The sequence below is a fragment of the Periophthalmus magnuspinnatus genome, chromosome 3 (assembly GCF_009829125.3).
Source record: "Periophthalmus magnuspinnatus isolate fPerMag1 chromosome 3, fPerMag1.2.pri, whole genome shotgun sequence".
Classification (NCBI taxonomy): domain Eukaryota; kingdom Metazoa; phylum Chordata; class Actinopteri; order Gobiiformes; family Gobiidae; genus Periophthalmus; species Periophthalmus magnuspinnatus.
The window spans coordinates 20,991,031-21,063,119 of record NC_047128.1 but is presented as its reverse complement, the minus strand read 5'-3'; positions in this window follow the sequence as shown (position 1 = coordinate 21,063,119).

Sequence of the window (72,089 nt, the reverse complement as noted above, 5' to 3'; positions counted from 1 at the left end):
AAATTATTTACTGTTTTTGTGCGGCCCGGTAGCAAATGCGTAATGGACCGGGGCCCGTCCCCGGCCTGGTGGTTGGGGACCACTGCATTAATGCATACATACATAATACATATATTAATTTATATTATATGTATTATTATTATTATTATTATTTTATATACTCATTTATATTTATTTAACACACGCACATAAAACATACATTAATTTACTAAATCAGTATATTTTTCTCTCTTAACTCTGTATTATTATTTCGTTAGTTTCTATAGCGTGTGGAGTCTGCAGCAACTATACGACCTCATTAGATCTGTACTTGTGTTGGTGGAAGTTCATTAGAGCACTCAAAGTTACCACAAAGAGACGCCGCCTCAGTGTCTCTAACCGTTGGCCTCTGCCGCAGTACAGTGCAGTCCATGGGATCATCCATTAATCTTTAATTCACTCTATCTTTAGTTCATTTTATGTCTTTTCATTTTAGAAGTAATTGCAACAGACTGCTCACTTTTTGATGAATGTCCGGGTTCCATCAGCATGGCGTGTCCTTTGGCTGTAGCGCTGAGATTATGGTCGGACCATTATAGACTTGAGCAAAGAAGAAAGTCACTTTGTGTAAATGTATGTAATGTGAATGCTGAATATATCTCACTATATAGGCTGCGATTACAAGTTTCCTGACAAATGACTCAATTGAAAAGGACGTTAAAGCGACCGAAATAGACTTCTTATCAATGATTTAGATAAAACACTACAGATAACATTATAGATATGCTGTGTAACTCGTGACCCGTGTCAGAATCAATGAAAAATATAGCCGTATGTTTTGTGTAAATGCTGCATATTTAAAAATGCGGTTGTGAAGTTGCGTCAGTCTTGTCATACCAGATAACAGTCAGAGAGCGGAGACAGCTCAAGGCAGGAGTCCTGACATTTGAAAAATGCCTCCTGTTTTATGTCTGTGCCCATAAAAATGCTGTTTTAAAATGAAAAACACATCACTCTTAATAAGCCAAACAAGTTATTAAAAAATAGTGGTTGTGATGCTGTGATGGAAAAGTCCTAAATGATGCTGACTCAACGTTTCCGGATGTTTTGCTTTGTTGCGTAATAAAACATACCTGATTTTCTTCAATTTTTTTTTTTTTTTTTTTTTTTTTTAATCCTGCTTATTTCAGCCATTTGTATTTGTCCTGTCCTATCTTGTCCTGTCTCTTCACCACAGTACGGAGCTCAAACTACACCAGCTGCTTGTCTCCATGGAGATGTTATTGCTTCACCTGGATTGTTCCACAGTATAGCTTTAAAGTAATTCATCTCCATAAAGACAAATGATGCCACCAGGTCAAGTTACAGGTCACATCTTTGAGGAGTTGGCCCTAAAAAGAGTAAGAATGCATGCTTTTCAAGGTCATTTTTTCCAATACCTGTAATTGAATATCTGCAAAATCGATGCTATACAGTGGAACATCGATGCAAAGCAATAAAATCTCCAAGGAAACGAGGTGTTTTGTAGAAAAAAGTTTCACAGTGCACCTTTAATGTCAGATAGCTCTTGTTGTTAACCGCATTGTGGACTCGTTCTGTCTTTAGTAATTCCTTGCTCCTGCTGTTGAATTGAATTAAACATATTTCTATTGTACAGTATAATCTATTTGAAGCTGTAAAACATTGTGAAACATTAATGAAAGTGTCCAAAAGTAAAAAAACAAACAAACAAAAACAATCCAGAATACCACATATCATGGGTTTCAAGAGAAAAACGAGGACTGTCACCATAATACGAATAAAAACGGTCTACATTTCTCAAGTCTTCAAATTCCGTCCTTAAAAGCATGACCCATGACTTTGCCCATATCAAAATGTCTCGAAATCGCAAATTCAATCTCTACAATTGTCCAGTGGTTTTCTTCTAAGCTAAACATAGCCAGGTCTCAAACCCGTGTTATTTCGCCTGACCCGCCGTGTATCTGCCATAGAGCAGACCCACTGAAGATGTGTCGAGTTAAAACTACCCATGTGCATGACTACGCCCCATTCACCGGCCACACTGTAGGCGTCACCGCAAGGAGATTTAAACCATACACGGATGATTGTTTAGCCTTAACGTACCATCCATCACCAATACAAAGTGAACAGCGCCGGTGAAGTAGCAGTCTGCACCCACAGCTCCTGCGGGGTATTTTTAGGGGGTTGTTTCCACGGAGACAGATCTCTTGGCCCTTATGGAAATGGATCATCGAGTCTGGCTCAACGCGGTTCTGCTCTGTTGAAACAAACATGCCATAACCTAGCCCCGGTCGCACAACCCTTCACACACCCGAGCACAGACACAGCGGCTGTGTGCACGTCCCCACACATCCATGCCCGCACTCCCGCACAACTACCGCATACCCACGTGCACAGCGGTAAGCGAGAGGTGATCAATCATGGCAGAGGGCTGACAGGTGTGGAGCAGACCAACATGTAGTCGTGCTGCGAGGGCTGCTACCGAGCTGCACCTGCTGCATGTGGAGAATACTAGCTCAGTGTCAGTGTGCAGCCACATGTCCATGCTTTTAGTTTTTACTTATTTACAAGTGTTTAAAGAAGGGGTATTATGCTAAATCAACTTTCTGGAGATTGCTATATTATAACATTCTCTCGTTAAAGCGTGCCTACAGAAGTTTTAGATGTCATCCATGCGTGTTTGAGTTATCTTGTGATCTCTCCCGGGCATGACTCAAAACCTCTTTATGATTAGCAGTATAAGCCCATCCCTTGTGTACAACGCTCAGCCCGCAAGCCTACTTAATCAGGACGTTCTCCGTAGCACTTCTGCCAATGCTCCTACACAGCCATTTTTCATGAATATACAAAAGCAGGATACTAAACAATACATTACAAGTTCACAAACCTGATGTGATGTGCAGTAGTTTCATTAGCGGAATGCACAGTGATTGTGTTGTGATGGCGCTGTGAAGGGAGGGGAGATGCAGGCAATTAGGTTGACGTAAAAGAGAATTTGCTCTGAGAGTGGTACTTGGGCTGGTGTCAACATAACAGTCGCATTCTTGATCGCTGTAAATGGCCAAAACAGAAGGTCTCGGAGCGGCTCCACCTGCACTCCAGAGCAGGGTGAGGGCGGACAACCTCGTGCCGACTTACGCAGTCCGCTGTCACAGTAAAAGTGCTCGGAATTGGACAGAAAAAGTGCTCGGATTACGTGCAGTATATTTGTATGAATGACCGGTGCAGCGCTACTGTTTGATACGTTTGTCTGACGAGGCAAATTGGATCAACTTCACATATCAGTGACACTTTCCTGCTGCGTCTGTCTGCATAGGTGAGCCTGGGTCTGTCTGTGTATTTTTCTCCTCTGCCACCGGCGTGCACAGTCGTCACAGTGTGTTTAGCCGCAGGTGAAAAAAAAGACCACCACGTATAGGGGAAGCGAGCGTATGCGTGCGTATTCATGAAACTCTGTCTGTTGACATAAAAATAAGTTTGGCGATCAGCTGATGCACTCTCATGTGGCTCAAGGTGTGTGTTTGGGGTGAATGATGTGCAGTGTGTGTGTGTGAACAAGGCCAACCTAAGGTAAAGGAAACAAAACTAAATGTGGTGCACACTGGGGTCGGTCCACAGAGCCACTAACATGTGTGAAAAAGACCTCAGAGTGCCAAAAACAAATCCTGTATTTATTAAGCATTTCGATATGTTGTTTTCGTCTCCTTAAAGGTTCTGGCCTGGAGGCTTTATTGAACAGGCAGTGAAGTTCCTTTAATAAAGTACTTATAGTTATCTCTTATTTCTCCCAAAAAGTAATTGCATTAGGAACTGTGTTACTGTGTGATTAAAAAGTAAAGTGACCATTAAAAATCTCCCAAAATACACCTATCACTATTTGCTCATTTATTTGGCCTACAAATCACCAAAGCACCCAGAACTTGTGTTAGCTAAACATCATCCACAGAGCTCAAAACACCAAAAAAAACTACATAACTTTACTGTCACAACCATTGACCACTGACAGTACATCATCAATACAGGGAAAATTGTGCTAAAGTTGGTTTCATGTTGGTTGTTGGCTATTTGCCTCTCTCCCAACCATAGTCTCCAGGTGTCATGCACAGCTTTTACTTTCCAGAAGTAACGCTTTGTGGAATTTTCACATAGATGTTGTTCTTCTATGTCAGGTGACAAACCAAGGAGCAGAGGGTGGAGACAGAGAGCGGTACAGCTCCTTTTTACATTTGCAGGTAAATCTGAGACATTATGAAGCCATCATTGCAGCTGTGCTTATCAATGTTAATCACTAGAACCTGCTAGTTTGTTTGTTTATTTTAAAGACAAAAGTTACAATTTAATCTTAATTAAAATTACAACAATACCTTGTTCTGTAAGTTTATTCATGCTGGCAAATTGATGGTGTTTTCAATCAAACCCTCAAAAAATGTTGCAAGTCAAAAATGAAATAACACATGTATGTAAAGGGTATCTGAGTCTGAATCTGAGCTAAAATCATCACAAAAACAGAATGCAAGAACTTTAACTAGAAGACTGGTAAACTGCAAAACCCTCACTACGTGGTTGGGTGCAGCTGTGATATTATCATGGCAAAAGTAGCATGTATTATTAGGGGCATCTGACTGTGGGTAAGGGGCGCTTGCTTCCAGAATGAAAGCAAATGCCCTTTTTTCTGCCCTTTATCCAGAATGATATCTTTGTACATTTTAAAGCGCCTGGTCACCACTCTCTCTAATGAATTTCCCCTCTTTTTCCTTGTAAGCAGCCATATTTCTTTGATACGGACAGATCATGTGTGCCTCTGATTGGCTAATCCACCTGCCAATGACGCACATCTGAACTCGGGGAGACTCACCGGTGACCAGACTCACATCTTCGTAATACTATTGTGTATTTTATTTTTTAAGTGTGTATTTTAGATCCCAAGTTTGTTTGCCCGGGGCCCAATGGAGGAAAGAAGCCGTCAAGTCTGAAATGTGTACATGTGAAAATGACCTCCTCAGCAAAAAAACCCCAAACAAATAAAAAGATAGCTCTTGACCTCTTGCTTGATTAATTGTACAGTTTATAAATGAATTGTAAAACATGATTTTTTAGTTCCACCATATCTTCCTGGTTGATGTGCTACCATGCTGGGTAAGAATGATTTATTACAGTTTACATAATAATAGCCTTTTAGTAAACACAGTACAGCACACAGTAACATTTATTTTTCTTTTTCATGACAAATCCAATGAGATGACTGGGACAGGTGGTTCTGTGGTGAAAGCGTCGGCCTGTGTAGTACAAGCATAATTAAAACAAAGGACATTCTATGGAAATGCATTAATTCATTTGCAATTGAGTAGGTTTTTTTTTTTACTTTTTTTTTTTTTTTTGTAAAACTTCACTTTAATTTTCTGAATGTATGTGTTTATTATATTGTTGAACTTCTCTGGGTGACATGACTTAGACGTTATTGAAAAAAAAAATAATAATAAAAATCCTGAAAATTACACAAAAGGTCAATTCCTGAAACCAAAAGATGTGCGTAATACCGGGGATTAGGATTACTATAATAACTCGGTTTGCAGTTTCGAGGTCACCTCAACTGGAAGCTATTGAAAAATCATGAATTAATTAACAAAACAGTCAATGAAATCAAAAATCAAATATGCAGTCTGACCAATCACCACCAAACACTGAAACACATTATATATTTATACCAAGGAGGACGGTTAAATGTCTTGCCCAAGGACACGAGTCTGAGTAAGGATTAAATCACCAAGGATTTAGTATCATTTTAGTACTAGTAGTTTAAAAAAGAAAATTCAGTACTTCTCCTTATTGAAACTATAATGAAAGTGATTTTGATGAACAGTAACCGGTTGTAAGAGTTCCTAGAATGGGGAAACTTTATTTAATTTAACATTCAGTAATTCCACGTGCACGTTGCTGTAGCTGTTCTTGAACCCTTTGCAGTTCGGTAGAAGTCTCCACAGACGCTGCACAGTTGTAACCCATCACTCCAGACTGTTTGCCTGAGAAGCCTAACGCCCCGTGTACACTGACTGCAAGTGCGATGTGGTTTGAGACTCACGAAACTGCACCAGGTCTGCAGAGAGGGATACACAAGATGTTTATATTTTTTTTTTAAGCTCATTAGACATGTGTTAACAACGAAAACGTAAAAAAGCGCTGCCTTGGCCGAATACGCACCACAGTTGTCGTAGTTGGTGTAAAAGGCAAATGCTGTAACTCACTCAAAGTACACGCCGAACTGCACCTGTAGTTAGTGTAAGATCAGTCAAATTTACTTTATCCAAGTCCAAGATTCCAGTAAATATATAAAAAACAGACCACAGCATAGTGTTACTGCTTGAAAACCAACCAAAGAGCCAAATTCGGATTACAGGATGTCTTTATCAAATGCTAAAAGTCAAAGTTTGTTTGATTGGTTTCCAAACAGTGCATAAGCCAGTGTGTGTACCATGTGGTGACATTAAACAGAATCCAACCCAAGTGAATCACAAGTATCCTTCATGTTGCCCACACAAAACATCTGAAAAGCTCCTCTCTTTTTCATCAAGCTTGTGTAAAATCCAATTTTCTGTCTCTGACATCAAACAAGACTCTTTGCATCTTTTCTCTGCAACATTCCATAAATGTTGCCTCAAACTCACCTTATATTTTATAGAAGCATGATAAAAGTTGCACAGAAAAATGTACACGTAAAAACACTCAAATCTCATGGTAGTTTCATAACATGTGTTGCAGGGATGTGGGTTTAAGGCGTTGCATCTGATTTAAAATGTGAAAAACAGAACTATTTCATTTTAAACGATTTGCAGTGGTTAGAGGTTATTCCGCACTTACCATAAGCATCGCAATTATCCTAATTATTCACCACAATGAGATTACAAGCACTTTTCTCAAAGACCAGAGCAGTGCTTGACTGTCACGTAAAGCTACCAACAACTAGGGAGCTAACACACACTTCCTGATCATAATAAAATGCTTCATAACAAGATACAGACAGCACGCGGTGGACATATTTTGAATCCAAGAACTTCTTATGCAATATATCTACTGTTAAAGGTATAGTAGGAAAGCTATTTTGTTGTCCTGACTCCCAAATAGCTCTCTGTTATAAGTCAGAATTATTTAAGAGAGGATGTTTTATTTATATGTGGTATTTACTGCTACTGTTGTATGAGTTTCACTTTCATTTTTGACGTTGTGAGTCTCCCCTCCCTTTGCTCTCCACCTAGTCAGTCCCCCTTCAGAGCGCTAATCAGCATGCATCCCACTAATGAAACCACTGTGCATCAGATCAGGTTTGTCAAGTTGCCATGTACAGTTTTGTATCATGCTTTTGTATAATTAATGAGAATTGTCGTGTGGGAACGTGGATGATGTAGGTTTGTGGGCTGAGCATTGCACAGAATCTTACAGCTAACAATAAGAAGTGTTTGAAAGGGCATGGAAGAAATCACTAAATTACTCCAACATGTATGGATCAGATGTTTTAGATGAGGGAACAATGTTATAACATGGTAGAAAGCTAAAAAAACAAAAAACAAACAAACAAAAAAAAAAAGCATAATATCCCCTTTTTAAGAAAATAACTTATCCATTGTCGTGGGAAATCCATTTGTAGCATCCTCATTTCCAATTTTCTCACTTTTTTCATGCTTGATCTTTTCAGAGACTCTAATGTTTTTTAAGAGCATCGTGTAACCCGTGTCAAATAATGTCCCACTTCCGGTGAGGAGTTGGTTGTGGTGGGACAACTTCCTTCTTAACAGTGAGGTCAGACGCCAAAATCTCTTTTCATGCTGCTCCTGTTGTGGCTGCTTGTGGCTGTTTCTTTCGGCAATCTCACTGAAAAATGCATAATGGAACCATTTGACCCGATGGATATGTACCTCTATTACTAAATCAACTATCCGCTCAACGGTCAGGGTTTTTTCTGCACTGAATTCAACAACGACAACCTCACAATAACCTGGATGGCGAGCTACCCCTTTCCTTCATAAACTGGTAGGAACAATCGAACCTTTTAATTTTTTTTCCCGCTTCTTGGATTACAACACGTTCTTGGATTACAAAGACATTACAAACGATTGGGATAACACAACCTTTGGAATTAATACTCGAACCTGGAACTGGAACGGGACATTTGCACTCTTCTTTTTTTTTTAGTTCTGTTGCATTTTTTTTTTTTTGGTTTCTTTTGTATTAATTATATCTACGTAATATATAAAGTCATTTCATATATATATATATATATATATATATATATATATATATATATATATATATATATATATATATATTCATATTTATAATCCATAGTATATACTGTATTATCTCATACCTGCCCTGAGCAATTGATATTGAACTTAATACACATATTATTTTTGACTAAGATTTCTTGTTTGTTGTGTTTATCCACACATTGGCTCCCTACCGTACCTACGTCTGGTCAACAATGCAGTCAGGTCCTCATTAGCCCCTAGTGCGTTACAATTGCATTCACTTGTTCTCTCATATAACTGACATCAAACCATATTTCTGCTCTGAAGAAGTAAGACCTGGAGCAGATGCATTTAATACATTTGTGGAACTTTCAAATAATGAGATTCAACATTTTGATTTCCAGTTTGGATATTTCTTTCAAAACCTGTGAATTGCCCGGAGTTAGACAGGCCCCTTCGCTCCATGTGAAATAATGACATCATGAATGCAAAATTTTCCACGACCCACTAAAGCTATTAATCATCAGATCCTTTAAATCTTTCTGTTAAACTGTAACTCTGTTTTAAATAAATATTTGCATATTTAGTGTCAGGCTCTTACTTTCCCATTAGCTGCGAGACAGATGATAACTACAATTTGTTGAGCAGATGTTGCATCACTTGCTTTGATTTTGTAATTAAGGCCTTTGTTGTTTTTGAGAAGCAATTAAGAAGTCATACACAATGCAAAAGAACATTAAAGGAAAGTAACTTCAAGGGACTATATTAATGCTTATTTATCTGCTTTAATGTGGTCATCTGTAGCGCAGAGTGTCTGTGTACACTGGTGTATGAAAGTGTGTGTGAATGAGTGTTTCCTTGATGTAAAGTGCTTTGAGTATAAAAATGTGACTATATACCACTTAACAAGGTTTTGTAATTACTCGATTTGGCACCGTGTCTGATTTGGCACCTTTTTCATGATGTAAACCATTTTTTTATTATTGTATTTGGCCATTGTAACCTCAAGTAGTGCTCAGTAATACAAAACAAAAAAGTTTAGTTTCTGTACACTTTGAAAAACTGCACCAAACCGGGCAGTCTTGTTGATTGGTTGATTTAAAAGTCTGAGAATACAGAGCTAACCCAAATATGATGCATAAGGCTGGGCACCGAAACTTACTTTGTTCAGTGCCAGATTTTGGTTCATTGGCTTTAAATACCAGCATCAATTATCCAATAAATACACTGAACTGATTTATCAGCAATGCAGGTGGTCATGCATCACTCTGCACAAACAAATGACACAAACAGCACTCACATTTTAACATAGACTACATGTGTCCAAATGCAGCGCAGTGTGGAACAGAAGAGCTGAAAAAACAGCGTGCAGAGTTGCAAGGTATCCACTCAAAAACACATTATGTCTCCAGTGCGGGCCTCTCAAAGTCAAAGTATTAGCACCTAATAATAAATCCACTTCCAGTCACAGTCTGTAGCGTCTGCGTGAACCTGAAGCCAAACCAATAATACGAACCAACCTCAAATCCTCCTCGTCAGTCCTGGTACAAGCTTAATTCAAGTAAATGTAGAGTGTGTCTGCATAAAGATGTATCCAAAGAAGTCTGCATGCATAAAGTTCTCCATAATCCTCCTCCTCTGCTCAAATAACCACGCAGTAAAACAAAAAAAGCATATGTTCTGCAAAGCTGCCTCTGATATAAAGTGTTGTATAAGAAAGTGAAAGTTATGTGCATGTGAGTCTACGTGAGGATCAGCTGCGGGCTCTGGTTCATTTGGATGCACAGTTGTTTCGAGATATAACTAGACATTGTATAGGCTAGTACTATGTTTTAAAATATGAATTAATGCAGTTATAACGTGATTCAAAAGTATTTTCTTAATAATATTACCATTGATTTACACTTACACACTGAAAAAAAGAATCTAACCTGTTGTAAAGACGGCAAGGTGGACCAAAAAGACAGAACTCGGGGAATAGTTTAACAGTGTTTATTTACAACAGAAGTGCAAAACGATGATAGATGAAATGGTGAATCTTGGAGGGCGCCGTGGCCCAAGGTGAGAGCGTGAGGAGCAGGGTCTGACACAGGGCGGACAGTACCGATGAGGAAGAGACAGGAGGAGAGAGCAGGTCCAGGGAGCAGGATCTGGTGAGGAGCAAGAATATCCAGTAAGTAAAATCTAAAGACCGCAAAAAAGAAGAACGGAGCCAAGCAAGGAGTATGACAAAGATACGCGGACGATCTGGCGCTGGGTGTCAGGTCCTGGCTCCTCTTATCCTTCCCAGGTTTGGTTGATTGGTGATTAGCCCCAGGTGTGTACAGGAGGAGCCAAAAATCTCCGCCCAGCTTCAGGCTCGGACACAGGGGGGAGTGGGGAGGTGCAAAAAGGGGCAGGACCGGGCAGAATCATGACACTAATCTTAATTATGCATGTATATGAAAGCATGTTTTAGCATGTTGCACAGCTCAAAAGTGTTTGTTTACTGCAGCCCATCTAGGAATGAAAGTAATGACTTAATATACTGAAAATAGAGTAAATCTTAACATAAACTTTAATTTGCTTACTCCTTGAATGACTAGACCTAACAATTCAATGCTACCAATTTGCTGAGTATATCCAAATGTATGTTATTTTGTTATTCCTGGAGGTATTTTTCATCCTGGAATATACTAAAGAAATGTTGTTGAATCTGCCAGGATGTGCATTTGGAGGGGGAAGCCGGATTAGCACATCTGCTGTGGCCTTACAGTGATAAAATATCGCGCTGTGTATGGGCTCTGGCACAGGCAATCTGCTCCACGCGCCTCCTGCTAGCCTTATTTCGATTCATCACACATACACAGTTGCGGGCACACAAACACGCTGCCGAGTGAAGGGGCTGCTGGGAAATTTCGAGTCTGACCTGTACAAACACTAGTTGATTGTGGACGAGGGAAGGATGGTGCAAAAGAGAGAGAGAGAAAAAGGGACAGAGGAAAGAGAAACAAAAAACAATTGCAGGGCTAATGCGCAACGACGGAACATCTGGAGAACGTCAAATCCAAGGAAGGCAAACTGAATCGGGGAGGAAATGGAAAATGAAAAATGTGAGAGACAGAAGAGAAACAGAGGTGACAAAGCTCAGGAAGAATGAGGCAGGCTACGCTCACGGATAACTGTATTTTTAGATAGATAGATAGATAGATAGGTTTAGAGATCATTTACAATCATTTTGCAGCTGTTCTGGGTCTTACTTGTTCATGTGTAGCCAAATATGATCACACTTGCCACGGTTTGATTCTGGTCTAATCGCACTCTAGTGACAAGTTTGGTCTGTGCAAGTGAGTAAAACATCTGATTTTATGCATTTTCACTAATTTTGAAGAAGATATTGTGCTTGTGTCTGCTATATAGTTATAATCTATGACATCTGTGGATCATTTTGTTATATCTTGGACATTTTAATTTACAATATTTATCTAAAACAACTTAATAATAGAAACAAGTCCTTCTACAGATCAGGCTTGTGTAAAAATGGCTATGTAATAATGTCAAATCATGTGTGTCACCGATAAAGAAAATACATTTCTGCCTCTGCCCCATCACCAGTGGTTAATTCCATGCGTCCAGTGAGAAGATATAATGACAAATAAATGTTTCATCAAAAGTTACAGACCACTGAACAAGGCATTTTAAAAAACGCGAACACTTGGACTAATTAATAGATCATGAATCTTTTCTAGCGAATCTGTTACCTCCTTCTCTCACTTGAGATGTTATGGATTTGTCTGGGAGGTCTGGATATCAGGTCTACATCAATTTATGTCACGTTTATTCAATGACGTGTCTTATTCCTCAAAATATCTTCATAAACATGCATCGGTTGCCTCTCCACAGATCTGACCTGTGTTAAATAGTGCACCTTTTAAATAGTAAACAAGTATAGTGAGCAGAAGGATTAATTGTGAGTTGTCATCGCCTGACTCCGCCTCCTCACTGATGCACTGAATGTTCTGTTATTTGAATAAGTGTTCTGTTCTGTGAAACTCACTGGAAACCACAAGTACAGGTTTATGCGAAACACAACTGAACTACTTGACCTTCTAATGCAGTGCACACCCCAAGTGAGCAGAAAGCAATGGACTATCCCTGACTCCCAACAGGGTATAAAGGGTAAAGAAGCTCCCGTGAAAAGGAAATACAGCTAAATTAAAATAAGAAGAAAAACAACTATTTGCATATCAATGTACACAAAGACTGTGAAGTTGCTCTGAACTTTAAAAAATGTGCTTTATCATTTGTTCCAATCACTTCCCCTTCACACTTAAGAGGCAAGGATGCACAGAAGGAGGCAAGGACACAAGGAAGGAAGGATGCAAGGAAGGAATCAAGGACACAAGGAAGCAAGGATACAAGGATGCGAGGAAGGAAGGACCATATGCACGTGATTGTGACAGCTTTAAAAGGCCAGTAAGGCAAGGCAAAGAAGGAAAGATGCAAGGATGTAAAGAAGGAAGGAATCAAGGATGCAAGGAAGGAAGGATCAGAGGCCTGCTGAGATAGCTTTAAAAGGCCGGCAAGACAAGAGGGCAAGGAAAGCAAGGACACAAGGATGCAATGAAGGAAGGTGGCAAGGATGCAAGGAAGGAAGGATGCAAGCACACAATAATGCAAGGAAGGAAGCAAGGACACAAAGTTACAAGTATGCAAGGAAGGAAGGATCACAGGCTTGTAGTCAGAGAGAGTCTGAGACATATGACACTGGTCTGTTTACAGGAACAGGAAGGATCGTGGCAGCAAGGACACATTTAAAAAAGACACAAGGATGCAAGGACACAATGAAGCACGGACAAATGACAGAAGGAAGGAAATGAGGACACAAGAAGGCAAGAAAGCAAGGACGCAATGTTGCAAGGAAGTGTCCCTTGCAATAAATGAATGATCGGTTTAAAAGTTGGCAAGGCAAGGATGTAAGGATGTAAGGAAGGATGCAAGAAAGGAAGGACACAACAACACCAGGTTTAAAGGGCACAAGGAAGGATGCAAGCAAGGACATAAAGATGCAAGAACACAAGGAAAAAAGGCAGCTTTAAAAGGCCAGCAAGGCAAGGACTCAAGGAAGGAAGAATGAAAGAAGCAATGAGGCAAGGAAATAAAGAAGGAAAGATGAAGGAAACACTAAGGAAGCAACAAGGCAAGGAGGCAAAATTTGTCACTGTGAATTAGACACAGAATTTCAGCTGTTGAATTTCAGGGTTTGCAAATATATGTGCTGAATATTGAAAAGGTGAAAAATGTGTTTTTAATTTTTAAACAGAATGAAAATGTGTACTTGACAGACTTGACAGAGGAGTTTGAGGAGAGTATGTGTGTCTGCCCTTCACTGCTCATGGAGCTGCTGCTGTCAACAAACAAACACAAAAAGAAAAAAAACAAAACAAGAAAATAAGAGTTTGAAAGTTTTATTAGAATGGAGTTAGCTTTTAAAATAATATACAGTATTATTAATATACTCTAATAGTGACATAATCCCTGTCTAGCATTTAAACTAATAATTCACATTGTATGACAAGTTCATTTCCAAAGGGACCAATAACATCTTAACCTTCTTTAAACTTACCTTATAATGTTTATTTTTCATACGAGGCTATAGTCAAGCTACTACAGGCTCCTCTAAATACTTTTCAGGGCATTATGTAAATGAAAATATCCATAAGAACTTCTTGTGTGAATGAATTTATTAAAGATGACAGATAAATACAGTCTTTATTAAACATGTAAGTGTATACTGAAGTGATGAATGTCTATTGCAATGGTTGCTTATTTGAGAAAAAAAAAAGGGTTGCTTTAGGGGAAAAACAAATCCATGCCATGATGTGACATATTGTGTAGACACACACAGTTTCCAAACAGTGGCAGAAAGAAGGATGACACGTGCTCCTGTGCTCCTGTCCACTGACGTGTTGTATGTGATGTAGCAGACATGCGGCTCACAGTGGGAGCAGCTGCTGACAGTACAGAAGACACAGCTGGACTGTACAAAACAGTCCTGTTCTTCCTATACACACAGCACTATGGAGAGCGTGTAGGCCACCACAGTTCTGTGCTCACGGATCATTGTGGAAAGGGATATTTCAAGATAAATAGAGCTCAACCGTCCAGGAATCTCATTTATAAAACAAAACATGGAGCTCTGACTAAAAGAGTACGTAGGAAGAAAACTCTAACTTCATATATGTAGAAAAATAATCAGATTTATAAAACCCTCCGTACACACTCTAGAAGGTCATTTCCACCTCATAGATCGCACCTGCAGCCGAAATCTGTGCACACGACCCAACCTGATGCCACACCCGCTCTAATCCTCCATTTCACCATAAAAAAAAACAATGCAAAGTGAGTTCTAAATAAGATTTACCCAAACATGAGCTGATAATGAGCGGGTTTGATTGACACATGGGGCAAAGAGGGAGGGACTCGGGGAGACGCTGCAGCAGAGGGCGCCGGCGAGTGGAACTTCAGTGTCATTAAAAGTTTGAACACAACAGTTTGGTTAGATTAGATATATATTTTTGTAAGCCCAATGCACTCGAAACCATGGGACACATTTGTTTGACGTCATATTTTCACGAACAGAGCGTTAATATTATTTACGAGATTGTGTGTTCTAATCAATGCATATAAGACTGTAATGAATTAGGCCTATGAATAAAATATGAGGATTAAATACCAGCTCAATGTCAACCTGTCCGACCCAATTTACGTAAAACAATTAAGCCTATTCCTTGTTTAGTTGACTGGAACTCATCCCAGCTACTTCAGATCCGGGTAGGGAAATATGCTTGCCAAAAATTAATATACCGTAAATGTACATGTTGTGATTAACTGAAAATAAAAATCAATGCAAAGCAGAAATAGTACAATGATCAGGGACCTCATTAGAAACAAAAAAGTTGTATTGAACGGGTTATGACTCGCAGAAGCTTTTGGGATTTTCTCTAAAAACTTAATGTTGCAGCGTTTGCTAATAGACGCTGTATCCCGTGAGAGCGAGTTAAATGTTAAAGGAGGCTTATAATTGTTTCCCCTTCTCATATACCCTCTCAGAATTGTATTTAGAGTGATTTATGTATGTTTGAGTAATCTTTATTTTCCTGCATTTAAGACATCATTGCACCAATCTACCTCTGTGTTCACCACCCACTGCTCTTTACTTAGTTGTCATATGTTATTTCCTTAAATAGCAATACACATTCGCTATTCGGCAGCATAGTGCATCCATTTGGCACATATGGAAAACAATCTGCTGCTCGCTAGTGTGATCTGCAGCGTGATGACGTTTAAGGTGGCACAATATGTCTTCTTTAAGTAATTAGTGGTCCTAGAGCTGATCCCTGTGGTACACCTCATGATATACAATTTACAGAAGTAGTACATTGACGTTCCGTAGTTGTTGACTGAAAATACGTTTTAAAATATTCACCACTGATATTTTCAAACCCCAGGTCATTTTTGTTCGTTCATGAATTACATAGTATCTTAATGTAAAGATGACATTTCAGATGAAGGTTCATTCTGTTTTCTGTGTTAAACTTAGTATTGCCGATTCTTTTTGTCAGACAGGAGTTTGTTTATCTGATTTACATGCGACTGTCTGGCAAAACCAAGTAAAGCGGCTTACAAGACACGTCACTATACCATCCAAAAGGCTAGAGGAAGTAGCCGAAACACGTTGAGCTGCTAAGCAAATGCTCCTCTCCAACAAAAACAATAGGTAATTCTAAGGTAAAGATGACATATTAAGGCATGTTACTTTACATTACATTTTTTTTACGCAGGTATAGTTTTGATATTATGAGAAGTAGCTTTTTGAAGTATGTATAAAATGGCCAGTACAAATTTCCCTTGTGGATTCAAATTTTGTTTAATTTTACTTTCGATTGTAGATAACTTGTCAAACTCTGATTACTTTTCAGCAGAATTTGATATCAACTTTATTATATCAAACTTACTGTCTAAACAAGTTGGTAGAAGAAATATTTTCTTGCCTGTAGCTCAAATACTGCAGTTAAGGGTTAATTTTTTTGAAGTATGGGAGTGCAGGGTTAGTCAAAATTTAATGACCTGCCCAGATTTGAAGAAAAGTAACACTGGAGGGGCATCCAAAGGCAGTGCAGGAAGTGACCACGTTTTGACCATGAAACGTTTTTTACCCCAGCGGGAGGAAGAAGAGGAGAAGGAGGAGGAGGAGGAGGAGGAGGAGGAGTGAAGGACAGTTGGACCGGTGCTGCTTAGTGCCTACAGCGCCTCTCAGTATTCACCGGCTGCATTCTTCACCCTCTTCCTTCCAATTTATCACATCTAATTGTCTAATTTCAGCCGCACTCCCTAAAGCGCTCTACTTCATCATGGAGAAAGTTACTTAATACAATATTCAGAACCAGCAGTGTTCAAAGGTTCGCACAGTCTTTGGTTATGCAGCTGGCTGAAAATGGCGTAATGGTTTATTTATGTTTTAGATAGTTTTAGCTAAGGTATTGATCTATTTATTTCTTTTAATCTAACCGTGCTATGAATGTTAAGTTTGAACAAGTAGTGTGCATGAAAGTCATACTTGTACTCCTATATAAGATAAAACATAATTTGGAAGCCATATTTTTTTTTTTTACCACAAAAATGAAATAAAGGAAGCAACTATATATGGAGCTTTGAAAATGTAGAGCTTTTCCAGAGACTCAAAGTCGCTTTACAATTCCATGCATTATTCATTCACTCCACACTGAGCTACTACTGTACTGTTCACACACACACAACACATTCATACTAGGCGAGTGAAATGTCTTGCCTAAGGACACAACTACAGTTTTGCCACTGGCGCTCCACTGTGGCGCCTGGTATTCCCATCAGTTTCTCATCTAAGTAATAACCAGACCCAGCCTGCTTAGCTTCTGAGATCTGATGAGATCAGGCTTTGACAAGGAGGTCTGTCACACACACAATGGGAAGACTAACCAAACTTTTACTCAAGGTCATAAAAAAAATAAATAAATAAAGAATAGCCACAGGGCAATGCTGGTGCTGGTCTGGTTGAGGTGCGTGTCTGCGGAAAGAATACACAAGGCCACTATTTTTCCTGGACACTGCAGCAGCCTGAAGCAGTTTAGCTAATTAGACAAGTACTTTCTGTGTTATCATGTGAACCCACGCTATGTTGGCAAAATGTGCAATGTCGTACACAGTAGTTCAGGGCTGTCCAAATTACGGTCCAGGGGCCAAATGCGGCCCTCAGATCAATTTTGCTGGCCCTCATGCCTCCTCCTAAACTGGCCCAATTGATCAGGAAGTATTTTTTACTCCAAACTACGGAGATTCTACCTCTATGACCTGAATAACATCACATTGCATTGTGACACAGACTTAAAAATGGTCTTCCAAGTCTTATTAACGGTACAATGGCTCTGTCAAACCTGTGTTAAATGCACCATTTGACTCCCAGTATCAACACTGGTTTGTGGCCCTCACTTCAAATATGTTTCAGTATGTGGCCCTCGGTGAAAAAAGTTTGGACACCCCTGCAGTAGTTGGTATGACGGGCAGTCTGAAAGTAAACCTGACAAAGCAGGTGCCGAACCCACGCTTTGCTGAATGTAAAGAGGATGTAAGAATACTGTTACACTTTAAAATATATCACTCAAGTAGAAGTAAAAGTATGGCATCCAAATATTACTCCGAGATGTAATAAAAAAAAGTAAATCGGGTAAATCAAATCACACTACTACCATAACCTTAAAAGTAGCTATCTATGTATCATCCTTTTCCCAACTGCATTGCATAATCTTTAAGAGACGAGATAATAGGCTACATACGTATCATAAAAAATATATATACATCTTGATATGGGATGTAGAGATCGTGTACAGTTGTGTAATGGTATTGAATTTTCTTCTGTCAGTATGGAAAAGTAATTGACAAAGATATCATCCTCTTTTACACCTGGGACTAGGCGAAGCATTTACATACTGTAGCTACAATGCAAGAATAAAATCGATTTAGTTTTACCTTGAAAAGTGACATTTAAAGCCGTACGAGGAGGACACGGTAACCTCAGAAGTTCCATTCATCTTTTCATCTGAGACTGCCTTTCAATCCCCAGTGGAAATGGTGTTTTTTTTTTTGCCTCTCAGATGTTGGCAGTAAGTGTGGCAACTGCTGGGTAGATTTAGTGCGCGTTATTCAAGAGATTGGCTTTGTTAGGACAGCAGGTCATGGCTTTCAAGGAGGAAGGACTACAGCCCCGGGCAGGATCAAGCTCTAGGCCCGTCACCAGATCTGAGCTTCTGGCTGGGACGCTACTGTCACTCCCAATGCCAAATCTTCCAGTCCACGCCAACTGGGCCGGATGAGGAGCTGGCAGTACATTCTGCATTTACACTGTCTTCTGTGTGTTTGTGGACAGTAGAATGTAGAATGAATGAACGCAGAAGGCGGGGAAAGTGAATGCACATGGCTCTTGCACATTTGCAGAGCTTATTAGCTTTGTTTTCATTTTGCACGATGTGTGTTTACAGCTTGGTATTGAAAAAGTGGTCAAATGTATGCGATTTAACAGGAAGGTGAAAGAAAAAAAAAAAAAAAAACTTAAATATTTTTTTCCTTTACTTCTTTTTTTTCAGTTTTATTACGTGCCTACACAAACACACACACAAACACACACACACTTACACTCTTACACTCGCTTATAAGAAAATAAGAAGAACAGATGCTATTTTTATTGTCTCGTGACCCCTGGATGTATGCACCCCTCTTCCCTCAAGTCAGATGTCTAATGTTTATTATTGTTTGCATTGTCTCTTATATCACAAAAAATATAAATAAATAAATACATAGTAATAAATCTGTCTTTTCATATCTTACTCTTTTTGCCAGTTCTTTTGCACAAATTAATACATTTCAATTCACATTTGAGATGTTTGTACAGACCATACAGCGTTAGACATCTTCATGATGAATAAAACAGGATATTTTTGTTTGTTGCCGAAATTTTGGTACTTCAAAATATTTGCTAATTGAGTCTATTCAAATTGTGATTTCAGTTAATCTTCCAGCTGTAAGTTAAACAAAAAAAGCTTTTTTGCTGTTTATTAGGACTAACAAGCTCCACATTTCGAGTCTTGTGGCATTGTTATTGTTGTTCTTCTATATTGGACACTTCTCGGGTGAGAGATGCTGTACTTTTCTACCTTGACATGTTTTGACTGTCACTGCTGCCTTTGTCTGTTCTTCTTATGTTCCTTCTGCCTGACCCCCATTGGCAAGTGGTTGTTAGAGGAATGTGTCCCTCAATCTTGATACTAAGGAAAAAGCTTGATACTCGATACTAATTTCAAAACCACAATGATAATAAAAACATTCTTTTTTCACTCAAGAGGCTTCAACAAACCTCTTGGGCATTACAAGAGTAGGGTCTTATTATTATTATTATGTCAACTTAAAACATTAATGAAATATATCATCTCTGATCTTTGTTACTCTTTTGTAAATATGTAGTTTTCCAAAGAACTAAAAAGATATCCAAAATTCCATAATTCTACAAAAAATACCAAAAAAAAAAAAAAGATTAGGATGAAAATGTTTGCACTTCTAAATAAACGTCTAAAAAATAAAAACATGAAATGACAGAAAAACAAAACATTTTACAGTATTTCTTATAAATGCACAAGAAAACAGAAAAGAAACATCCCCACACAACAGCTTGATGCAAAGTGTCGCATAACTAAGTGTCTGTTAATCCATGTCTTTTTGATGTTTTTTGACACAAATAAAATGTAATCTAGCTTTACTAAGCATGTTTGCATAGTTAGAATTTGCAGTGATTTGCAATATGTCTTTCTTTGTAACCCCTGTCTACTTTGAGAGCTGTAAATGTGCTCAGAATGAGAAACTTTGCTCTGAGCCAAAATGTCTGAGTTCAACTGAATCACTTGTCAGAAAATCTCAGACTCTGTAACAACAGTGTGAGCTATGACAGGCTCCCAGTCACTCAGCTCGTATATTACTACTGGAGACCTACTTTACCCAAGACATTATTATTATGCAAATGTTTTACATAGAAGAACATTGTCAATAAATAAATCAAAATAAAGTTTAAATAGAGTGTACAGAAAAAAAATAAATCTATCTGCTTGTCTCCTTGGGCATAGATGAGTCAAATGCCATACCATTCCACACAAAAAACTAACATCTCTATGGAGACTAATAAGGTTGTGGAGCCCCATCCTAAGTGTTACATGATGCATCTTTAACTCTCTATAGCATGTATGTCAGGGTATCTTGAGAATAGCCATGTTGGAGTTGAGTATATGTCCTGTAGTGTTGCTAACCAACGTTCACATTAAACCTGAAAGTGGAGCGCTTATGTATCTTTATTTCATTACGTACAGTTTCACACCTACATAGTGCAGTATTTTCCACTGCAGTCTGTGTCGATACCAATCCGATTTGAGAGAAATTACTTTGATAACTTTGTGAGACAGGGGCTAATGCTGAATCTATATGTTTGAAACTGCTCTACACAATAACTTCTACTGGCGATAAAATGGCGTTGGATCCCCATTATGGTTGTTGGTATCTGCTGCCAGAACATATTCTGATTTATGCAGCATCATTACATCTCATAATGCCGGTCGGTAGGACACAGAGAGCCGAGCGATAAGATCATTACAGGTTGCTCTTTCTACCCTTTCATAAACATGCTTTGCCTGGGACACCGTTAACTCCATGTAGGCTTATGTTGATAAACTGCTGTGATTATGCTGATCCTATAATTAGTATGTCAAATTAATTAACACTGGGAACAAGGAGTGCCAGTGGACCGTTTCAAAGACCTCCCTGATACATGGGGCTCGACAAAGGCAAACAGTTAGCAAAGATGGAGTAAATAAGCACATGATTTCACTGCTATAATCCCATAATAGGCGATCAGAGGATGACGGCTTAATTGCGCAGGTGGGAGGTTGGGTCCATTTATTCAAGTCTCTCTAGCCTTGAGCATGTAGTCTTGGGAGAATGTAACCGAATTAGCATTGCAGTTAAACGAGTGCTACCAGGTCGCCTTTTGAGCAAGTGAAAAATGCTGGGATTCACTGGTCTGCACAGCACTGAAAATAAAAAAAAAATACTCTTGTGTATTTCAAGTCCCTGCACCATCACCGGGCAGTGAAGCAGTAAGCTAGTTTATCTATGTGTTGTTGTTAGACGTGCTACGCTGTAATTTCGATGAATGATGAACATCTATCCAAGCATTCTGTGCATAACGGGAATTAACAGCTCTTTAAAACGACGTTGTAAAGGTGGACTATGTAACTTTTCTGGGGAGGGCCTGCCAACTGTTTGTCTCCGTAGAGATATTATTGATTTATTTTGAATGTGGCACAGTATTAAACATGATTTTATTGCCTTAAAAAACATTTTGAGCATGCTTGCCTCTCCACTGGTCTGATCCGTAACTTGGCCTTGTGGCGTCATTTGCTTGTCTCCCTTAAGATAGATAAGTTTATACTGTGGAACATTCAAGGCAAATAAGAAGCATCTCCATGGAGGCAAGTGGGTGGCATTCCCTCCAAAGAAAGTTACATAGTGGACCTTTAATACATTTATAATTAATTCATTTTTTAAAGTATGAGTTGTCAAAGTTCATGATGATTAAACATTATATTTATCTATGTCTGAACAAAACATACATTTATATAATTAATTTTTTTTAGTTTTTTATTTATTTTGTAGACCACAAAGCTATACAATATGTGCAATCATCTTTCCATTGCCGATTAATTTCTGCCCTTAACATGGAAGTACATGAAATTTTCAAAGACATGACCAAAAACATGAAATGTGTTTTATACCTAGAGTTCTTCAGTTGTTTTATTCTTAAACAATTTTCTTGTATTTTACGGTTACATTATGTATAGGCCTAGTTTGAACACTAGCTTTTATGGCAAACGTTTCTCATTAAGAGCCACATATTAAAACACAGACAAAACTGAGGGCCGATTGAGGGTCACCAACACAATGATGCTTACATCCTCAATGGGACACATTCAATATTTGACATGGGCAGTAAGTAGATTTTCAGAAATGTACAATAAAATGTACTGTTTAAGGTAACATGGGCCAATTCACTTGAAGCTTGAGGTCCAAGAAAAATTGGTCTGAGGGCCTCATTTGGCTCCCGGGCCATAGTTTGGGCATGCCTGTTTTTGTGGGAATTGATGCAATTTAGGATTAGCATGTCATGTTCTCTCCTGCTAAATTAGTCTTTAATACATCTAACCTAATCTAAAAAACTCTGAAGTCACTACCCACTTTCGACCTCTGTTCTCATGCATGGTAAATCATTTCACTTAGCCAACAAGGAGTGGACAGTGGACCATTTCAAAGACCCCCCTGATACAGCACATGGTCTACAGGAAGGTAGACAGTTGGGAAAAATAAAGTAAATGAGCAAATTCTTTCCGTGCTATAATCCCATAATAGGACTTCTGAGTATGACGGCTTAATCGCGCAGGTGGGAGATTGGGTCCATTCTTCCCAGTTGCCTCAAGGGTGCAGTCTTGAGAGACTTTAACCAAATCTGCATCAGAGCTGAAAGAGCGGTCTGTTTGGAATATTGCGTTTTCGAGGCATTACCGTGATCAGCAGGGACACATTGCCGTCTTGAGCCAACTGCTGACCAACATTCATCAACGCCATAATGCCTGCCTCAGAGCTCTCTGGACAGGACCCAAAAGAACAGGCCTGCAGTGGGCCGACTTTGTCAATGCCATTCTAGCTGACGATGGATCTACGGGAAATATCTGCATGCCCGAAGGCTCTTTCTAATTTTGCAAATGAAAACTTTATCCATACAATTAGATGTACTTAAAGCAGATTTTATGCTTTGAAGAACACCTTAGACAATGTATGCAAAGTTGGCATGTCTTTAGCAATTTGTATTTTGTTTGCAAAAGACACAACAGCACTATCATCTGTTTAATACTGGGATTGAACCTCCAACCTTCAGATTTTTGGAGGTGAATGCGCCATTGCTACTTCACTGATAACGCAGCTAGCTCGCTGATGATACATGTACAGTAAAATATGCACATATGCTTATATATATGTGGGTAGAATTTGAGGACTTCAGGAACCGGCATCCTGGTGGTGCCCAGAGTCAGGACTAAACATGAGGAATCAGCGTTTCAGTTTTATGCAGCTAAAACCTGGAACAGTCTTCCTGAAGATGTGAGACTATGTTTAAATCCAGGCTCAAAAACAGTTCTGTTTAGCTGTGCATATGACTAAAAGGTTTTTATTTATTCTTTTAATGTAAATTTGATGATGATTATTTGTGATTATTTATTTTTTGATTTGTTGTATTGTGATTTTAATGTCTTTCTTATTCTGTAAAGCACTTTAAATTACTTTGTGTACGAATTGTGCTATTCAAATAAATGTATATGTAGAATGGGGGAAAAAAAAAACTCCAGATAAACTATGAGCTGTTCCCTATTGCAGTAGAAAATGTCATTGAATCACACATTTTACATTTTACACAAGACATTTCATAAATGTCATTAAAAGGGTACAACTTAGAAAAATAACATGAACTAAAATTATAGCTGCTATATATAACTGGATTGTACTAAGCATATACTATTTGATGTCACATTTGACATTTCCATCTGTCCAAGTATCGCACAGCACTCCCAGCGCACTCGACTAATTACATGCTTTGTCTTTCCATCATGTACGTAATATAATAATACTCTCCCACGTCATGTCCTTATGCCACCATTAAAAACTCGTAACGAACTATTGTATCTAACATCAACCGGCATGAGTATATCGCACCACCTGTACCTGTTAGCACTGCCGAGTCAATTCATCTGCTCTCCGTGGAAGCCATTATTTTTCATTGTCAGCACATGGGAGAGATAATAAGACCTGTTCAATTTACATCAGCTGATGAAGGAGCTCCCCCGCAGGCTTGGTATGCCTTCTAAACATGTTTATTGTTCGGAGTCCGCATCATACACACACACACACACACACACACATACACACAGACGCACAATGCTAACCTAGAGACAGGCACAATTATAATCAGTGCCAGTTTTGCTCTGCTGGCCCTGACATATGACAGTAATTCATATACGTGCTATGAAAACCCCGATGTTGCTATTGATTCTTTGGTTGTTCCTCATGGGGCCACTTTCACACGTCAGCCATCCATCTTTCCGGTCCTCTCCCTCCACCTGGGTGTTATAGTTTTATCTCCTTTTCATATAAATAGAACTTAACCAGTGAGTAATAGGCTTTTATACGCTGCTGAGATTATTGTTCCGGGCCAAAGGAGGGCAATTGGTGTTGAGCAAAAGACCACGATCTTTTCTGATAAGGCTATCTCTCTTGTGTGTGGCGTTGCTTCCTTTCAGCACAAATCTAAGCCTGGATCTTTCGGGGCTCTTTCATGGCGGAGAATACAGGAGCCGGGATTATAGCAGCTGGCTCCGCTCACTGCTTCTGCTGCTGCTGCTCTGCACATCGATCAAAGGCCAAGGAGAAACAGGCAGCCGCTCCCCGGATGCACTCACAACATTAAGATATTTGCACATGCATGTTTGCCTGGAGGGATAGAAGATGGCACAGTCGATTTAGAGCGATGTCCCCAAATGTGTGTGGAGGTAAACAATGTTATAGATGAGGAGAGCGATGATACTGTAGGTTTAATGCTGTAGTTCTCAACAATTATGTTATACATGCTTCTTCAGCTGGTACGCTATAGCCTTATGACTCTTGTTTTTTTTTTCCAGTTTGACCAAAATATTTCAGTAAAGGCAAGGCAAGTTTATTTGTATCGCACAATTTGTATGCAAAGTAATTGGAAGTGCTTTACAAAATAAGAAAAACATTAAAATGGCAACAAATCAAAACATAATCATGATCAAATTAACATTAAAAGCAGATGTACTGTTAATACATTTGGAATGATGAATATTTAAGAAAAACACCAAGATATAGATGGAAAGTTCTTGCAAATACCGTATCATGTTGGTGTTTGATTTCTAGCAAGCTATTTGAATTACATGAGTTACTTGTATAGATAAAAGTAACACTATTTTTAGACGTACAAGTTAGAGCTGCACAATTTTAGGAAATATGTTTTGTTGTTTGCAGAGGCCTATAGTAGCAGAGCACTTTATATTATTTATAGCTCCTATTAATCCAATGGAGAAGCACGTTCTGAACAACAGCCCATCCAACCCAAACAAAATCAGAACCACTTTTCCACAGCTCAACCGTCATCCCAAAGTTACATTTTAATTTCCACTATAATATGACATTCAGATTTCACCTGGCACACAGATATTAATTGAGAATGTCAGTAAATGAGTTTTTGAATGATTTATATGCAAAATCATGGGGTGGACCTGTAACGGCGAAAGGTCTGTGCCGTTCGATCGTGTCTAGCTTTTTATAGAACGATGACCCTTGAGACTTCCAGAACCTATAGGTGCCATTACCACTTGTCATTCTCCAATGAATCTATTCCCATCTCCTGTAACTGCACATGTGGAGTTCATCTAATGGAGTCACTCAAGTCTGTAGCCGGCTCCATGTGCACTTTAATTAAAACTGGAGATGGTCTAGGTTTTATTTCCACATGTCACTGGCCAGTTAAGTGCACTCCTCACTTTGAATCACTATACAAGAGAACCTGTACGGCCTCTAGATATACAGTAACAGGTAGGACTTCCAGTTTTACCTCTTTAAATTTAACTTTAATGTATTTTTACGATTTCTAGTTGTGGTTTTGTTCATGCAAAAGCAAATATACAAGACAGACTTTGGATATTTAACACTCCTATCTTATTTATTCAACAAAAGTTAAACGCAGCCCCAAAACAAAATGCTTTACTGCCACATGTTTCACTGATTATATACTTTACGAACCTTGGTACAATAGTGCAATTTCCTTATTCAAGTAGTAACTATATTATAAGTAAATAAAGGCAGGAAAGTCTGAAGGTCTAACAAAAGTATATGTTCTATCAGTACAAACCCAGAGAAATGAACACTCAACATACTGTGGTAGTAACATCCATTTAAATCTGCCCACGCTTCCATTGTAAGAAGTATTATAACCTCTGATGACATAGGTCAACTATCCACAAAGGAATGACCGCAAGAAACAAGCTGAGGTATCCGTGGTAGTGCAATATCTCAATAAACTCAATAACTGCAGTCTTCAAATAAATCTAGATTCGATTATACTGATTTTACTTGCCAAGCCCGAGTTACAGCCTATGTTTTATGCAGCCACATGTTAATGGCACATATTATGCAAAATTAAGCTTTTATCCATGTTATAATACTGTTCCCTCAACCAAAACATACCTTTTTTAGTTAATTCACGCTGCTTTCAGTAATCCTATGAACTTCAGAAAATGCGTGGTTTGAATTTTCCCAGGTTTGTTAAGTCATAAGTCCATAAATCATCATTGTCAGGCTCATTCAAAGTGTTTCTGCTGTCAAATCGTGTTCATTTACATGTTTGGGCATGTTATAAATTACTTTGATGGCAAACTGCACCGGATTCCAGTATGCGAAGTACTGTAGTCTGGAAATATTCTGTGGTTCTGTAATTATACTATACTTAAACAAAAGTGCACACATTTATAAAACAACTATACAAATAATGTATAATATTAGTCTTTAATTAAATTGCATCCCCACCAGGCAAGGCCCCTATAGTTGTTTTCAGGACAATCACTTTCACTTTCAAGTTCCAGCTTCCCTATATAGACTTTTTTCTTTTACTTCTCAGGCAATGGCTGGTTTGAAGGCTGAATTTACACCGCATAGATAGATCTAGTTTGTTTACTGCATAGGTGTTTCGGGCATCATTGGCCTCTGATGGAGCTAAAACTGGAGCCATTGATTTGATTACCCGAGTCACTTTAGCCTTGGTCAGTGCATAATTCAAAGTAATGTTAATGTGTCGCAGAGGACATTTGAACAGTGTAATGATCAGTAAGTCTGGTGATGGGACTTTAAAAACAAAGAGGAGTATCTAGGGTATTACAAAATGACTGCAAGGGTTATTCATGTTCAAGAGAAACAAAACATTAGTATGGGTATTTTGATCGGAAAACAACAGTGAAGTTTTTCTGTGGAGTAATATTATGGATAGGCATGTCACAATATCGGAATTTTGTTTTATAATTATTGAGAAAAGAAACTCCATGATTTTACTATGGCCAAAGAGTGAAATCCTTAATTTACTTTCTTCCACACCAATTAATCGAACAGTCCTGACTTCCCTTATTATAGAATATATCATTATATCATTAGACTAGATATATTATTATTATTTTTATTATTTTTTTTATTATTTTTTTTTTTTTTTTTATTAATATTACTATTTTTTTATTTGATTTTTTTTTTTTTTTTTTTTTTTTTTTGTAGCTGTTGCTCATTTACAACAGTAGCAAAAAAAAAAAAAATTCTTATGTCAGTGGGAACAAAAGTCTTTCTGAAATGGTGAGATTTGCATTATGATCTATGATATCTGTGCTTACTCCCCCCCAGTTACCAACCGAACTTGGATTTTGCATTTCAATTTTCACTTTATGAAAACTCCAACTTAATCACCATGGAAACTAGCAGCTTATCCTGGTGCAGAAGGCTTAAGGCCAGGCTTAGCTCAAACATTTGGTGAAGTGGAATTTTTCATAATGAATGAAAAAGTTCTCATTTTGAAGACATCTCTCTGTTTTAATATATTCATGAAATCTACTATCTACTATTCTTTTACTACAACCAAAAATTATCTTTCATACATTTGCATAAAATTAGTTGAATGGTGGAATATTAATGATATATGGCTCTATGGCTAAGAGCTCTTTCTGTAGCGTATCGCCTTCATGCCTTTTTGTTCCTGTATGACTCAGATTTTTTTTTGCACTGTAGGCGTAAAGATGATTTTCTCGTATTCACAGCAAGCTAACATTAGAAGGTTTAAATAAGCCTGTATAGGACCTTTGATGTGCTTTCTTATTCTTTGTGACATGAAAGAGAGGAAGTAATTTCTCATAATAAATCACTGTAGATGAATGCCAGTTAATGAGGCACATAATCTAGTGAATATAACAATTTATTTAAGTAGTGCATTTAAACTAAACACATTCTATAAAGTGAATACAATTGTTGGATCTTCTTTTAATATATATTTGTAGATTAATAATTTAAAAAAAGAGATAAAGCTATGAAGATATTAGGATTTGAGTTTGACAACAGATCAGTAATTATTGCAAGATGAAACCGAAAAAGAATGATGAATCAACAACATGTCCTATCTAACAACATTACCATATCCAAGGATTTCAAGTAATGCAAAATTAGGACAACTGACATAATAAAAAGCACCAAAAAATAATAATAATGCTGCTCTTTCTATGTCAAACATCTTCAAAATTATGTGATGGAGTTCTACAAAGTTCAGTCTTAGGTCCAATTTTGTTTTGGTAAGAACTTGGCTCCTCTTGGATATATGTGTATTTTAACTGCAATGCTATTAATCCTTCACCTGTATTTTGCCCAGCAGCATGGAAAGATGGATCAAATACAGAGTACAAATTTCCTTACGGTAGAATAAAGTGTACCTTATCCTTAAATTGCCACACCTGCCTCTATTAAGGTAAATAGTCATGTCTTTACAGAACGCTTTTCCACCTTCAAGGCACTCAAATCACTCTATTCATGCACACATTCATACACCAGTGTACACAGACACTGAGTGGAAGGGGGGTTGAGTGTCTTGCCCAAGGACACAACAGTAGTATTCATTTATGGGGGCTGGAATCGCACTACCAACCTGTGGGTCAGTGGATCAGATCACTCTACCAGCTCGTTTTGTGTATGTCTTGTACTATGGTGGCTGGTGCTTGTCTGACCCTCATTGAAAACAAACTGCCATGTATCTGCAGTAGCTCATATTCTTGTTTTCCCTAATCTGGGTTTGCGGCAGAGCTCTTAAGCCACACACTTCTGGGCGAGCCTCATGTACCGCTCCATTTTCATAATTCTGACACTGTTTATACTAGCGAGATGCAATTCATATATTCAGGGTAATTATGTTCCCCACTGAGAGCCCGAAGGGAGAGCAACAGCAACAAATCACCAAGCAACACAACACATGGCAAAAAAGCACAAGTCAAGGATTGCAAAAAATAATTTCATGCAAATAGACTGAGTGACAAACTTTTCTGAGTTGTTTTTTTTCCAACTATAATTCTTAATTCGAATCAAATATGAAAATATCTACTTCATAGTCATTTGGTCTTACAAGTCCATCTAAAATACTGGTTAAACAAGTGCCTGGTGTTAACAAACATGCCTTTTTTTAAGACAAAAATTGGAAATAAAAGAAAAAAATGCATCAAAGTACATGTTGCAAAATGAAAACAGAATTGCTTCGAGCCTGGATTCGAACTTTGTCAGAGTAGAGGTCTGTCTCACATCTTCAGAAAGACTTCCAGATTTTAGCTGCAAAAAAAACCTGACACAGTGATTCCCCATATTTATTCTCCAGGAGAGCCTTGTACACAAGTAGAGCTGCTTTACTTTTGTTTTTTTTTTCCTTCTTGAAAATTACTGAAAACATGTTTTTTCAATATTTTTCAATCTTTTTTTTATTACATTGAAAAACATAGAAAAAGCATGCCTCCCTACTGTGAGCGCTGTCTTGCATCTCCAAAAAACTGACTCTTTCTCCACCTGCTTGTCTCCACGGAAATGTAATTCCTTTGGCTATACTATTCCACAGTACGGCAATAGGCGCATCTTATTTCCATGCAGAATGTCCAGAAGTTTGGTTTTAACTTTATTTCCATGCAAAGTCCATTCAAAGGTGGTACTTTGAATAATTATTTTGCTTTCAGTGAATAACCAAAATGAGATACGATGAGCTTATTGTGTGGATATTTCTGGATCATATTATTCTAGTGTGTTTCTACCCTATCCCCCCTAACACTAGTCTGTCACTGTCCACCAATCACAACCAGTCACCTCAAGCAACTCACATAAAAACATTCTCCCTTCTCACGTTCCTCCTTCCATTTCAGCGAGTGTAAACCTATTTCGCCTCATCACTTGTGCCTTTGCAATAATCTTCTCTGCACAAGTTGTGACTATGTAGTTTCTTTTAGACAGACAAGCCATTGATTTATCATTGCATCCCATTTCAAATCAGATGTACTTGCGCTGTTCTTTTTTTTTTTTTTTTCCAACGTAATATCCTACAGAGTCGAAAGCAATATGTACTGCCGCAGACTCACGGGGCTGCCCTTGCTTGCTCTATGATTGGTCTGTGAAAGACAAATTGCAAAAAACAACTTGCCAATATAGTTGTCCACCCCTCACCCCCAATACAGCAGCATGGGCGCCATTCTACCAGAAATAAATGGTCCAATTTGAGATCTCCAAAATTACACTATTACTTTTCCTATATGTACATGACTTTTGATGCTTTTTTGGACTTTTTTTCATTTTTTCTAAACTGTATGTGAAAGAAGATGTTAAAATTGCTAAAACTTCATTCATTGTACTCATATTATTTCATTAACGTGTTGAATTTGTATCAGAAGGTTGTTGAGTTCTGGGCATTATATGAAGGGATTCATTTCAAAGGATTCAAAAAAGCTTTATTGTTAAAAAAAAAAAATGAAACGTTTGTTGATGTTGCATTTTAAAAACAGTCCAAAACAAGTCTATTTCAACACTGTAGTCCAATAAGTTTTAGTCTAATTTGTTTTTATAGATTTCCTGCCTGGTGCTTATGTGTTGGGGCCAATCCAAGGACAGGTTGAGCGGGTGGTAGCTGTGGTGGTTGTGGTCTTCTTTTCAGCTCCGTGTAGGTTTTTCCCCTTATATTGTTTACCACTGGGAGCTTGCATCACGGACCTCTTTTTCAGCTTATGTATTTACTGATGCATTTTTCATACGTTCGCTGATTGTTTCCTTGGAGTAGAAACATAAAGAGCTGTGAAATAAACTACACTACTCAACTACTCAACTCTTTCATTCTCAATCACAACCAATACTTTGGTGTTGGATATTTGACTCATCCTTCAACCAGTGCCACCGGGGCAATGTGTCAGGAGCAGTGAGGTACTGCTGTAGAGTGCAGATCTTGAGCTGGGCTTGGTTAGGACCACTTAGCTGGAGGATATTACCTGTGGTGCATGTTTCTGGGTTCATGGGAGAAAATTGCAGGGCCTGATGGGAGCCATAGATCGATTAGGGACAGGGATGTGGGCGTCTACTAGCGGCAGTGCAAATGTGGGTAGAATCGAGGCAATGGTGTCATGAATTTCGGAGAATGAAATGAAACAAGCCCACACATAAAAAAAAAAAAAAAAAAAACTTTCACAAATTTAAAACTGGTCCAAAAATCCTGAAAATCATTTAACATTGCTCAGAAAATAGTCCTTTATTTGGGATTATTTCATTTTCTTCTGACAATGAACTACAAATACACAAATAAAAGTTTTAAAATGTGTTTAAAACCCCGTCATGTGTCTACTATGTATTTTGTGTCCGGAGTTCGGTCTGTTCTGAGGTGCTCAAAGAGAAGCGGCTCTATTTGTGTTATTGAGTGAGCCCCTTAATTGATGATAATGGCACGGCTACAGATGCAGTCAGGCTGAAAATGAAGAATCTATTCATCTGAATTGTAATTTGAAAGTTTTAAGAGTACGGTTAATTGGATCTTTTTCTTCCAAAGAAAGGCTAATAGGTGCTCTTACTGCAGCCAGGATTAGAGAGAGATTTTAAAGACTCAAGATGAGGCTGGTCGTGCCGTAGAAGGATAAAGATGGAGGAGTCAACATCTGATCTGCCAGAATGGACTCTACACTGAATAGCGCACAGATGGCATAATACCTTTGAGAAATGATTACTTTTTAATTTGTTTTTATTAGAAAAAGTCCAAAAAGAAAAAAAAAAAATTAAACGCTAAAACTTACTGACTTGAATGTCCAGTACAATGAATTAATTTCCCATCTTAAAGTGTTTAATGAAAGGTTAGACTACTCATCTCACTAAAACATAGTTAACATAATTATATTCCTACTTAAAAACAAACAAAAAAAGTGGTGTATACAACTGATTGAATTCGTTCATTCATCATTTGAATTTTGGCATTGATGGATGGGTTAAATGCAGTGGACAAATTTCGAGTATATAAACTAATGTAGCAATGTGTGGGTATGTATCACATGTAAGGACTGAAATAAAAGGTCTGTAAACCCATCCACTTCATGAAGACCTATGAAAGAAATCAGATTCCCATGATAAGCCTTCAATATTAGATCAACATCATAGTTATTAAAATGTGATACTCCAGCCATAAGGTTACGGTTGGAGTTGAGGTTAGGTCAGTAGATATTATCGTTAAAGAGGAGATATTATGCATTTTTCTAGTTTTCTACCATCTTACACTATTATTCCCTCATCAAAAACATTTCAGTAATTTAGCAATCTCTGGACCCTATTTATTTATTTGATAGGGACAATAAACATTAATGAACATTAGTGTAGAACAGATGTAAATATGCTGAATTTTAGCTACAAAGCTAGTTTTCATCCGTAGTCCCTAGGCAGGCAAATACATAAAAAAAAAAAAAAATACAGCATGCAATACAAGCAGCACAAACAAAAGTCTAGTGGTCACATGACTGGTTTGTTTTCAGCCATAGTTTCAGTTGTGTTTTAAAGCTGATCAGTGTAGGGCTAATAATAATAATAATGCCTTACACTTGTAATGCGCTTTACAGGCTTGTCAAAGCCTCTCAAAGCACTACACTATAGTCATTATTCATTCATTTCCACACTTGGTGATGGTAAGCTACTATTGTAGCCACAGCTGCTGAGAGCAGCTGAGACTGACGGAAGCGAGGCTGCCAATCTGCGCCATCGGCCCCTCCGACCACCACCTATCATTCACACACAAACCACTTTCATACTAGGCAATGTGGGTGAAGTGTCTTGCCTGAGGACACAACGACAGAACTTGGTACGAGCGGGACTCAATCCTCCGACCTTCGGGTTGGGGGACCAACACTCTAACCACTGAGCCACTTTCGCCCCTTTATATGCAGAGGAAGACCCTATTCAAAACCCTCCTTAAGGTTAGCTGTAAGATTCTGTCCAATGCTCAGGCCACAAGCTTATGTCATCCATGCTCCCACACCACAACTCTCCTCAAATATACAAAAGCATGACACAACTTGACAAACCTGATACGATGTACAGTAGTTTCATTAGCGGAATCTATGCTGATAATAAAGGGAGGGGAGACTCAGAGCGTCAAAAGTGAAAGTAAAACTTATAAAACATGTTAATACATTGTTTTTTTGGTGAATATTTTCAAAACAATAGAAGGAAACATGGTGATCTAAATGTGTTACGTGTTAACAATTTATACCCCATAGAAGTAAAATACCCCCTCTTTAAGGTTATGATCTGTCTCCAGGAAACACATGCAAGTCAATATAATGTCTCCACAAAGCATGAAAACCCAACATAAACATTAGTGTGAGTGTGTGGGCACTGCACTGTCAGATGCATTTGGCTTCTCTAGTGTAATAACAGCATCAGGGCATTTCCTTTCAGCTCACATCCATGTGCTGCTCTGCACTGGGGCTGGCACAGGCCGCCTCCCACAGGCTGGACTTAATCACTATTGACAAACCCCGCATCTTATCAAGCCACCGCCACTCTGATGGGACACATCAAGCTCTAAAGACAAAAATAAAAGCTGCTGGATGCTTGTTATCCCTGGGAATTATTCCGTAATAAGCCGCTGACAACCTTGACACACAGGAGGTATTTTCAAAATGTCTACCGGGAGAAATAATAAGGCCAAGCTTTGATTTCCACCGCCTCTCTGTTTGTTATCCGTATGGTTGTTTGAATACACTGCCAATATTTTATCAGCTTTCTATTTAAAGACAAAGACTGTACAGCAGGAGCAACTGTTCACAAACACAGACAGTGCCTACTTTTACATGGGTGCCAGGAAAAACGGATAACTGGCCTAGTCCAAAATGTATGTAAACCCCCTGTAAAGCTACGATTGAGGTGTAGTTGTTCAAATCAAACCAAAAACACATCTGGGGAAATTGATGCGCATTAGGATACCTGCTGCATGTAACCACACAGTCCGATTTAGGGTGGACTAGCACATGCTGTTTAATAGATTTGAAGAGATATGTTAAAGTGAAAGCAAAACTACCAGAGCTTCAGTGCGCTTATTTGTGCAGCAGAGTAAAGGACAAACATGTGAGTAACACAGTTAACACAGCATGTCCGAAAATTAAATGATCAACATCTATTTGTTTTAAGTGTGGTTATATGTAAGAGAGCAGTTTTTATTAGGAATTATTGCTTCAAGGTTTTAGCACCATCACTAAATTATCACTCTGAACGCTTCATAGCCCTATTTTGCACCTATTTATTTCTTTGCCCTGCATGTAGACTGAGACAAGAGTGATCTGACAGGTTTTGGGGCAAAGACAATTTTAAATGGTTGTTTACCACAGTCAGAGTTCTCTGAGCATGTAAGTGTGAGGGCCCACAGGCCAAAGACGCTCTGAGGGACACAGGGCACAAGAGCTTGACATTTGGACTGTGAACTTGACTCTGATTTAAGATGACAACATCAACACTGGAGTCACTTCAGAAATATTACCTTCAACATGGGCTTACATACAATACATAACACACTGAAGGAAAGTGTGAACAAAAAACAGGATGGTGGATGAGTGACAAGCTTACCTCGCGGCAAGAAGGTTGTGCCTTAGATTCCCAGGCGACATGGGGCCTTTCTGTGCATCTTCCTTTGTCTGAGTAACCTGCTCACCAAAACATGCACAACAGATAAATTCCTTCAGCTACAAGAAGAACTGGAGATGGGTCACTGCAGTGTACACTCAGCAGGATGGGTCAAACACAGTGGACAAAAAAAAAAACTCCCTACGGGGACAACAAAGTATACCTTAAACTTACTTCTAATGTTACTTTTAATCAAATTTATAATACATAAAGTTTCAACATAAATGGCTCTATGATGAGTAATTGCCTGCTGTTGTTGGTACAGGTGTTTTAACACGTTGCATGACTGATGGAGCTGACATTTCACAGGTCATTCACCAGCCCTAACAATTAGCTCTGTCTAATTTATCGACACCAGCACACGGGCACAGCTAAATCCATTTACCATCTGTCTACAAATGCCACATAAGAGATGTAAGACCTCTGTCATCACGTTGTTGTTACACGTATATACAAGTAAAGGAGCTACAGGAATTTATCAAAGTTTATAGCAACTTCCATTTTTGTTAAATCATACAGAAGGGTCCTGGAGGATATGCACACAAAAATATAACAATAACAAAATGTGAAATTAGAATAAACAGTACACATTTTATTTAGTCAATTCAAGATTCTATGATTAATTGATAATGTGATTATTCAGGTCAGATTGAAACATAACAAATAAAAGACAGTGACAGTTTTAGAGGCCGTTGGCATAGATACATAACCATGTTTTCATCATTCTGTCCCAAGGCACCTAGCTAGTATGTAGTTAGAGCTTAATAGTAGCAACTGTATCGAATGAATAATGTATGTATCTTGAGAGGCACTACATAAATCCAAAGCCCTGAGATTTGCACCAGATGCCCTTCCTCTACATTCACCCAGGCTTGATGTCATTTTATAACAACACAATCACATTAGACGCTTGTTAATATTATTTAAAAGAACAAATATTATGCAAAATGTTTAAACGTATAACATTCTCTCATCAAATACATGAATTGTATTTTTCTACATTCAAGCTTGTTTCATTCTCCACATGTACAAAATTGCATTCTATCTGATTTGTCGCATCACAGGTAAAAATCTGGACTTCTACACAGCTTTTAAGCACATAAAATATGATCAAACTCATTCTGGGGACAAATTGTGTTCACAGCAAACACATGGCTCCATTAGCACAGCATTCCTCTTGTCTAATTGTCTTCATGTGTTTATTTTCACATTGTTCATTCCTGTTGCTGACAGTAGAGGGAGCGTCCACTAAATACCTCACTCTAAACGGAGGTGTTTATAAAATCTGTTTTCCCAATGTAGACATTATTTTAGATTAGAAAATGTGAAATACTTACCCTGAAGTCAACAAAATCATGTTTAAAAGTGAATTAAAGCCACAAAAATACTGTTGTTAAGTTAAAAATCTAGATCTTCTTAACCCTCTCCGCTAACACCAGTAGAGAGTATTTATGAATCATCAGAGTCCAAGACAAACACTCAAACGCCTCTAAAGTGAGAGCTAAAAGACTTATGCTGTCATTGTCCTGAAGGGCGGCGCTGCCTCAATGATGATATTTGTTGTGAAGAGAAATGACAAGACACTAATAGTAGCAGCTGACATAATGTAGCTGTCCATAATGGTTAGTGTGACAGCTCCACTATGGGCCTGCTGTTTCCCAAGCGCCAGGAAACAAGAATAACTCTAGAGTAGACTGGAGTTTAGTGGCAAAGCGTGTCTATCAGAAGTGAGCCCCGTGTAGCACCACCCCACACACACACACGAGCACACACTCTGCCCCCCGGCCAAAACAACAGCACGGTCACAGAGAGGAGGGAAATGCTGCTCAAAACACCCGGACTTTGACACGAACCAGGCAGCCATCTTGTAAAGGTCATATATTATAGAAACGAACAAACAGTTTAGTTATAGTTTATTAAGAAGGATCCAGGCTTAGTTAATTAAAGGGTTAGGAGTTAGGGTTTTAATTCAGGCTTAGTAACTACTTTAGGGTATTAATTAAGTAGCTACTAAGCCTGAATCATTTTAATAAATTAATTGTTCGTTATTAATACTAATTAGGTGTTTAGGTTAGGATTGATTTTAAGATTCTGATGATGATTTTTAAATGTTTCCATGGGTTGGCCCCTTCTTATTCGAAGGTCCCGACTAAAAACTAAAGGGGATCGGGTTTCGCTGTAGCTGGTCTCAGTCTCATGAACATTCTTCCTTTGCGTATTGGAACAGCTCAGTCTTTAAATATTATAAAACCGTTGTTGAAAACTCATTTGTTTGCACTGGCTTTTAACGCAAGCTGAGCGGGACACTTGTATTGTTCATGTTTTAGCGTGTTTTTTATAAGATTGCACTTTATACAGCACTTTAGGCAGTTGTGAGTGTTTTTAAATGTGCTTTATAAATACATTTGATCTGAATTGAGGCATAATTATTCCACAGTATGGCGTTAAACTTCCATGGTCTCCATGGTAACAAGCAGGGAGCACTACCAAGCCAATTTGTGTAGTGACGCAAATGCTCACAGTAAATGGATATTGGATGAATCACTGAAAACACTGACGTGGAAATAAATGTCATACTTTGGAACATTTCAGCCAAAGCAAACTCGTCTCCATGGAAATAAGGAGATGTGGACCCACCACCACAAAAGATACACAGTGCACCTTTAAATTGGCTTGTCTTGTCTTGAAAGCAAGGGTGCTGCTATAAAAAGAAACGAAAAGAACATCAACAGATTAGATTAAAAGCCACTGAAATAAGTTATTGAATGTGCTGTTTTTAATGCTGAGTCAGAGGGAAAAACATGAAAACTGTACAGCGACTAAGCAAAAACACCCACCTTGGTTTACAGCACACGATCTTATTTTCATGAGGTCATAACTGAAACGGTCACCAGTGTTCGATGTTAAAAATGGCTACAGGTCCTTGGTGCCCAATTGATTCCGAAGCAATCTGGTGAAAGTAAGAAGAAACAGGTGAGTGCAATTTTTGAATCATCCTCTTGGTCAGACAGAGATGAAAAGATGCCGAGGACACAGAGAAAATGTCATGACGAATGGCCACCTCTGCGGTCCACGGCACAGGCTACACTTTCTATACTGGCTTGCCTGGGGGGGTGAGTCATAGCATCATCATTAAACTCAGGTCCCCATCTTCTGTACTGTTCTGCAGCCTGGAGGAAAGGCTTCTGTGGTAAATGTTGATTGACCTCTGAATCAGTGGAATGTGATATGGTCAGCCTTTCTGCAAGAAATATAATAATGACCTTACTGTTCAACTGCATTCCACTTCCTTTTTTCATTCTTATCCCTCTTGTGAGGTTTGAATGGTCACTTAGTTCAGTTGGCTCTAATGTCACTCACTAAGCATGTGTCCATATGTTCTCTAAGTGTGTGAGTACGTGTTGCTGAATCTCTCATAGAAGTGCTGTAGCACAGACATTATTTCCTAAATCATAAGGGTGTCTGTTCAAAACCACCTTATTGATTTACATTTAAGTCAGTCTAGTATCAGACCAACTTGAGGAGGGACAGTTATGTGCAATAACCTCTTTAACGTGTTGCCTGATGTACTTCCATGCTGTTTCTTGAGTCTGTTAAAAATAAATAAATAGCTCACAGCCCATACAGCCTTGAGAATGCCCATCTCTGAATCTAAGCAGGGTTGGGCCTGGTTAGCAATGGGAGGGGAGACTCCCAGGATAACCAGCTGTTATAGTAGCAGCAGTGGTTCAGTGGACAAGTGCGTACTGTTGTGTCCTTGGGCAAAACACCTCATTCACTAGCGTACGCAGACCCCTCGTGTATTTGAATGCATGGGGAACAACATAGCGTATTTACAGCATGTATATAATATATGTTCATTAATATGCACTGTCCCGACCAAATAAACAAATGATAATATCAGTGGAAAGTGAAGCTGCGGAATGTCATTCTTCTATTTATTTGGTTAATTAAAGCAATGTGGTCTTTTTTCTACATTACTTTGCAATTATATTACAAAATAAATACTGAAGGTCATAAACAAACATTTCAATTTGCTTTCACAACTGAATGTTGTTGATTGCTTTATTGTTAATTAAACCCTCAATGTGGAAAGACTTCACCAATGTCAAACCTTACAAACATAACACTATAACGGAGGATTACCGTTTATAGAGAGCAACCACATCTCAATCCAAGGTGTGCTATTGTTCACTGACTTTTATTTACTACAGAGAGAGCTCACAGTATGGGTCAAATCAGGAGTGAATAATAAGAAGTGTGTCAGGATGGATGAAAGGCCGTGCGGGAGACTTAGGAAGAGGGTCATTGCACAAAGCTTTGTTCCCCCCTTTACCTGTAGACTTGAAGCCCTTCTGTCGCAGCGCGAGCCTTGTGCCTTCCTCTCCAGCAGCTCCTCATCCTCCAGTTAGCCAAAGTGCCCCAGCTCAAAGACAGCAAGATGAAAAGAAAAAAAAAAAGTTGCATGTTTAAAGGGATGTGTTCTGTTTAGTTCAAAAAAGCTTCTTTTTCTTGACCTCGACAGAACTTATCATGAGGCAACAGAGGGTTCGGAAGGACTTTAGAAAAACAACCCCCGCTAGAGATTTGAGCCGCAATTACACAGGGCTTACATGTCTGCATAATGAAGCTTTTATGTGGTCAACCGGTGCCAGGACGCCATAGACTAAGAATACACTTATCTAAATGTGCTATTTTATGAGGCCTATAAAGCTGATATTTATGGTATATTATAAAAAAAGAATGAATGGATTTACTAAGTGGATATTGTGTAGCCACTTGTTTTGATAAAATGAGCCGAGCGATTACAATGGCGGTTATGATCTGAGGGTCATGCTCATATAAAGCTGAATTAATGGGAACTACAAGATGCTGCTATAATAGAATGCATAACTAAGCATAATTTATTCTATAAACTAAAGCTAAGAGAATATTTACTGAGGCTAAAAATAGAAAGAAGTTCATAAGTTAGAGAGTTGGTCTGTTTAGCCAGAACACTTGCTCAAGAAAATCCCAGTTGGGGATTGAGACCATAAGTAGTGTATTGCTGGGTTTTAGATGACATAATAATATTTTATAGGCCAATAATATTGAATCGAGATGGGAGGAAGTTAAAATGAATAGTGTTCAGATGCAGATTTGTGTAATAATACAGTGAGTTCACTAATACAAATGATCAGGTTCAGCACTGGTGAATTCGGCTTTTGGATATTTCATAACAAAGTGTAATTAATAGGAAAATTTGGCTCTTACCCCCCATCTTGGAGTATGATGTTATATCACATTGTAGAATCTGAAAACTACCTATTCCATTGTTCTGTTTTGATGCAACCTTCCACAGTTACAAAAGCAATATATTAAACGTACTGTATGTGGCCATGAACGGGCTCATGTGAAAGCTCAGATCCTCCAGAATTCACTCACTGAACTACAGAGGCTGCACTAGCACTGATTTAAGCGACGCTAAACACTAAATCAACTTGCAAACTTGCGATTTGCATGTATTTTAATAGCATTATCTACTGTTCCTAGTCCTTTTGCACAATTTCATTACAAACTTGGTATATTTGCAGCTTTCTGGTCAAAACCAGCCAAAAACTGAATGTGTACTATGTGACATAACACAGGACTGCCCTGATTACAGACATGTGTTTCTGATTACAAACAACTGCCTGTAGGGGTGGAGTTTGAAGTGTGGACACCTGTTACACCAATTACACTGTTCTTATACCTCCAGACCACCCCAAATCAGCAGGTCTTTTTGAAATGTGGTTGTGGGAGGAGTTTAGGTGTTTAGTCCTTTAATGATCGGACGGGTGCTGGAGTTTGGATAGTGAGGATTCAGATTATACAGTCCCAGTTGGATTTCAGCGTTGAACTGGCAACTCAAATGAGAGACTATAATTTGAAGCTCATTCTTTCTGTGGAAAACATGAAAAAGTACCATATGCAAATCGTGCATATGGGACTTTTCCATGTTTGCTGTGCTGTTGATCCGTGTCAGAGCTAGCCTATTTAAGTATGTAAATCAGCGTTTGATCCGGTGTAATCCAACCAATGGGGCTTGTCCAAAGATGGGTTCCTATTTGTCACTAGACCCACCAAAGAGTCGGTTTAGTACCATTAGATTAGAGGGACATGGTTTGGTATGTCAGTTACCCAGTGTCTGTCGCATTCTCTCTATAGTGTGTGCACGATAGACTCCCACCAACAGTTTCCCTATGTACATTAAATAGTTAGGATCACAACTGATAGACATTGACCCATAGACTGTATATATAAATAGACATTGCTAACACGCTGGCTGCCGCTTTCCAAATAGGAAGTGTGCATTCCTAATATGGAACTTGGCTCAAAATTCGCTCCTATTATTGCTACCCTTGATGATCCCCATTTGGCTGGAGCCGAACGCTATGGGTGACGTCAATCTCCTTTAATTCACGTCTTTATGGAGTCTATGCATTGTCCACTGCTGGCTGGGATAACAAAAGAACTACACTTTTAGATATGTATTGATTTCTTCTCCTAGTCATTACAGAATGGTCTGGTAACACTTCATCATAACTACACTTTAATTAGCCTTAGTAAAGCATTAACGAAGACGTAATTCAAAATAAACAAAGATTTTATTAAGAATGATTCGGCCGTTGTAGCTAAGTAACTACTCCTAACCCTTTAATTAAGTTGTGACTTAAAAGAGAACGTAATAGGATCCAGAATGTCCCATGTGCTCCTAGTTTTCCTAATATTTATTACAAAAAAAACATATATTTCTAACTAAAATAAGTCCACAGCTGTTTTTTAGAAAGAAAAAACTTGGTGCCCAGTTAATTAAACCCCCTCAGTATTTTGGGGGCACAGGACAGAAGGCCCATAAGTCAGTGCCATATGCTCGTGCCATTATTCCACTGCTACCTACTGTTTACTGCAGTAAGCTCAACGCAGAACAGTGTGACAGCAAAAACATGACGGCAACACAACTCCACAATCCAGGTTCTATAGTAATTTGCCATTGAGTCTGAATTAGCTCATTTGATTCACGATAAAATAAAGGCTAAATTTTGTAACCCAATGACGTTTCATACCATAAACAGGCCGTGTGTGTACTTAAACCTCACCAGTGAGTTGGTTTCACTGTCAGGTTAAAGAGGAACGCACTGTGGATTGACTTTTATGAGCTTTGTAATAACAGTGCTCCTTCATCATCAAGTTATACATGTTCGATTAATCCCGTATCATCCTGCATTTGAGGCTTGAGGCCAAAGAAATGTTCCGTTTTCACCTACTCTATACCTCCGCTCAGTACTTAACTACAATTATTACAATATAAATTCCAGGAAATATCAAAAATAGGGTTAAAAAGTGTTGCAATCACACTTTGTTTATATACTTTAACCCTGCTAGTCTTGTAACTGATTGGGAAATAAGATAGTGGCACTGCCTTTGAGGGTTTAAAGAGTAAGAAAATTATACATTTTTTGATGAACCAAGAGATATATAATTTTCAGATGAGGTGTGAACCGGCTCATTGGTCCTATCATTTACAAACAAAATTATATTAGTCTTACCTCAGATTAATAGAGTTTAGCGCTTCGGTCATTGATTCGTTGGGTCCCTTGTGATAGTTTTTCCCTGTAAGCAGCCATATTTGTTTTAATACTGCGGACCATGTGTGTCAATCATACCCATTTGAACTTGTGTATTGTGGATCCCAGGCAACTTAACAACTACATCTGCAGGTTTATGACATAGACCATATGTATAAATAGCGCACTGTTGCAAATAGGAAGTGAGCCTAGACGCAAAGTGGGTCCCTCGAGATCTAGTTCCAATTGACTTCTAAAAAATGGTCGCCTTTCTCTGTAATTGTTGGTTTGTCTTACAAGGTCGCTGCCACTAATCTTAGCAACAAGTTCGATTGACAGCTATCACGGCTCGTTGTTAAGTGACTGCCCACGTGGAAACCAGTGGTGCAGGCAGGAATAAGGGAGCACATTCAACAACTTCGCTCCTCATTGGCTCTTCGGGTCGTAATACGGGACTTGGTTGCAGATTAACCATTATAACTGTTTGCCACGTTTGGGTTCATTTGGTTTCAACTGAACGCTACGGGCGACATCACACTCCATCAGGCCATGGTTTAAGACCCAGAGAAGGAGAAATGGAGTGTCCAGATGATGTTATTGTGTTAGTGATCTGCTGATTGACCATGCAGTTTCAATTTTATTCGTTGTTCAGCCTTACCACCTTGACATGAAATCTGTCTTTAGTTTGTATTCTGTTGTAATCTCATCCTTGTCACTACATAAAGAAGAAATACATATAAAGATTGATTTTGGATTACCATCACAAAAACCTGAGTAGTATCAAGTGGCTTGGAAGATACTTTACACAGACAGTTCGAGGCTGAGTGAACAGGTAAATGGAAACGGAAACAAGAGTGTATAGAACATATGGACAAAGGTTGGTCTTCTGTAACGGGTAAGTCAATGTGCTGGGTCAGGTCGATGGAATGGAAACAAACTAAGCTTGTTTTGGATTAATACAGCAGAGTGTGGCCAATCGTTGTCCAAATAGAGAGTCCGGCCAATGCTCCTGGCTCTGGTACAACATGCCCCAAAACAACCCTGAGAAGTAACAAAGACTCACAAACTCTATTATGACTTCTAATTAGTCATTCTACAAGTGCAGCTGTCTATGACGGCTGGGATCATGTACAGTTACTACTTGTAGGAGAAATTATTGTATTTTTTGGACTATAAATGGCACTTTTTTCATAGTTTGTTCCAGGGTGCGACTTATACTCAGATGCGACTTATATGTGAAATGATTAAAATATATAATGTCACATCTTTGTTATTGTCACACTGACAACTACGCGAGGGCACTCTAGGCTTCTGTACCAGTATCTACTACTCCAGTACGACTGAAAATGTAAAATTCCAACTTTACAGTAATTTAAAGGACGTCTGAGAAAAACTGAGTAAACTTGTTAGCTTGTTTTTAATCCTTTATTTATCTGATTATGTGTTAATATCTTATGTTAACATATCAGACACATTCAGTTCTGTCTATGCTTCATGTAGCTGAAAAAATATAAATGTGTTATTTGTACTGTTCTCTATTTTAGTGTTATTATTATAACTTGCCTTTAAAGATAAAATGCTTGTTTTCTAGTGTGACATATATGTTTTTTCTTCATTATTAAGCATTTTTTGGCTGGTGCGACTTACACTCCAGAGCGACTTATAGTCCAGAAAATATGGTAAGCAAAAATAGTCATAAATCAGAAGATTCAATTTCTTTAGTTATCAAAGGAAAGACCTACAAACATATCCCATAAAAAGCCATGTATTGTTACTGAAGTTAAAGGACAAAACAGCATGGATGTGGGTGGGGTAAAACTGACGAGTTGGTGATCAAATGTTTGTTGTTCCGTTATTCCAAAGCAAATGAACAATTAGTGTCATTAAGATGATTACTTAAAAAAAAAAGTTTTTATTTTTCAAATGGTTCATTAATGTGTTTACTTTGCATTTGTTACCCTTGATCTTTACAGGCCCTGTACCCAATTCATTCCATTGTATTTGAGCAAAATTACCCCAGTACTATATATTGTATAGCAGTTCATGAGGTTAAAATAAGTCCACTGTGTACTCTTTGCATCTATGCATTGTATTAACATGCTATGTGTTGTCTATGTGCTTTACCGTTACAGCAAAAGTTTGCACTTGTCTCTGAGAGCCGTGAATAGCCCTTGTAAACTCATCACAGTGACTAACTCGGATGTTAGAGATGCATAAAGTAAGTGAGAAATAACTTTGAACCACTACAAACCTTTTAAAAGAAGTAGTTCTGTTTTTTATGTTTATAAGACCGTAAAAATCAGGTACAGCTCTTTTAAGAATGTCTGTCTGTCCTGTAGTTTTTGCCACATTCCCTGGTGTTTGATAAGGCTTATGTAAATGTGCCAGAACTTGACAAACCATGCAGTATAGTCATTTGGGAGATACAATTTTGTAAATCAAAAGTAAATATTTATAGAAATCTGCTCATTCATTGACCTTATTCCACCCTGAAATCCCATTCATTTCAATAGAGAATTTGCTAAAATATGACATAAAGAAGATTAATTTGTGTAAAATATTCAATGTTCATGTGCACCAGCAAGTCAACAATGCACCAATTCTCTGGGAGGCTTTTAAACAGCTCTGTAGTCCCTATAGAACTCATTTGCTGTCAAGATCAGCAGCCACATGCAAAATAATACAACTCGAATGACAATGGCGGCACCGACGGCAACTTCCAGACTAAGGTGAGTAAGACCTTAACCTGAAGACTTTCATGTCTTCTAGTTCAGGGAAATGCTTTTTATTCCATACTGTATTGCATTGTTTAAATATTGTAAAAGCTGCAAATTGTGAAATGAGTAATGCGTATATGTTGAAAAGCATTTTAAATATTAAGGACGCAACAGCCAAGAACCGACAGTTATCAGAAACGTTATGTGAGAACCATGTTGGTCATAGTGCAACATCAGAATGAGAGAAGTAGGTGTGGTTCCATCTGAAACATACTTTTCTATAATGGTTCAAAATAAGGTACAGGCTCCTAAAATTAATTAAAAACAATTATTACAGAAGTTAAGCAACAATCTCTTGTACTAACATATAAGTATAAATGCATTTGATGTGAAGTGTGAAAGATTTAGCTAAACAATCCCTGCTAGCTTCCTTTGTGTGCTGAAAAAGAAATTCTCATTAATCAACGTTGAGGAAAAACAAGGGCACAGTGAGTGTCACTTTGTGCTACTGTTTACAAGTGTGCGGAGCGCGAGTCCAGGCCACAGCCACCCTGCAAGAAAAACAAAGCAAAGGTATCTCATATCACATACACGGGAAACAAATGGTTTACACACCTCCGTTTTTTTGGTCTTGCTGCGAGTAAAAAGTGAAGAAAACAACTCAAATGCAATACAAACAAAAGTATGAATTCATGTGTGTTTTTAAGGATTGTAAGTCATCAAAAAATCCTTATGATTATGAATCGAAATCAGTATAAATGTGCACACTCTGGAGTTTTGATCCGAAAGTCAAAAATCACATTTGTATTCATTTAGATCAATATTGTGATTGAAATTTGACAAAAACAAAATGTGAAATTATAGTTGCCGTGTGTCATAGAACAAAAACAAATTTGAGAAAAAGGTCTTTTTCAAGGCAACTAGCAACAAAGAAAGAAATTATGAATAATAAACATATTATAATATAAAAGGAACAACTTAGATAACAAGCAAAAACAATGTAGAAGTGAAAGAAAAATTTTTCATTCAAATTTTTCTGTCACATTTTGTTAGCAATCGATCTATAAATCAATGCTGAGATCATGTTTTTTTTTTTTTGTTGTTGTGATTTTTTTCTGTCAGTAAAAGAAAGCATGACAAAGCATGTACCCAAATGGTTGTCTAGGGAGGACTGGCCAGTACTTGCACCTAAAAACATTATTAGTTTTGGCCACATGCCTTGGAGCCTATAACACGTAACCTTTGCGGGACAGTGTAAACAGCCAAACATATCACGGAAATTAATGTCAGATTTGAAGGTCAACCTGAAGTACACTGACTGCAGGCGGTATGGGCGGCTACAGAGTCATGGAGGGACACAGCTCTGGGCGCTCTACGGTCTAAGCATGATGATTTAGGTAAGAACAATATAAGAACCTGATCATTATTAATCATCGTTACTGACTGATTACAACTCTATGTTAGTACACTCAATATTTAGAAATACTCCGATCAAAGACATGATTTTTTTGTTTTATTCTGGATGCTCTTCCTCGTGCATGATTCCACATATATCTTGACGAAGCTGTGCGACCTTGAGAATGCTCCATCTCGTCTGATCTAAGCTTGGTCGTGCCAGCTTAGATCAGCAGTGGGATGGAGTACCAGTTGCCGTAGTGGTTTTGAAGTGGCTCCAGTCAAGTGCATATTGTTGTTGTGTTCTTAGGCATGACATATCTACCCACTTCTCCAGTATGAATGTGGTGTGTGATTGGTTGTGCTTGGAGTAGCCAATGATGCAGATTGGCAGTCTCGCTTCTTGTAATCTCCCTGTTGGCAGCTGCGGGTAAAGAAGTATCTTACCTTAGCAGCTTTTACGTTACTAGCCAGGTCAGCGTGGAGAGTTTTGCACTTTGACAACATCCACTCAGGTGAAGTTTGCGCTGGCTGCCTTCTGGTTAAGTCCCAACTCAGTGAATCACAATTAAGCTGATATCCAAAATGATATATATGACAGACAGACACAAAATAATTAAAAAGTTGAGCGACAAGAATGTTTAGAATAATAGCAACACGTAGAATGCAAAAAAAGTTGGTAACTGACTCTCACTGCAAACTTAATATTGAGTATGTTTTTAAATATGTCTGCTAAACCAAAGTGTCACTGTTGATGCATAACGCCACACGGCAGTCAGCTAAATTAGCAGTAAACGTTATGTGTCCCCTAAGGCCAATTAAAATGGCTTGCCTATAAAAACAAGCCGTAAAAGAGATATTAGAAATGTACTGGAGAAGAACACATCTGTCTGTACAATGAGCATGGCTTTATTTTGAGAGAAAGGCGGGACGTGACAGGATTGGTATGCACAGAGGACAGGGGCTTTGAAGAATTAATTAAAAGCACAGGTAACAATATAATTAAAGAATCTTTTGTGACATTACACCAGCAATATATCCTCCTGGGATCTGAAGGAAGAGGGATACTTTTTGGATTTATTCAAGTCCACTATGGTGTAAAATGTGTATCAACTTAACAAGTTCACAATAACATGATGAGCAAATAGTCACTTTTTGTCCTTGTAGATATTTTCATTTGGTCATGCAAAAAGAAATCTTTACATTTCATGAAAAAACTAAATAAATACATTTTGGGCGACATAACGTACCTTATGTTTTCCCATGTATTTGACCAAATTTGCCTTGCCCCAGTACAACTATTTTGTATAAGCAGCTTTTGAGGTTGAAATGAGACGACTTTATGGTGTCTGCGTCTAATTACTAAGTATTCTATTGTCTAAGAATCAAGAAGTGCTCTGTTAGCATGTTAGTTGTTGTTGTTGTTAGCATTACTTTCTGGCCAATAAAAGTTGTGAAAAGTTCAAGTCAAGACAAGTCAAGAATAACTTTCAACATCAAGAGCATTGAAATATTGTATTATCTCCATCCAGAATGTCCTAAAATGTGCTGTAAATGTCTTGTTTGAGGTTAAAATTACGAACTACAAAAGTACAGAAATATCACTTTAAATCGTGTTGTTTGGAAGAGGAGTTTATGCTCATTTAATTTTTAATCACCTCTTTTTGCAGTCATTTTAAAGCCGCAGTAACTTTTTAGACTCTTCTTTCTTTCCTTTTCTTTCTGCTGTGTTTATTGCAATGACAAACATGCTTTCTTACTTCTTAACTGCATCTCCACAAACCTGACTCTTATTTGGCTTGAGAGACGGCCTCCTGCTGCTTGTTTCCATGGAAATGTTCTTTTGGCTATAATCTTCACAGTACGGAATAAAACCTATTTATCTCTGTGGACAATGCTTTAAAGTGTGGTTTTAGGTAGGTTTTGGTGTCACCTCCAGAAAGTTACATACTGTATCTTTAAAGTTTAGTCATGACATTTGAGTTTTTATTTTATTTTATTTTATTTTGAGCAGGCTAATGAACACAAGAAGTCAGTATACATTTATCCAATATACTTAATACACATTTTACTTTTTTCTGTGTATTTATGCTTGAAAAGAAATGGGAAGAAGAAAACTTACAAATATATAACATAATTGCTATTTGATTTACTCCAAAACAATAAATTGATATTATAAATCTTTCAATATATCTCCCACCTCTGGCTGACTTCATCCTGTTGCTTTTTCCGAATACCTTGGTTTGGATTCTGCAAAAATTGGATACTAAACATTGACATCATTCATTGTATGTAATAAAATCATTCAATCATGAATTAAATAGAAAATCATTTACTCGACCCGAGACCAAATTTTGAATACCTGTACTTGCATGTAGCCGTGCTGGCTGTAAGCTAATGTGTAGCTCTTGACATTGGTTTTCAAAAGACTTTGGGCTAATGGATGCGTGCAGAGAGAGCGCCCGCCCCCTCCTTCAAGGCCAGGCTCTTCTGAAGCTGTTTACAACTGACTCTCTGTGTGTGTGTGCGTGGGACGTCTCATCTCTCACCTCCAAAAAGAAAAGAAAAAGTACTTCAATCAAACTCAACCTTTTAGATCCTTTTCCACAGCTATACACCCCCACAGAATTAGCTTGTTAACGCTGGTGGAAATAAGACAAAATAATCATATATTTTACAAATGATCAAAGTTCTTATGAGCATTGCCAGTGACTTTATTTCTTTATTTTAATGAGGTCAATGTTTCTGAGTGTCTGTTGTTTTGTTTACTTTGAAAAAAAAAAAAAAAATCTGACATAAATCTTTGCCAACTTGGTAAAAATCATTTTAAACAGTCGACATCTGTACAGAAATTTCAGTAGACGAGTTCTGTCTTACATCCAACGAGCTTCCTCAGGTCTGAAGAAAAACTGGAATGAGGAGTGACTGTACTGCAATAGTCACTCCGGTCATGCATTAAGTCTCACGTACTTAAAAACCCTGGGAATCACTTCAGCAGAGGAAAATATAGGCTCAAAATTAGTATCAATAATCTCAAGTAGAAAAGGTTTAAAGGGGGAATTATGCAAAATTGACTCTTTGGATCTGACCGATAGTCAAACCTCGGATTCAGGAGGAGCAGTGTGGTTTTCGTCCTGGTCGTGGAACACTGGACCAGCTCTATACTCTCCATCGGGTCCTCGAGGGCTCATGGGAGTATGCCCAACCAGTCCACATGTGTTTTGTGGATCTGGAGAAGGCATTCGACCGTGTCCCTCGTGGTGCCCTTTGGGGGGTGCTCTGGGAGTATGGGGTCCGGGGCTCTTTGCTAAGGGCTGTCCGGTCCCTGTATGACCGGAGCAGGAGCTGTGTTCGCATTGCCGGCAGTAAGTCAGACCTGTTCCCGGTGCATGTTGGACTCCGCCAGGGCTGCCCTTTGTCACCGGTTCTGTTCATTATATTTATGGACAGAATTTCTAGGCGCAGCCAGGGGCCGGAGGGGGCCTGGTTTGGGAACCACAGGATTTCATCTCTGCTGTTTGCAGATGATGTTGTCCTGATGGCTTCTTCGAGCCAGGACCTGCAGCAGGCACTGGGGCGGTTTGCAGCCGAGTATGAAGCGGCTGGGATGAGAATCAGCTCCTCCAAATCCGAGGCCATGGTTCTCGACCAGAAAAAGGTGGTTTGCCCTCTCCGGGTGGGTGGTGAGTCTCTGCCCCAAGTGGAGGAGTTCAAGTATCTCGGGGTCTTGTTCACGAGTGAGGGAAGGATGGAGCGGGAAATTGACAGGCGGATCGGTGCAGCGTCTGCAGTGATGCGGTCGCTGTATCGGTCCGTTGTGGTAAAGAAGGAGCTGAGCCGGAAGGCGAAGCTCTCGATTTACCGGTCAATCTACGTTCCTACCCTCACCTATGGTCATGAGCTCTGGGTAATGACCGAAAGGACAAGATCGCGGATACAAGCGGCTGAAATGGGCTTCCTCCGCAGAGTGGCCGGGGCCCTTAGGGATAGGGTGAGGAGCTCGGTCACACGGGAGGAGCTCGGAGTAGAGCCGCTGCTCCTACATGTTGCGAGGAACCAGCTGAGGTGGCTCGGGCATCTGCTCAGGATGCCTCCTGGACGCCTCCCTAGGGAGGTGTTCTGGGCATGTCCCACCGGGAGGAGGCCCCGGGGAAGACCCAGGACACGCTGGAGGGACTATGTCTCTCGGCTGGCCTGGGAACGCCTTGGGGTCCCACCGGAGGAGCTGGAGGACGTGTCCGGGGTGAGGGAAGTCTGGGAGTCCCTGCTTAGACTGCTGCCCCCGCGACCCGGCCCCGGATAAGCGGAAGAAAATGGATGGATGGATGGACTCTTTGGAGCTTTTTACTACGTTAAAATGTTATTCCCTCATCACGTGTTTTTTTTTTTTTTTTTTTTTTTTTAATGTTATCCATGCTTATTTGAGTCTCTTGGGCACATTTTGAAACCTCCTTATGTTTAACAGTACAAGCCCATGCCTCTTGTACAAGGCCCAGCCCACATGCTTACATAATCCATGCTCCCACACGGCTATTTGTGATGTTCAGAATGTAGTAGTTTTGTAGTAGTTTCATTAGCAGGATGCACTCTGAAGTCGGAGTGACTTAATACAGAGAGCATAAAAAATGAACCTGAAACTGATTAAACATTTAATACGTTGCAAATATAGCATATTCGTAAAGGTAACATGTATGTGCGCTTGTCTCCCTCAAAGCGCTTTACAGCAAGGAACCACTCACCCATTCTCTCACACATTCACACACCAGTGCACGCAGACACCGGCAGCTAAGGGGGTTAAGTGTCTTGCCCAAGGACACAATGCCAGTGTTCATCTGTAGGAGCTGGGATTGCACCACCAACCTGTGGGTCAGTGGATCCGACCGCTCTACAAATGATGTTTATGTTGAGCGGGATTTGCACTGCCGACTTCAGGTCAGAGGACGAGCACTGTGAGCCAAGTGAGCTACTGTCACCCATTAATGCCCCATAGAATCTGTGGGTGCCCTTAGGTTGGGACTGACTGGGCGAGAGGATGATTTAGCTTAGCCATAAACTGGTGAGTCACACATTCATTAAAAATATAGATTTACACATTTTCTGTTGTAAAAGTCATGCACAGTGTACCTCATAAGTTTTTTTTTTCTTTTTTTTTCTCCTGGCTTCATTTCAGATACATCCGGTACTCTCTCCCTCTCTTTCTCCGAGGCACAGTCCCGGGAGTTTCCTGCACCAGACCTTATGATAAATCACACAATTCCCCAAAAGTGCAACTTTAGATGTTTACTCCGTCAAAACAGCCTATCCATTTTTCATGGACGTGGAAGCATGCCACTTTTCCCGACGTTCCTTCTAAGGCCTGGAGATGGTCTGCCAGGCTCCCAGTCTCCTGCTGCAGCTAGAGCCCAGACGGAAAAGTGCAGATTCACACGAGCTAGCACCACTTGTCCCGGTTACCTTATTTAGTACTCCAGATTCATCAGCTGTGACCAATCGATAGCAGTATTTATAGTCCTGTGGTTGATGGATAAAGATTTTGCTCACGTAGGCTTCCGTCAATACTTGAAAACATTTTTCTTAAAGCTACAAGACAGCCATAGGTGTTATAGTTAGTTTAAGGAATAACATTTTTACCCCCAACCAGGGCAATGCAACTTTTGGATGAGGTAATTGTAATTTGCTATTTTAAATCCACACTGTTTCCATGGAGATGTGATTGCTTTGCCTAGAATGCTCCGCAGTATGACGCACCAAGTGAAGTTAAAGGTCAGATCCAGGCCCAGGACACACACACACACAATAAAAGTTGCACAGTGCACCTTTAAAAGAACTGTATGTATAAGGTGTTGATTTTAAATTTCATAAGCTTAACCTAGCTGTGTCCCTGTGATACGAGGTAAACAAATCCAAATCAAATAAAGCTTTTACTGACAATAATTCTAATGTTGGTTTATTCTTATTTACAGAAATATTAGACATGATGGTCAAGTTGTTAATGTTAAAATCTGGTGTTTTGGTTCTCGAGACGATTATCCAACCAGAAAGCAGAATGAGCCTCACATGAGTCTCTCATTTAGGTAAACATCCAGTTGGTTTTAGGTTTAAATCAATTGAATGTTTGATCTGAATCCTTACTACCTAAACCCGAGCAAATGCAGCCAGTCATTAATACAACCTCTGCAACTCAATGAGTGAATTCTGGAGGTTCTGAGTTTTCACATGAGGCGTGATCTGTCCATATACTGAGAATCAGAAAAACTTTCATGTGTCCTCTGTTTGCAGGATAAGGCACTGGCAAGTTCAGTGATGATTGTAGCAGTGATGATTGTCTTCTGATTGACACAAAATTGACATTAAGTTTTTTGTTAAGCTCTAAACTACAGGTTCAACAGGTTTAATCAGCAATAATCTCTAAAATATATTGAAATTTCCCAATCATGGTGTTTCAAAATGCAATTTGTTTTGATTAACCTTCTGTAATACTAATACAGGTAGTAAAAGTGCTTTCACATTAAGGCAGATGCAGTCTTACTTTTCCATGTAGAGAAGTGGTGCCACGAGCTGTTTTCACTGAGAACAGCAGAGGGACAGGGTCTGGTACAGGTACAGCCTGAAGCTGCTGCTGTCACTGTTCTAAGAGCATTAGAGAGGCTTCTATGTAAACAGTCATATAGTACAATAGACTCAAAATGGTGTTTTCAGGTTTGTTTTTTGAAGTGAAAGTCAATTTAGAGAACAACAAAGGAAAACTTACACAAAATGCAAAACACACAATACAGTAGAAGGCTGTATTTTCTAAACTTGGGACCTCAGGTCTTGTTTGATGGCAGACATTTCAGACATCAGATCCCCCAAACTGGACTTTCCAATTAAGATCAACAGGCATGCCAATTTAATATGACTGTGTCACTGGTGGTCAGAGCCACATACTGTCCCAGGGCAACTGGAGCAACTCCCACTAGCTTTGTGAAGTAAGGTATTAGCAGTGCTTCATTTGTTTATCAGTAGATACTAAAACAGTTGGACTGGTGTAGTGGACTTGGAGAACGGGCAAAAGCAGACACTGAAACATACTGAACACACATCGGATGCTCCAAAAATATTTCCTGGATTCCTTAACCACAGAAATGGAGAAAAATAATATTCTGTCCAACAGCAGGACACATTAAATTGTGGCCACAGCCGATCCCAGTAGCTAAGAAAGTAGTAGGCTATTGTAAATTCTGCCTCTGCTCTCAACATTAAGTTAGGCCTACTCATTTATCAGACACCAAGTTTTTGACTACAGAGGTGTTTCTTTTGCTCTACGCTAGTGTTGCTAAGATACTAAAGTTTTTTCAAATTCAATATCAATACTAAGATATGTCAATGACACACACTTGAGACAATAGAATGTGATTTTCAACATTAAATCACAGTTCTTTCTTTTATATTACCATGCAGTCTCATATCTGTATATTCCCTCAGTTGTCCAAGTATGTTCCATAGTAGTTCCTGGGCGTATATAGTCTGTGTGGTATTGTACTTATTGTACTGTTCTGATACAGTTCAGTTTTAGTAACGATTAGAATCTGATTTTCAATATTTTAGACACCCCTATTCTTTGCTAACAAATAGGCTGCTATGGCAATGATTTAGAGACGTGACAAAAAGACAAAAAGTGAGTCAACACAAGGATGAAACATGGAAAAGACACCTAATTACGCAAAATAAATCCCATTGTTTGTATTGTGTGACGGTACTATTATAGCTGTCAGCAAAGGCTCTATGGTGCTCTCTGTCTAGATTTTCTGTCTCCTTTTGCGCCATTCATCATCAATGGGTGGATCAACACTTGGAGTGAGAGGAATGGTTTGCACGCTTAGCCTTTTAAACATTTCTTCTTATTCTTGCATTTGCTCATTTGTTTCTTTGGATATCCCCATGCAATCATGTCTAAGTCCAAGGTAAAACAGAGAAGTACTCTCTTTAGAGTTCAAACTCTCGTTCCAGTCTGTCACGTTGAAACTGGAAGGTGCTGAATGCTTCCATTAAAGAACATGGGGTTTATATCACATTATTGGAGGATAATGCATAACTGATCGATCACCACCTAACACAGTGGTCCCCAACCTTTTTTGCACCACGGACCGGTACAATGTAGGTTTTATTTTCACGGACCGGCCTTCTACGCATGGCAGATAAATGTGGCAAAAATAAGTTAAGTGCATAAAAAATACAACTCACCATACCGCTGCATCAGTGGGAGCCCTGCACATGTTTCTTCTTTCCTTCTTGCTCATGTTTGTTTCTTTCAAAAAATCTCTAAATTTTATCTTTTAATCCCAGGTGCTTAGTCTCCATGAGCCAAAGTAGTTTTGAAGGTTTCATTGCCTCATTTGCTTTTCTCCACATATTACACAGAGCGGACTCTGCGCGTGAGACTCACCTGTAGAGACAAACTCATATTTTAAGTAGGACCCCTGGTGTTGTCTGTTAAATTGATCTTTCTTTTTCTTGGACGTCGTAGTCTCCTCTTCTGGTTCCTCAGTTGGCCTTTTCCCCTTTGTTAAAAAGCTCACCAAAGACTTTTGTTTTGGCTCATTTTCACTCGCTTGTGGCTCTACTTTTGTGTGTCGTGTCTGATGTGTTATACGTGATACGTCATCATGGAGACAAGAGCAGATCTAGCACAGATATATTAAACCCACCACTACATCAGATATATGTCTGTGGCGATTTCCTATCAGGATTTTCATTATATATCTACTGTTAAACCTTTCCTGCTTCGGTCCCTTGACCGTGGTCGGGAGACACAGGGGAGATCCGTCTTCTCCAGGGACGAAGGATCGCTCTTCCTCCGGGGTTTAACTCCCTGTTCTTAACCTCAAAGTTGTTTGGAGTGTGGTGAGCTCAAAGACCACCCCAGTCTGTTGCTCCAGAGTCGGTGGCTTTATTATCTGTACTGCACTGTAATAACGCATCACTTCTGCTCTAACTCACACACTGTCTTTGTCCAAGTGCATCTGTAGACTCTCACCCTCTCACACTCGCCGCTTCTCCGCGGGTTGAACGACACTATGCGCCACATGCATGCGCACGTCACCTCTCACTCACGCTCACGCACCACACTGAACTAAAGCACATAGGAGCTAGACACACACCTCACAACACTACGGACGAGCTTATTAGTGCGTCATGAGGGACGGGAGAAAGTTACGTCGGACAAGATGCGGTCGCTGATAAATTATTTACTGTTTTTGTGTGGCCCAGTAGCAAATGCTTAACGGACCGGTACTGGTCCCCGGCCCGGTGGTTGGGGACCACTGGCCTAACATATATGGAGAACAAGTGCTGTAATTTGCAAAAAAAAATAAAGACTTGCTCAAGGAGAAGATGGCAGATCTGTAGAGCCATATTAGATGTCAAAACATTTGCATTGTTGACTTACCAGAGAACTCTCAACTCTCTCTTAACTTCTGACTGAAGTGTTTGGTCAAAGCATGTGCCAAACCTCACCCTGTGATCTTCCATCTCCACCGATTCCAAGTGAAGGACCTGATCATTTGTGAGGCTCACAGGAGAGGAACCCTGTCTTATAAGGACCATCTGATCCGCTTTTACGACAATTACAGCCCAGAGGTATTGAAGCTGCGCAATGAGTATTGCATTCTATGGCTGAATTGTACAAGCGAGGATAAGGCCCAGCACTGCTATTCCCAGTCAAGCTGCACATCATGCTGCCGAGCAGGCAGAAAAAGTGGCTCTTGTCTTAGACAATGTCTCCTAAACAAATGTGGTAAGTACTGTGTTCTTTTGCTAATATATAGTCGTTACTCTCCTCTGTCCCTCACTGGTAATGTGTTATTTTGTTACTGTTCTTGAACAAGGGTTATATATTTAACTGTTCTCATGGATAGTGAGGAGATTTGAGTTTGCTGAGTTTTGGTCCAAGTATTTTTTATTTTTATTTTTTTATTTGAATAGTAGCCAATTTAACTGTTGTCTCAATCCAGCATTGGATCATTTCTCAAATAAACTATATCCCATGACAACATCCTCTGAAGTAATACAACTATTCAGCAATGTGCATATTCTCACGGATAGATTTTTTTTCCTAGTAGACTATAGCTGCTTTCTCCAGTGAAATCTTGTGAATCCTGTGAATATACCCCTATAGTAATATTGGCTCATGCACCTGTTGATTTGGACATTTAAAGGTACCATAAATCTGAACAAAATTTGTCTTGCCCGAGTACAGATTTACTGTACAAACAGCTCTTGAGGTCAAAATTAGTCTTCTGCGTGCCGTCTGCATCTAATTAGAAAGTGTTTTATTGTCCACTAGTCAGAACGTGCGTGTTGGCATGCAAAGTGTTGTTAGCTTTACTGTCACTGCAAAACTCTGCAATGGTCACTGACCAACTCTGTGAGAGTGGTTAAAAGCACTTGTAAACTCATCACTGTGAATAATTAGGATGATCGGAATGCATAAGGTAAGCAAAGAATAACTGGACAACTGCAAATTGTTTTGCATGTTTTTAAGAAGGAAAAATCAGGTACAACGCCAAGGTAGAGTTTAAAAATACTTTATGGAAAAATGACTAAATGTGACAGATCTATACTAGGATGCTTCTACTTGGAGGACTTGGAGGGTGGTATCCTTCATTGCCGCAGAGACCAACCTGTCAGTCGCAGTGTGTCATTGCAGCGCAGAGCCCCACTGTGACTCACATCGACATCTTAGCGAGGTACTGGGTGAAGAGATACTTGCAATAAGTTAAAATTTATAATGTGAAACCTACATAGGTAGAACATGCACACTCCAATTGAATTTTTTGAATTTTCATAAATAAGAAAAAAAATTAAAACATTTTAAAATGAATGAATAAATAAGAAATGATGTGCAAGTCCAATATGTTATGAAAGTATTACTTTGTTTGATGGGATAGTACCTGTGCCAAATATTTATCATAGTTTATTCTACATCATTTAAGTGGAAATTTGTGAAGAAAAGTTGAAAAAATGTTGAAAAGTGCAGAAAGTATAACCCTCTCATCTATGTCATCAATACACAATTTGCACCGGAGGAATACATTTCTCTGACATAATCTTAACAAAAGTTGTTGTCATGTATTTTTATCTGCCATACTAACTATTATAAATTAGATGAGCTTTGTTCACCGTATGGTTGCTAGGTTGTGGAATAACTGTTGTTGCCATTTATTGTTTAACTGTCGGACTGCAGAATTGTTGATCTGGTTTATGGTTAATAACTCTGTAATCACATGCAACAAAAACTGGCACAAAGTTTAATATCTTCTCTGACAACATAAATAGAGAGGAGAGAAATACATTTTAACAAGCTTCAAAAAGTGGTGCCATTATTGAACACTAAAGATATGATTGTAGTCAAAGGACTTTAAGCCATAAGGTTTATGTGACACATTTATCAAAGATAAATTAGATGTTTTATTTATTTTTAAACCTCACATAAAGTTATACATGCCTCTGCCCTCCATCTGAAATGACAACATCAAATTCTAGGACGTAAACTATTAGAAAACACACACAAACCGCTCATAGATTTATAAAGTCAAAGTAACTCCAATTGCCACAGACATAAATGAATAAGAAAGAACAGCTGAGCAATACCACCTCAGATCCTCAGAGACTTCCGATTTCTCACCAGCTTGAATCGTCCTCTGGAGAACTAGCAATCTCTCAAATGCAATTTCCGGCGCTGTCAGTAGCAAGTTGGATGGTTATTATACAGTAGCCGTGCTCTTGTTTCACCTCGTCTGGTTAACACGTTGTTGTGAAGTGTTTTGCTCCCTGAGGAAATCACCACAGACACTAGCTTAAACGACCGAAAACAACCTCTTCAGAACAAGTCTCTAGAGCAATCAGTCCAGTCTGTCCACTATGGAGATAAGTGGACATTTTCTAGCATTAGATTACCGTGTTGCTAACGTTGAAGCACGCTACCCCCCACGCGGCGTCCGGAGGTCTGGCGATGTCAGAATGGGTGCATTTCTCTTAAGCACCCGCTATCTCTTCCTCATTAAACAAGATAAATACCAAACTTCAAGCACTGCGCGGGGGTTCTTGCCATTGAAGGACGTTTCGGTTTTGCGGACGGCGGGTGGAAGAGGGTGAGTAGCGATGTGCTTAATTCCCTTTTTATGCGCGATACTTTTCAAACAGAGATGTAAAAAAAAAAAAAGAATAGACGTAGTGACAGGAGCTTCCCAGGCCTCACATGCTCTGGGACTCACAAGGAGCATTCATCTGTCTTCTCCCCCCCAAAGCTTGCTATGCTTATCTTAATTGATGGCAAGCTATTTCTGGCTGCCACGCACTAGCCTTTCGCATTACTCTCCCGCCTCGTCAGTCGCTCTACCCCTCCGGCTCCCTCTTACTGCTCTCTCCATTTCTTCTCCTTTTCTGTTTATCTGGCTAGCTCGCCACACAGCCCTCCCTCCTACGCTGTGCTACCTCCCTCTTTACCCCCTTCCCCTGCTTCCCCCTGTATCTTCTCAGTCTTCCAGGGTGATTTATTGGCTCTGGTCTACCTGGTCTGAATTCTTGCCTGCATTATGGAAATCCTGTGATGCCTAATGCCAGCAGTGATGCAGGCTGGCTCCCACAGGGGATGTGCGCAGGCCAAACTCTGCATTAGCTGCTACGTTGTGCGTTCTGTGAGGTATTGTGGGGCTTCCAACGTTGATGAATCTCTCGGCTTTTCCCATTCAACGTTAAGTGGCTGCGCCTGATTTTTATGTATTTTTTCATTCTATTTGAGTAAAATTAGTTTTACCCCAGAATATTGTATTAGCAGCACTTAAGGTAAACATGCAATGCCTGCATCTAACAAAATGCTTTATAGTATTTTATCCTCAGAGAATCAGAATGTGTGGTGTTAGCATGCTAGTTGTTGTTAGTGTGGTAAGACAGCTGCTGAGGCCTGTGCTGCAGGTGTGATTACATGGTTTTCTGTGGGAAAACCATGTAAGCACACCAAACCAACACTTTATAAGCGCTCCCTTTCTTGTTGCTCTCTCTTTGACCACACACATTTCCAGGTCCCTGTGTGGGTAGCTTTGTCCTCCATGCCCAGGTAAAGTTCTAATCTTTTAGCCCTTATTCATGAAACATCCAAATTCCTAAATCATTGCTTCTTTTAGTGCTGCTGTCTGACTGCGAGCTCGGTACCGCTTCATTTTCGCACCACATTGAACATCACTCATCCTTGGCGACAGGTAATTAATATGCACTACTCCTGTCCATTCACAAAATTGTCCAAATTCTCATAAAGTCCATGTTTCATGCAGCTTCCCTGCTTGGCTGTAACATTGTGCCTTGAGCCACTGTGTGCCTTCATCTGCAGTGACAGGTAATGCCCCGTGAGACCTCTTCATTCATAAAATTTCCAAATTCTTACACATCTGTCCCTTGTAGTCTTGCTGCTCGACTGTACTCGCTGTACCAGGTCCATTATGCACAGTGGTGCGCTTTCATCAATAGTAAAAGGTAAACGCATCCCAAATGTAATTTCAAATCTAAGCATGAGTCTTCTAACTATTAATGTAGTTATATAGTTGTCATTGTGCCAAAGACGACGCGAGTCATCTTACACCTCATCATTCCAAACTCCAGAAAGTTTGGTGCATAAAGCGGATTCCCAGCCATCAAACCTGGGATTGTGTTCTCACCCTATTCCATCAGCGGTATGTGCGCCTCTTTAGTTAGGTTAAGCTAACTCCTCATTCATCTTTTTAGGTGTCATCAGTGGTCAGCGGCAGCACAGGGTACACCGCCTCTGCTCTTTTGTTTTGTCTTGCTTCGCCACTGCTGTTTTATTTTGTCTTGCTTTGCCCTTTTTTGCCTTACTTTGTTTTGCTTCGCCCTTTGTGTTCCCTTGTTTTGGTCAGTTTACAATTGCATTTGGTCCATGGTGAGATATCCTCCTTTTAGTGGCGCTGTTCTGGGCTGAGCTTGGACTAGTGCACCAGAGCTCTGTGCATTGAGCTGAATTCTGCCCTGTGCCTTGTCTGACAGACGGTTGACTTAGGCTGGGTAAACTTTTAATAAACTGAACAAGTGTGTACGGGTAGATTCAGATTTTATATATTGTAGTTATTATTAATGAAGTCAAAACCGTGTTCTCTTTAATATGTAAAATAAACATGCTGTAAATTAAGTAGAACCTGGCTCTTCCCTTCTGATATGCTTACCTGTGTGCCTTATACTTAGTTTCTATTCCCCTAACTAGATTTGGGGTGGCATTGTTGCAACATTTATTTATTATCCATTGCCACATTCGCATAACCGTGACCGTGAAGTTGTGAAAAGCGCTAATAAACTCATCGTGGTGAAGAATTAGTATCCTGCGAATGTATAAGGTAATGAGGTATGACTTTGAACTGTCTTAAATAAACTAGTTCTGTTTTTGAAGACAGAAAAAATTTGGTACTATGTCTTGAAAGAGCATAAACTTGAGCATGTGTCATTTTATAGTGAAAAAGCAGATCTATGGCTTAGTGGTGTGTAACCCAAGGGACAAATCCTGTAAAATGTATGCCTCTGTCTATATGCACCTTTGCCTATATGTAATATTACTGTCTCGTGATATTTTGATGTGTTCTCATGGGATCAGGTGGGCCAGTCAGACCAATCATTGTTACGCTCTTGCTGATGTCACACGGTCACATGACGCAGCATGGCCAATCGTGAATTTATTTTATTTATTATGCCACTGTGATTCAGGTTTCTTGGTTTTACTACTCAATTCCGCTTGACACTAAATGAGTTATATTGAACCTTTTTATAGAAGTCTTCTATCACATCCCAAACTGAGTGAAAGGGCTCGTAAGGCTTAGTCCTCAGAATCTAGTGAGTGATGAATTACTTCCAGTCATTTCTATGTTCATGGTTAGCCTACTTATTTGCAAACTTTATGCCTGTTTCTGTCAAACATAAGTTATAAAATGAAATTACATGAAAGCCAAATGTGTAAAGCTTATATATGGATTTATCCCATGCATGGATTTATTTACAGTTATGGTTACCTGAGCACTTAAGCTAAACACTTTTGACTTGAATGTACTTTTTATTTATTTGCTGAATAATAATACGGCTAAAATTCTGGTATTCGTATCAAATATAAGTAGAATTTAATACACTGCTGTTTCACACTGAATTATTGATTTACTCTTGAATTATTATTGTATCCCTGGAGAGGTGTTCTGGGCACGTCCCACCGGGAGGAGACCCCAGGGAAGACCCTCAGCTGGCCTGGGAATGCCTCGGGATCCACTTGGAAGAGCTGGAGGAAGTGTGTGTGGAGAGGGAAGTCTGGGCCTCCCTGCTCAAACTGCTGCCTCCGCAACTGGCCCCAGATAAAGCGGAAGAAAATGGATGATACAAAGTTGTTGTTTTTTTTTTTTTTATATCTATCTATCTATCTATCTATCTATCTATCTATCTATCTATCTATCTGCATGCTGAGGATAATGATATATCAGCCTACTTGTCATTTGGTCAAAGTAACATTTGATTTACTCAATCTTTGGTCATGTTGGCAAGCTAAAGGAGCAGGCCTCAAGATTTGCACCTCTCCTGCCAGGCCAATAGGGGGCTCTTTGCAGTCCACAAAACTCTCCCAACGCACCCACACTGGCCATTGTCCACTGACTTTCACACATTTCCCCTCATGAACTCTTGCTGCACTTACCTCCCTCTGGATAACCGCCCAAACTCAGGCGTGGGCCTCAGTGAACTGTGTGTGGGCTGGGTCAGTGTTTTTGTGTTGCTGATTCCACGAATTATAGCTGGACTCTCAATATTGTGCAATCACTAATTGCATTTATTATTGCTGGACTCTCAATATATTCTGTCCTTCACAATCGCTCATTGCTGTGCCTTGAATTTGAATCAAGGGCTTGAGCTTGAAATTGTTGTATATTATTGAATGGCCATTCACTGTGTCTATGTTATGTTTGTATGTCATTTACCTTTGTCTATAATATATGGTACTCAATAAAAAGCAATTTCAGTCTCCTGCCACTCCCTCCTAAAGCCAAATTCTGGTCTTCTGGTCTCTAGTATATTACCTATCCATTACCACTTCACTTTATCATGCAATTAAATTCCTCTCCGTTGGTTTATTCTAGTACTACATTCTATAGTAGTAGTAGTAGTAGTAGAGTATTCAGTGACACAGGCACTACAGGTGTCACTGACTGGGCTAATTTATTGGAATGTAATCTTTCTTTTTATTATCGATCTATTATTATTGATTGCTCTGCTCCCAGGTGGATGGAGCTTATCCCAAGACCTATGACTCTTGAAAAGTGTAGTCCCTGGACTATAACAGGAAGGTCATAGTAGCAATACATGAAGACAAAGATGGTCAGATTATTATATCCCAATTTGATTTCTGTTTTGCATTTTGTTATCAGTAATTTAGTATCAGTTTTCATGCATTGATGAGGGTGGTATAACTAAAGAGAGACCATGATAAAATTGGGTTACAAACAACGTACTTACCGGTCTGTACTGTATATTATACATTATATTTCAGGTTCTCTGCATACCTTCTCTTATAGCAGATACATTTGCACATCTGGTATTTTAATTCTAGGGTATCAACTGCTAATGTATAACAATATAATATTTAGATCGCCATGTTGCCTTTTTTGTTTTGAAAATGATGTATTTTTTTGAAAACATTGCTTGTCCCTAAGTCTCCTCTCCCTTTGCTCCCTGTGTTAAGTCACTCCTCCTTCAGAGCGCTATGACAACACAATGAACAAGCATCCTGTACATCCTGCAAACTACTCAGTGTCATGTTTTTGTATATTTATGAAGAATTGTTGTGCAGGAGCATGGGTGGCGTAGGCTTGTGGGCGGAGCTTTGCACAGAATCTTACAGCTAAGTTTAAGGAGGGTTTGAATAAAAAGAGAGAGAGAGATCGCTAAAACATGCATGGATGACTTTAAAATTTCTGCAGGTATGCTTTTGATGAGGAAACGTTATTATTGCATGATAGAAAGCTTAAAAAAACCTTAAACATATGACTTCAAACAATGCAATTATTAAATTACAGGTATTTTCATGTCACTGTTTTCATGGTCTCAGCTCTGGATCTGATCCGACCTGTAACTCGGCCTAGTTGCACTTCCTGCTTTTATCCAAGTTCACATTTATATTATAGAATTAAGTTAAATGTAGCCAGTTTATTACAAAATCAAGCTTGGATGCACTTAGCAATCACCACATTTGGCACGCTTTACCATTCTGAATCAGAGATCGGTTGATATTCAGGTGTTAAAATTCTCCCGGTGTCGGCTCTGTCACTCTAATCGTCCGCAGCTTAATCTTTTGAATATCCCTTCTGTGGTGATCCTGCCTCTTGAGCGACACTGCGCCGTCATTAGGCTCTGTGGATATTTGAAAATGATTTAGCGGATTGTCTGATACACGCTGCTATCAATGCCGGTGTTTGGCTCCTCCTTGGTTTATCGGCACATCAATTCATCAAAAGCTCCCCTCGTGTCGCCTTTCCACATCGGGGGCAGCTAAAAGAGGCGACTTCATATTGGAGAATGTGGCATGAATTTTTGATAGCTCTTAAGTACGGATCTCAGTGGCTCCTACGTGGCTGGCACTTCTTCACTTTGTAAGGACCGTAATGTGCTGCCTTCATCACAGTTCATCAAGTACAGTCGCCGTGAGATTTCCAATTTGTTGCAAGTAATTAAACTCCTTTTTAGCAGCTGGCCATGTTTAAAAATATATGTTGGCACCGTGGTCAAAAACGTAAAAAATACTATACTATACTATACTATACTATATACTATAATAAGTCTGGTCGTGAAAAGGTGGGTTTTGGAAATAATTAGTTTGGTTAAATGATAACTGCGAGAGAAAGAACAAATGGAATGGAAGTAATTTAATTTTCCTAATGAAAAGCTCGAAGGGAAGCAAAATACGGCTAAATCTGACACTTATTTGCGGGTGTGATTGTGGTGAAAGAGTGAATGACTGACACTTAGAGAGGCAGATGGCGTTTATGGACCGTGTAAAGAAGTGGACTAAGCGAGTCTGACGTCACCCGTAGCGTTTGGGTCCAGTCAAACGAAGCTCATCGACGCTAGTAGTTAGGAGCCAACCACAAGTATCATAGCAACCAAAGAGCCAATCTGGAGCCCACCCTCTGCCCACCCACTGGTTTAGCAGAGGGTGGGCCTTTAGCAGTGCTGTCAATCAAACCTTTTGCTAAGGCTAACGGGAGCGACCACGGAGAAAGACGGCAGCTGATTTGTCACTTATTAATGTTCATATCTTGAGTTACGGACACAATAGCGACATAGAAACACCAGGATCAAATAGAACGGGTCAATACAAACATTTTAAGACTGAATGACGAGCCTGACGCAGAGGGGCGACGGTTTTCTAATGTAAAGTGAATTGGAGCCAGAGTCGATGGAGCCCTAAGCGCAGCCCATGATCAGTTTCTATTTGGAATGTGGCGGCTAGCAGGTTAGCTTTGTCCATTTATATATACACACAGTCTACGGTCAGCCCCAGTGCAGTTTCAGAAATACCTTACCACCTCGAGGAATGGAGCCTGCAATACTTTGAGAAGCTTGTCAAAATGTAAACAGGACCGGTTTAGCAGAAATGCAGATTATTTTGCATTGAATACCTGACTGTAAAGATGTCTGTGCTTTTCTGTTATCTAGGTGTAATCAAAGACGTGTTTCTCTTATTGCTCCCCAGTTGTGACCCTTTACCCAATTAGCTTGCAGTATTTGTCTGAATATTGCCCCCGGTGGCTTTCAGTGAGATCGATCCAATGTAATATAATGCGTAGAGCTCAAATTAAGAGTGGCACACATATTAATCTGGCTTCTACTAGATTATTTTGCAGCACCCCTTCAAGCTGTTTTAGGCTGTTACCTTATCACTTTCACTATGTGAGTTATCTGAAGTGCGGACTGTACCAACTCTCATTTGTACCAACTCTGCTCACTTATGCACTTACACTTCCTGAACTTTCTGAAAATGCCCACTTTATTGAAGTGTTTAATGCATAATGTGAGTATTAGGTCAGGGCTATAGTATTGAATGAAAATTGTCATTGTGAAAAGTTGTAACTGCAGCAACAAATTTTCGATTCCTTCTTCATTTCACAGGATTATTTCAAATTCCATCGGTATGCCCTGGACCTCACCATGGAAACTGGGCCAGTGTCTAAGGCTGTATTTTAAGTCGTCCTCCATGACAAAATGACCTCATATTTTATAATCAAGGTTAGAATCATTAAAACTTGCAGTTGGAACAAGAACCTAATGGATAATAACTCTCCCGAGTCCTTGTGTGGAGTCCTGATGTAGTTAAAGAGAGAATGGAGACATAGTACCCAAACAAATCTTTATTTGTGCAGTCAGACAAGTCATTAAATAATCAGGTGCACCCGCTGCAGAGAGCGTGTTTGTGGAATGGCCACTGCTGCATAATAAGTCTTCTATTGGCTTTGTGTAAATCTGGGAGACTTGCATTTCAAAGTGATAGTGTGTACTTTTACTAATATAGTCATTTTATTTTCTTCTGATTTATGTGCGCTTATTAAAAAGTAATGTTCAGATGAATTATAAAACAGCTTTGAAATATACAATTGGTCAACATGGGAAAGAGCCAGATGGATTCTAAATGTTTTTAAAGCGATTTCTTTTAGTATATATTTTTCTCAAATTCGCTGGAATCCCTGAGGTCTGTGTGAGGCCTTGCAATGTTCTCCTGCTTGAGCTGGGTTAAGCAGGATGTTTGGGAGACAAACTGAGAAGTATTCAGAATACAAATTCTACCGACAATATAGACATAACTCAAACTCTCCTTACAGAATCAAGTGGTGAAGAAGAGGAGGTGGAAGGCTGTGGAAGCTGGTGGTGTTGCTGCTGCAGTAGAGTTTGGGTGGAGGAGGGTTTGTGGCATGTAAAGCTTTGTGTACGATTGGTTGAGAGTCAAAGGTGGGAAGCTATTTATAGTTGACAGCAACATATTGGTCAAATGCTTGGGAAAATACAGTCTTCCCAGTTAAATGTATGCTTTAGTTTCCAAAAATTCAGTTATCTGTTTTTGTCCAAAATTACACACATTACAATGCCAACTGTAGCAGTACCTCCTTCACTACTGCACTTATTTTCCACATTGAATCTTTGCTTTGAATTCACTTTACACATATTCTAAGACAACACATCAAGTGACAGTGTGTGAGGCAGACTTAATTAACTTGGATCTAAAGGGATCTACCAAACAAATGCATTGAAATTCCCAGCAGAAAACGAACGGCGGCACGGAACAGTCCAACACTTTACCTTCCAGCTCAGGGGACATGATAATATAAAGATGACAAAAGCTAGTGACAAAACTCTCCAGCAAGTTTTAAGTGTGAAATTGCAAAGCGTCACTGCACTTATCTTCACAAAACATAATGCATACTGCGGGTATACAATGTCTCTGTGGCAATTTCCTGTTCCTCCTGGAATTCTCCTCTTACAAGTTTTCTTGTTGTATATATTATCTCCTCACAATATTTAAGATAGACTGTACTATCTTTGGTTGGAAAATGTTTGTTTTTTTTCTAGACTATGGTGTGAATGACTAGTATCAAAAAATAAAATAGACTGGTTGTGTTTATTGCTTGTTTCTCCTGGAATGTCCTTTAGGGATGATGATATTGTTTCCAGTATCAGTATTGATAATCTGTGCAGATATTTGATACCAATAATTATTGTGTTGCCCCATTCTCTGCGTGCACTTTTTGAACAGTCTAAATGAAAATAGAAGTGCATTTTATGACAATATGTTTACACTAAAATGTAACAAATGATTATAGATATCCCAGATACAGACATTCTGTTATTATTTTTACTCATTGAAAAGTTAATTTGTTATCGTTACTTCAACCTAAAATAAATTTGCGGCCGTTGGTATGGATTAAATAAATATCAGTGTCGGCAAATATCTTTTATCAGCTCCGGCAGCAGGACAAATATCGGACATCAACTTATCCCTAATGTCGTTCCTTTGACTATAATCTTCTGTAGTATGGCATAAAAACATAATATATTTCCATGGATAATGTTCCAAAGTATGTACGAGGGTCATTCAATAAATAAGGTGAATTTTTCAGTATAAGGACTTTTAATACAGTTAGAAGCTTACTTTTTTGTTTGTTTGTTTGTTTTACTTGTTTTTCACATGGATTTAATTTCTTTTGTGGATTAAAAAAAAAAAAAAAACTTTGAGAGTTTTGGCGATTAACAAAGATGGCCAACCAAGAAGCATGCTCCAGGATTGAACAGCGGTCAGTATTCAAGTTTTTGGTTGCTGAAGGGTCATTCATAGGAGAATGTCAACTGTGTAGGACCCACATGTTTCAGCCAAAAAAATGTCTACAAGTGGGCTAAATTGTTTAAAGGCCTGGGAGGCCTACAGAAATGAGGTCTCCTGAGGTGATCGAACCAAAAATATATACTTATACCGAAAAATTCACCTTATTTATTGAATGACCCTCGTATTTAACTTTTTATATTTCCACGGAATCATGCAGATGACATGCCACCTCCATGTCCAGAAAGTTACATATCGTACATTTAATTGATCATAAATTATCAGTATAAACAATTGACAGTAGCGGTTTGATGTATTTGATCAAAATAGTGCAGATTGATCATGCTTATCTGTATTTATTTCATTGTCTCAACTTTGTGCTCAAGAGCATGTTGCGTTTCCATGCTTCTTGGGAATATTACGCAGCAGGTGTTTGTCCGAGGGCACAAAGGCAGTACTGGGTGTAGTGGGACTGAACCACCAACCATCTACCACAGTACATTTTTTAATTTTTATTCATGAATTAAGCAATGGCCCAGCACACACTGCATGCATTTGATGAGGGATCCCCCAGAGATCAATCCTGGGTCCCTCTATGATTCTGTTTATAAACCCACAGCATGTTAATTTTATTAATGCCTGGTGTTCTGTCAAACTACGCTCCCAGATCCACTTTTGTTCCCCCTTGTATTTCCACGGGTGATATGAATTATGCATCCCTTCTCGAGAAGCACTATTTCATGTTGGAATCTCATAAAAAAACAACTACAGAACATTTTAGCTCATGACTTTAGCTTATTATGAGTGTTACTGTTGATCTGATCTAGTTTATTATTATAGTTATTTTTATTTTTTTGCAAATTTCAGCTAGAAAAACTACACCGGTTCTTTCACAATAAATTCATTCAAATATCCAAAGTTGAAAAATAGCATTAAATGAAATATAAGTATAATAAGCCCTATAATGAATAAACTTAAGCACTGTATCTTTTTACCTTGTGAATCTCATCCAGACCCAAACTGACCCAAGCGTGCACACTTAAAAGTCCTGGGGTTACAGTTTTATGTACACTAACATTCACAAGTTTGGACACACCTCACACTTCCCATTCGATGTTTTTTGTTTTGCTTTTTCTTTAGGTGTACTACTTTCTGCATTGTACATGTACTGACATCTAATATATAAAACAAGATGCATGGATTTATTTATGTTGCAAAGAAAAAATGTTAAAAAATGTAAGTATGTTTTATGTTTCTAATAGCAGCCACCCTTTGCTTTATTAACGTAACTGCAAACCTTGGTCTTCTGTCAATGAGTTAGTTTATTGTCACCTGAAGTGGTTTTCACTTCACGTGTGCCGCAGGGTTCATTAGTGGCATACCAAAATCAAGCAAGGGTTGATATTTTGATCAAACAAAACATACAAAACAGTTTCTTTGTTATTTCATTCCTTTTAAAATGACGTTCCATATACATTCATAGTGTTCATTCATAGTTTTGTTGCTTTCAGTTTGGATCTACAGTGAAAATAGTCATGAAAATAAAGAGAAAAAAAAGCTAAATGAAAAAGTGTGTCAAAATCTTCACTGACAGTGTATGAATATGCCTTAATAGCACTTGTCTTGCTCCTTTTGCGCAGAGAACACTACAGATTCTGCTGTCAGCCCTGGTTCTGTAGTGTATATCTGAATCTGACCTGACCTGACACCACACCAGGGGATTTGGGCCGAGAATCAAGACTCTGAGATACATGGCCTTTAAGTCTCATTCTGATGGATATAAGACTTCTGTCCAAAACTACAGACTGCATCTTACAACGGTGCACCCACAAATTTCTAGTTTGACCACTAAAAAACACTGTCTGAGTCTGTGTTAGTCAAATCAGACTTTATTCTGAGCTTTATTTTAACACAATCTGATCAGAAAGAACTGTTTGTGAAGTTTGTGAACACTACTTTGTGAACCATAAAATGACAGTCACAAACAACACTTTTCCAGTTAGTCGCTCTCACTCGTTCTTGTTGAAAATGAAGTGCAGTCGAGTGATGTCACAGCAAGTAATCTGTATTTAATTAGTGATATTACTGCAACATATTGGGGAGCGATTGAGGTACTAGTACTGGTGCTTTAGCAATGAAAGCAGGACAGGTTGGTCTATAGACTCTCGTTAAATGTAATCTATATTTATTTGATTTTGGAAAAGCTCCAGTATAGGTAGGTGATTCTGGGTCCATTACCACAGCTAATCTTACCAGTGCTCACTTTAAATTCAAATTATGTTGGTAGTGCTGGAAATGTCTGTGAGTTAATGATATTTAAATGCTAAGAATATACTGATATCATAGTGTAATAACAATAATGACATACACATTGGTCAGTTTCTGATCGGTTATTATGTTGCTTCATCACCAAAAACATATCCAGAGTTGTGTTTTGTTTCATTTACACATTTTTAACACACAAATCTTGCATATTTAAGCTGAGTTCTTCTCTCTCCACTTTGTGATGTCATCATGTGGTAATACAGGAATCGCTCCATTGTATTTTTAAACTCCATACACCTTCACTAGAATCATTTGGACAGTTTCAAGCCCTAGGATTTCCGAATGCTACTAAACAAAATGTAAAGGGCAACAGTAGCTCAGTTGAGTGTTTGTCCACTGATCTGAAGGTTGGCGCTTCAAATTCTGCTCTCGAGATTAAAAAAACATCACTGGATGAGCGGTCAAATCCACTAATCCACAGGTTGGTGGCGCGATTCTACATCCCACAGATGAATCCTGTTGTTGTGTCCTTGGGAAAGATACTTAACCACGTAAGGTATTTGTCCAGGTTTGGGTCCCCAAGTCACAATGATAGCAGACTCCAGATGTCTTCACATACAAGGGCCTTAAAGAATAGATCCAGACAGAAACTCTCCTCTGACCTGAGGGACTGACAGATATTTGTACTTTTAAATGTGAAAATGTGGAGTGTAATGCTTTTAAATGAACAAATGGCAGAATGAATAGTTTGATTGTAAATGAGAGGATGCTTAAATGTATTTTAATTGTTTATAACCTGCCCAGGGACTGCAGATGGAAACTAGAAAATTGGGTGTAAAGCATCTCTTCTTTATGAGATTAATGCGTTTGCACATGGTCCCTGTTAAAATAAACCAATAAACTAAGCTAAACTAAAACCCACCGCGCCTCCAGTGTCTGTGTGCACTGTTGTATGAATGAATGTGTAAATGGGTGAGTGTTTCCTTGATGTAAAGCGCTTTGAGTGACTTGCTAAATTGAAAACTACCACTTGATGACATCACAAGGGGCCACGGAGCATTTTGAGCTTTGGCGATGTAAACTAATAATGCAGAATTACTCAAAAAACTGAACAAAACAAACTCCAGGTCTGTTTTTGAGGAGGTAACAGGCTTAAAACATGGCTAAAACCTCACAATTTTGCATAATATAGGACCTTTAAACCATTCTACAAACACTATACTATATAACTATAGAGTGGCTGCTTTGGCCATGAGCAGAGCCACTTCAGAAGTGTCCGTGGTCCCACACTTTCCGTGCTTATTTATAAAACGCCACACAAACCTAGCTGCCCTCCACCTCCATTCTGCACGATCCTTCTTGAGGGCAGCATTTACCCAGCCTGACTGACAGAACCCATACTCTATTATTACCACCTTCTGAATAATACACTGCTGCATCCCTCCACCGCGCAGTCCTAGTTTGACCCAGAAATCTGTCCACGGTGGGGGTTTTTGGCTCTCTGAAGCAACAAGCAGTAAGCAGCCAGCCAGAGCAGGTCTTTTTAAACACGGCAAGTGCACCTCCTCATTAGCACTCCATTAGCGTG